Raw genomic sequence first — 72089 nt, forward strand, 5'->3', positions numbered from 1 at the left:
CTCACTGACAAAGGACAAAGGATGAAAAACCCAACACCCAACCCCAACCAACCAATTTTCCCTTGCAACCGCTGCAACTGTGCCTGCCTGTCCCGCATCGGACTTGTCAGTCACCAACGAGCCTGCAGCAGACGTGGACATTACCCCTCCATAAATCTTCGTCCGCGAAGCCAAGCCAAATAAGAAAAGAATAAAATAGAAGCTGGTGTTGTTGTATTGAGAGGAGTGCCAGGTGTACAGGAGTCTTCATAGATTAGCTGCATATTGCATTTTGTAGCATATGGATCACTCAACCTTGCATAATCTCAGCAGAGTGTGACAAGCAACTTTCACAGTACACCTGAAGTGTTGATGAACAACAAGATTAAAGACCAAAGTCACCATTCATTGCACAGACATTGACTTTGGCCTCATTTGATCAATACAGATGCAGTATTTATTGTTTAGAAGTCAGTATAATAGACCCAGGGTAGCATTATTTAATTTCACTATTTACAAATATTCATTTTGCTACAAAAGATAATGAAAGCTTGTGACATTTCAATTTTAATGTAATGATGTGTTTTAATGACTTTCTTACCAGACTGTCACCTCTGGTCTTTTGCACTTTTTTATTCTGAAAAGCGTAATAGTTGATGAACTATAGTTGAGTCCCAATAAGTATTGGGACTCCCCAGATTACAAATAACCTGACATAAATTCAACTTGACATAAATTCTTCCATTTAATTTTAATGCATTTTTCAACATAGTGATAACAAAATATAGAAATAATTAATGACTGGATACAGTATTTTAATTAAACATTAGTTTAATGGTGGGTGTGATATGGTGGTTGGCCAATGAAATGAAAAAAATTATAGCAAATGTACACCGTATATACACATGTAATAGTCAATACCATGTAAAAGTCGACCCTCTAGATTTGGGCCAAAAATGTGGCATTTTCCAAATATCGTGTGTAAAAGTTGATTCCTGCTGTTTTTGGCTTCACTTGCCCAATGGAGTTCCCGAAGCCCCAGCTGCTTATGCATCTGAGCTCCCGATGCCCCAACTGCCCACCTATCCCTAGCTCCTGATGCCCCAACTGCTGAATCTCACCCAGGCTCCGGCTGCCCGCCTATCTGAACACCTGACGTCCTGATCCCAAACCCTCACCTTGGCCACCTTCCCACCACAGCTCCTGATGGCCTGACTGCCAACACCGCCCAGTGCTCCCGACTGCATGCCCTCGCCTCGACCACCCATCCAGTGCTCCCGACCCCCCCCCCCCCAAACCTGTACCACATGCCCTCACCTCAAACACCCACCCACCAGAGGTCCTGATGCCCTGACCACAGATCCTCACTTTGGCTGCCCACCCATCTGAGCTCCCAACGCCTGAACATGGATGCCACCAACTCATTTGAGCTCCCAACACCTTTAAAAGATGGACATGCTTATAGCGGTCAAAAAATAGTATGCGTGTAGTAGTCAAACCCCTAAATTTTACTCTAAAAATTGGTCCCCAAAACTTTATTATTACACACATATATATGGTATATGGTGCTCATGATGGATTTTGTTGACTCTGTCAGACAAATATGCTACTTATCGTGGAACCGTTTCAGAAGCAAATATTTAGCACATCAATTGTATTAGTAACCATTTGATCCAAAACTGAGTCAGTGTAAATGGATTCATGTTTGCCCATTATGATTGGAGCTAGTGTAATCCTTGAAGCTAGTTTAAAAATAACATCTAGTTTACTGACAATAACATAGTCATTGAAATGTAAGTTCAGAATTATCTATAACTGTCTCTGTCAAGTTATAGTGCCTCTAAAACAATCTTAAAAATTACTTTTCATTGAAATCTTGAAGGATGCTTAAAAAGCTGTTATGAAGCAATTCTTTGCTTGCTGAGGGTTGTCCACAGCTGCGGGCACTGGTGTCCTCTGCATCATTGTTTTTTTGGGTGGGGGGGTAGGGGGTCGATCTTTCAGTCATTGAAGAATATAACACTTGAAGGTAAGAAAGCGCCACATCCATTAGGGTTAGGGTTCATTTGAACTTTCTCTTTATCTGGCTAGTTCTGTAAAGCTGTAATCCACAGGGTTCTCGGTGGCTAGGTTCAACCTTATGTGATGTTTCTGAGCACTTGTCTGCAAGCAGGGCAGTGGTCTTTTAGTAGTTCCTGCATGTGAGGTCAACTTGATTTGAAGGAAAGAATAGACATGCTACAATGTCCTCCAATCATGGGCCCTTACCAAATCACAATAAGTGATTGTCCACATTGGCAGACATGGACATACGTCAAAGACAAGCAGTTCAGACAAAGATTCTGTTATAAGATTTAAGAGAGCCCATGTACACAAGTTTCAGTGCCACAGCTCATTAAACACAGAAGGAGAGAAGCTAAAAGCTTTAGTACAAGAAGTGAAGAGGTGATGTTAATTGACTGCAGCAAAATAAAAATGACAAACTGAAACTATGGGAACAGCTAACTCTGGATGCTGGAATCTTCAACGATGATCGATAAGCTGGAGAAATTCAGCAGGTCAGGCAGCATCCATGGAATGAAAATGTCAGATGGCATCGTGGAGAGAAAATGTCAAGCAACGTCCATGGAGAGTAATGGTCAGTGAACATCTTATTTTAATTTTGCACCCTTGGTCAAGACATGGTTCTTCTTGGACACCAGATTCTTGGTTACAGAATCTGTTTTAACAGAATTGTGCATTGCAATGGGGAAGCAGTTCTGAAGTTGTGAAGAACTTCAGAATGATCAGCGGGTATAAATTTATGACCATCATCTCAATACATCAAAGCTGGGGTGTAACAAGGCAAACAAAACAATCATGTCAGAGCTGAACATTTCAGAAGTGGCCCAGAAAGAGAAAATCAAAAGAAGTGACTGATGCACCATCAATTACATGAAAGACTTGTTGAGAAACCAATAGGCTTTTATTCACTTAAGAACAATGGCACATCCATTCTATACAACTGTCCTGCACTGAGGAGGAGGCTGTGGAACAGCCACCTTTATACAGGAACCTGAGGGGACAATCAGCCAATAGGTGTGCCTGACCAATTATACATAACAGTGGTTTACCACAATGACATTGTATCTTGAAAGTAACAGCAGGCAGGAAGAAAGTCATTCAGAGCAAGAAGACAGGACATAAAGCAGTGTGAAAACAGATGCTTAAAGATGAAGAACATTTTTAAAAAAGCCAAAGAAGAGATTGTAGCAAATGAGTTCATGATGTCTAGTAATGTACAAAATATGATGGATAATTGTGACCACAGGAGATCCCTGTGTTGTGGCTGTTTTGAATAATGGAAATTTGCCTTTGCCAAATTCACAGATCACCACATAAAAATTGGAGATGGGGAATAAAATTTGCTTGCATGGATTTTGTGAAAATATAAATTTAAATTTTTAGTTCTCACTTTGTGACATAAGCTTTGACTAAGGAAAACTGTGATGCAGTTTTCGAGGGACACAATCTCTCCCATGTAACACGAAGATGACCTGTACAGAAGTTATTTAAAGGTATGAGCTTCTGTGTTGGGTTTTATCTGATAGTATTGTTGAATAACTATCAACCAAGAAAATGGTAATCCAGAATACATAAAATGATGTATTCAAATTTATGAAGGCAAAATGTTTGACCAGATGTGAATGAGATTCACATTGGGAATGGTCATAGACTGGAAAATTCAGATGTTAGAACAGACTAACAAATTCAATAATTTTCTGGATTAAAGCTTGCAAGTCAATTATTATTTATTGTAAATAAACAAGCTGCTGGAGAAGTTGAGTTGTTTATTGTCATGTTAGCAGTGAAAAGTTTAGTTTTGTGTGCCATGCAGACAGCTGGCATAAAGCCATTATGTTCTGGAGACATTTTGGATTCACAAACAAAATTTTCACAGAAGACGAGATTTGTAAAAGTAAAAAGATGGTAGCGTTTAACTCTGATGTAACAGACAAATCCAACTTAAGATTTGATTGAAAAATATCAGCTTCTACCTGATAGGTATCTGGCATGAACATTGCTACAGACAGTCCCATAATTGACCCGGCTCTGGTCTGGCCCCTCACTCCCTGTCATCGGGCTCTCTCTCTTTACCTCAACTGAGACAATCACTCACTGCTTCCATCCCACAGCACTTTCAGCGTGGTCCCCGGATCAACTCTTTGGAAGGCAGAAATAAGTGGTGATGCAGGTTTTATCTTGACTGATCCATGCTGTGCTCAGGACCTGACCTTGATGCTCAGTGGGTCAGGTAGCACCTGTGTGGAAGGGATCGTTGTTGTTTTAGGTCTGGACTCTGCATAAAGACTTGTCTTTCCTTAAAAGGAAAATGTAGTGTAAAAGTATGGTTTAGGAACTGAGTTTATCTGGTAATTTTTGTTTAATTATTTAGTGTAAAGCAGCTTACAGTTGAGAGTTCTTTGGCTTGGCTTCGCGGACGAAGATTTATGGAGGGGGTAAAAAGTCCACGTCAGCTGCAGGCTCGTTTGTGGCTGACCAGTCCGATGCGGGACAGGCAGACACGATTGCAGCGGTTGCAAGGGAAAATTGGTTGGTTGGGGTTGGGTGTTGGGTTTTTCCTCCTTTGCCTTTTGTCAGTGAGGTGGGCTCTGCGGTCTTCTTCAAAGGAGGCTGCTGCCCGCCAAACTGTGAGGCGCCAAGATGCACGGTTTGAGGCGTTATCAGCCCACTGGCGGTGGTCAATGTGGCAGGCACCAAGAGATTTCTTTAGGCAGTCCTTGTACCTTTTCTTTGGTGCACCTCTGTCACGGTGGCCAGTGGAGAGCTCGCCATATAATACGATCTTGGGAAGGCGATGGTCCTCCATTCTGGAGACGTGACCCATCCAGCGCAGCTGGATCTTCAGCAGCGTGGACTCGATGCTGTTGACCTCTGCCATCTCGAGTACCTCGACGTTAGGGGTGTGAGCGCTCCAATGGATGTTGAGGATGGAGCGGAGACAACGCTGGTGGAAGCGTTCTAGGAGCCGTAGGTGGTGCCGGTAGAGGACCCATGATTCGGAGCCGAACAGGAGTGTGGGTATGACAACGGCTCTGTATACGCTTATCTTTGTGAGGTTTTTCAGTTGGTTGTTTTTCCAGACTCTTTTGTGTAGTCTTCCAAAGGCGCTATTTGCCTTGGCGAGTCTGTTGTCTATCTCATTGTCGATCCTTGCATCTGATGAAATGGTGCAGCCGAGATAGGTAAACTGGTTGACCGTTTTGAGTTTTGTGTGCCCGATGGAGATGTGGGGGGGCTGGTAGTCATGGTGGGGAGCTGGCTGATGGAGGACCTCAGTTTTCTTCAGGCTGACTTCCAGGCCAAACATTTTGGCAGTTTCCGCAAAGCAGGACGTCAAGCGCTGAAGAGCTGGCTCTGAATGGGCAACTAAAGCGGCATCATCTGCAAAGAGTAGTTCACGGACAAGTTTCTCTTGTGTCTTGGTGTGAGCTTGCAGGCGCCTCAGATTGAAGAGACTGCCATCCGTGCGGTACCGGATGTAAACAGCGTCTTCATTGTTGGGGTCTTTCATGGCTTGGTTCAGCATCATGCTGAAGAAGATTGAAAAGAGGGTTGGTGCGAGAACACAGCCTTGCTTCACGCCATTGTTAATGGAGAAGGGTTCAGAGAGCTCATTGCTGTATCTGACCCGACCTTGTTGGTTTTCGTGCAGTTGGATAATCATGTTGAGGAACTTTGGGGGACATCCGATGCGCTCTAGTATTTGCCAAAGCCCTTTCCTGCTCACGGTGTCGAAGGCTTTGGTGAGGTCAACAAAGGTGATGTAGAGTCCTTTGTTTTGTTCTCTGCACAACCTTCGCTAAAGGATGGTTAATAGCTGTAATTTTATTTGCTCATGCAAACTGCAATAGTAATGGTCAAAAGCTTGGCTGAGCTAGAAAAAATAAATAATTTGTGTAATTGACATTTAATTAAACAATCACAGCCACAAGCTCAGACATTAGCACTTCATGAACACCAGGGGGCAGTTTGGGGGTAGAATTTGCATGTATCTGGTGACCAAGCACAAGTAGCTGCAGTCAGGAATGTGGAAGTGAATGTTCATGTACCAGAGCTCCTATGGCAAAACAAACTTGAAAGAGGGCTTTGAGGGCAGTTCACTGATGAAATCTTCCACACAGGCTGTTTTAGATTCAAGAAGGATATGTTCTTTACTCTTTAATCTTCTTTTCTTTCAGTTATATATAGAATATCTTCGTGGTTTATGAAAATTCACCCATAAAGATGTAACAAATCAATACCCAAAAAGCAGAGGTATGGAATAAAATTTGCTCTTATGGAATGTATGTGGTGAGGAAATTAAATATGTACAAAATGTAAAAGAAACAGCAAATGTCTATTTTTTTTTAAACTTGCTTTTCTTGATGCATGTGCAAATAATGTGGGTTTTCAGCATTTGGCTTATTTTACTCCCTTGTAGTTTTTTTGCCCCCCTCCCCCAAGATTTTCCATTTTATTTACCCTTAAGATGTTTGAAACAAGACCAGCAAGTTTTTAACCTAAACAAGGGTGACCTTGTCTATAAAGCAGTCCAGAGCTACAGTCTAGCCTTCCAGGTTCGTCTTGCAGAGAGACAAGACCTCTTAGTGTACGTATTAGTTTATTAAAGCTGTCTTATGCTCGCAGTGCTGGTGTGGTAAATTGTCAGTACAATATATCATTAAAATACCATTCAATATGTATTTCAAAATGTCTGCCTGCATTCAAATTGAAGGTTAGAAAGTGATGAGCATGTCTAATTACTTGTGTTTTCAAACTCAGCTGCAGGCCATGAAAAAGATTTGCTTTAAGTGGCCCCTGGCCCTGAAGCAGTAGCTGTGCTATTAGCATTAATGTTGATAGTTGAGTATTCTGGAGTATGATCTCCACATAAAATGAGATTCAATGGGAAATGGCGTTGGGCATTATGGAAAATCTCACTGAAGACAATTTTCATCGAATACAACCCCCTCATTACAATTAGAGTAATGGCATTCTATGAAGGTGAATACAGTTACACATATGCAATACAGACTAACTAAACACAGGATTCTCCTTCAACATTATGCAAAATGCTTCTGTTGATTGAGGATCCCTTTAAATAGTGTACACAATAGGTTCTTCCTGCTGTTTGGATGTTCCTTTTAGTGTGAGATTCACAAAATACGATAGGTGCATATTTGTGGCCCACAAAGGCAATGTCAAATGATCTATTGGACAGTGTTTCACTTTGAAATTGTAAGAGCATGATTGCTTGATCCACTTTGAAAAAATTAGCATGATCCACTTCATAATGTGGAAATCTTCCTCAAAATTACAACGAAATTTAGCAATGTAGCATCAACCTAAATATGGGTAATGCAATTTCTAGGCCTTATTCCTTTAAACGTTGCACTGTGTCATGCGTGATGCATCTATGAGGCATCACACATCATGGCTGATCTTGTAAATGCTCTTTACAATGGCGTGGAATAACATAGCAGCATGAATATGTTAGCACTTTGGTAACCTAAGATTTCAATTATTTGCAATTCAGCTTGGAACTGATGGCATCACTTATACTCATTGCCTTGACTATAAAGTGAAGACAAATAGCCTTTGGCAATTCCAAGTGTTAGTTCTTGGATCAATAATCAATCTAGGGCACTGTGGAGTGGCCATTTTGTCACAAGAATTGTAGCTTTATAAAAAATATTTGGTGACCTGGTTTGGAACCTACAAACAAATTTCCAAGCGCATTATTTTGCTACAAGATTAATTGATTCAATAAAGAAAAATACCAATGAGGAAAAATAACTACAAATTAAAAAGATGCAAAGACTAACCTTAATATAAATTTCAAAATAATTTAAAATCAAAGTACTGCCACTAATTCAAGCTTGAATGAAAAATAATAAATCAGAAAATTTGACGCCTCATCTCTTCTGATTCTATTAAAGATCTTTTTTTAATCCTTAAGTTGATACTGGTTCTCCTGTTAACCTGGATTTTTTCCCCACACCAGAATATGAATGTTAATTTATAGTCACTTTTATCAAAGTAAAAATATCTAATTCTCAAACAAAGTTTCACTATTGTTTTTCAGAATTGAAATGATATTTGATGAGTATTAGTTGGGCATTTCATTTTCAAGTTGTTTGCAACATTTGTCATTCGAAAAATTAGATTTAAAAAAAAAATTTTTTTAGACATACGGCATGGTAACGACCCATTTTGGCCCACAAGTCCATGCTGACCAACTTACACCCCATTAACCTACACTCCAAGTACATTTTGAACAGTGGGAGGAAAGTGGAACCCCCTGGGAAAACATGCAGACACACGGAGAATGTACCAACTCCTTACACCCCATTAACCTATACTCCCGGTACATTTTGAACAGTAGGAGGAAAGTGGAACCCCCCTCCCCACCCCGGGAAAACACACAGACACACGGAGAATGTACCAACTCCTTACTGACAGCGCGGAATTCGAACTCTGGTCCCATCCCAATCGCTGGCGTTCGTTGCGCTAACCTCTACACCAACTGTTCCACCCTATAATATAATTCACAACTTGAACCTCATTTTTGTTTTTTATTCCATGTGAAATCATGCAATGTTGTGGCTTTTTTTAATATGGTTTAAAAGATTCATATAAAAACCTCTAGGAGGCAGTAATAATATTTATGGAGTTTTCACAATGAAGTAAAGTTTAGGTTATCAGCTCGGGCAGCATCCGTGGAGAGGGAAATGGGTTGTTGAACTTTCATTAGAACTGGGAAAAGTAAAAGATGGTTTAATTTTTTGTTTCTATTTTTATTCAATTAAGAAGGCTTTTTCCAAATTTTATTAGTGTTTGGCAAAGTGAGGTATTTGTGATTATTAAAGGGCAGTTCACTCAAATGCATCCACTTTAGTTAAAGTAAACTACACCTAAAATGACCATTATAGCAGGAATTACAGACTAGTTAAGATTTAAATAGTTCTTAGACATATTATTTTTCTTTCAGGTTAAGTGGAGAGAAGTGGACCCAGTACTCAGCAACTGCTAAGTGTCAATGCTGGGCTTTGTGTCAGGGGTGTCTAAGGTAAGCAGAATGATGATTGGTTGGAGTCTGGGCTATAGATAGAGCCTGCAGCACATAGAAAGGAAACTCAAGTGGGGTGGCCCAGTGTGGGGCGAGAATTTAGAGGCTTTGGCTTGAGAGGCTTCGGCAAGCGGAGGCTGAGGATGTACACTGGTAAGGTCAGGTAATGTTAACTTTTGGGGAAGGTAAGACCTATGCAAAAAGGATAGGTTGCACCTGAACTAGATTGGGACCAATATCCTGGTGGACAGATCTGCTGGAGCTGTTGGGGAAAGTTTAAACTAGTTTGGCAGGGGGATGGGAACCAGAATGTGAGGGCAGAGACTAGAACAGAAATTTGAAAGGATGATGCAATGTGTTGTGGGTTTGTGAGGAAGGACAGGTGGGGGGGGGGGGAGTATAAATGTATTTATTTCAATGCAAAGAGTATTAGGAATAAAGGAGATGAAATTGGAGCATGGATCATTTCATGGTATTATGATGTTGTGGCCGTTACAGAGACTTGGCTGATGCAGGTAACATGGTTCAGGTGTTTTAAAAGGGATAGGGTCCAAGGTAGAAGGAGGGGTGGGGAGGGTAGCATTACTGGTCAGAGATAGTATCACAGCTGCAGAAAAGGAGGATGCTATGGAAGGTGAGTCGATTGAGTTGGTGTGGGTGGAAGTCAGAAATAGGAAGGGGACAATCACTGTATTGGGAGTAGCCTATTGGGCCCAAATAGCCCTTGATGCATGGAAGAACCGATAAGTAGATAGATTTTGGAATGGTGTAGAAATTACAGGGTTTTTGTAATGGGAGACTTCAACTTCTCAAATCCTTACTCGAAAAGGGATAGATGAGGCAGAATTTAACAGGTGTGTCGAAGAGCGATTCCCAACTGACAGCGGCATCACTAGGATTGGTCTCACCCAGTGCGGTAACTCATGGTGTCACCTACCCACCCACCCCCACACCATGGACCTCCTTCTGTACCAGACCATACAGAACATTAGTAAATTTTTTTGTACAAATGTTGCTTGTGAATTGTAATTCCCGTATATCACTGAATGCAATGGAAATAATAGTGAGATAAACAACTATCAAAATTAAGATTGCACCTTTAAATTATAATATCATACGCACAGCAGCAATGAAAACAATAGCACATGGTTGTAGTGCATGCAGACAAAATCATGTGATTCGAAGTGTGATTGTAATTGGGTAATAATGACAGCTCTGACTGGAGTACATTAGAAGATTCAAAAAGTAAATTAGCATAAGAGTTTCAGCCATGTAGGTACATTGATGCATGTAAGCTGGGCTTACGAAAAATGTTTTTGTTGTAACTAACTACAGGGTGCAGTGAACTGGAAATCACTGTCTATGTATTGTTCAGATGGCTGGCTCCTCCCCTGGCCCCACCCTCACCTACCCCAAAATAAACCCTGGTTTTCCCGCCTTACCTCAGATTTATGTGAGGACTATTGTGCCTACTGGCCATTGATTGTAAGCTATTAAAAGCGTATTTGTACTCCTCACTTGTCTCTGAGTGCATTCAGTCACGTTACACAAGGATATTTTTATTTTAAAAAATAATAAATTTCTGCTGAAACGCTGCACAAAGAATTTATAGACTGTCTGATGGTGTCACCCAGCGAGGTCCGCAGCCCCAGAATGACGCCAGTGCCAGCTGACTAGAGGAGAGGCCATAGTGGATCTAGGCTAGTGCTGGGTAATGAACTTAGTAAGAGACAGATCTCTTGGTGAGAGAGCATTTCGATGATATTGACTACAAATCTCTGATCTTTATGGACAAGGATAAACCAGACAAAATGGGAATGTGTTTAATTGGGGAAGGGCTAATTATGATGGCAGGAAGATGGGAGTGTAAATTGGGAACAGATGTTCTTGGGAGAAAGCACAGAAATAATGTGGAGGTTGTTTAGGGACCACTTGCATGGTGTTCTGGATAAGTTTGTCCCACAGAGACAGGGAAAAGATGGTTGGAGAAGGGAACTGTGGTTGATAAAACAGGTGAGGCATCTAGTGAAAAGGAAGAGGGAAGCATACATTAGGTTTAGGAAGCAAAATGCAGGAAGGGCTCCTAAGAATTCTATGGTAGCTATGAAGGAAAACAGCAAGAAGGGGGCACGAGAAGGCCCTGACAAGAAGGATTAAGGAAGACCCTAAGGTGTACTATGCATATGTGAAGAACATAAGGATGACGAGAGTGAAGTTAGTGCTGCATTAGAAAAGAAAGGGGCAATATGTGCCCGGAGGCAGAGGAGTTTGAGGAGGTCCTAAGCGAATACAGTAAAACCCCCTGAGATTGATAGATGCTGAATAAGTGAGTTTTCTGGTTGCTTGAAACTCACTCTTACAATGCCTAATAAGTAATACAGAAGCATTAAGAATAAACAGTTTAAAAGATGAAAGACCATGCAAAATGTAAAGTGATTTGAAAAAAAATCAGTATTTGTAGTCCTTAATTATATAAAGTTCACTTTAATTGGGTAATTCCCATAACTTATTAAATTTAAATTAGAAACCCAGTCGCTGGTGTTGCAACAACATTGTGCTAACCACTATACCATCATAATTAAACTCCTCCCCCAAGTTTACAGATAAAGGCTTACTAATATACTTACTAATAAAGATAAAGACTCTCACTAAGCAGGAATAAGGAGACAATTTAAGAAAGTCACCCCAACGACAAGTGGTATTCATCCTGGACAATGCCATTTTATTCAGACACAACTTTATTTAAACAGCTACTTTGAACAAAGCACGCCAAGGCACTCCACTGGTTGAATATTTGCTCCACCTTCACAAAGATTTATGTTACTTCAGAGAGCATTTACTTTTACAATTCTAAACTTTTAAATAAATTTGTATTTATTTAAAAAAAAATTATTTCCCTCTTTTTCTGGCAATTGGTTGAGGTTTCTGGTACCTTGAATTCCAGATAACAGGGGTTTTACTGTACTTTGCTTCAGTATACATCAGAGAAAAGGACCTTGGTCAAGGTGAGATCAGAATAGAACAAACGTGCTGGACCATGTTGAGATAACGAAAGAGGAAGAACTGGATCTTCTTAAAAAACATTAAGGGATGTTAATGTCCCTAGAACAAAAGAGATAAAGCCCAGGTTGCTATGGGGGTAGGGGGGGGGAGAGGGAAGAAATTTCTGGGGCATTGATAATGATCTTTGTGTCCTCCTTGGCCACAGTGGAGGTGGTGGAGAATTGGAGAATGGCAAATGTGGTCCTTTTGTTTAAAAGAGGTAATGGGGAGAATTGTGGAATTAAAGACTAAAATGACTCTTGCATCAGTGGTGGGCAAACTATTAGAGAGGATTCTTAGGGATAGATTTGTGAACATTTAGAGAAGTACAGTCTTCTCTGGTATAGTCAGCATATCTTTGTGAGGGGAAAATCATGCCTCATAAGCCTAATTCAGTTTTTTTGAGGAGGTAACAAAAGAGATTGATGAAGGTAGGGCAGTAGATGTGGAGTATGTAGATTTTAGCAAGGCATTTAACTAGGTCCCCCATGGGAGACTTGTTCAGAAAGTCATGAGGCATGGGATCCATGAAATCTTGGCTGTGTGGATTCAGAATTGGCATGCCTATAGAAAGCAAAGAATAATAGTGGACATAAAGTATTCTGCCTGGAGGTCAGTGACTAGTGGAGTTCCGCAGGGATCGGTTCTGGGACCCCTGCTGTTTGTGATTTTTTTAAATAAATGACCTTCATGAAGAAGTAGAGGGATTGATTAGTAGGTTTGCAGATGATACATTGGTTGGAAGTGTTGTGGATAGTGTAGAAGGTTGTCGTGGGTTACAAAGGATCCAGAATTGGGTAAAAAAAAGTAGCAGATGGAGTTCAAGTTGGATAGTTGTAAGGTGATGCATTTAGGATGGTCAAACCTGAATGTCGAGTACAGGTTTTATAAGAAGATACTTAAAAGTGTAGAAGATCAGAGGCTCATTGGGGTCCAAATCTATAGATCTTTTAAGGTTGCCCCACAGGTTGATAGGATAGTTAAGAAGGCCTAGGGTATGCTGGGCTTCATCGCTCGGGGAATTGAGTTCAGGAGTGGTGGTAATGTTACAGTTCTATACATCTCTGGTGAGACTACACTCAGAGTATTGTATTCATTTCTGGTCACCTCCTCACAGGAAGGATGTGGAAGCTATGGAAAGGGTGCAGAGAAAATTTACCAGGATGTTGCCTGGATTGGAAAAATGTCTTCTGAGGCAAGGTTAGCAGAGCTAGAGCTTTTCTATTTGGAATGAAGAAGGATGAAAGGTGACAATTGAGGGCTACAAGATTATGACAGGCATAGTTAAGTTAGATAGCCAGCTCCTTTTTCCTAGGGTGGGTGATACAAACACCAGAGTATAGCTGTACAAAGTGAAGGGAGGAAAGTTCAGGGGAGACATTAGGGGTAAAATTTTACAGTGTTGTGGTACATTGCCTGGGGTGGTGGAGGCTGGAACAATAGGACATTATAGTCATGGATAGAAGAGGGTTATGGGTGTGAGGTAGTGAAAATTTAGTTTGTGGAGTAGGTTTATATAGGTTGGCGAATGTTCTGTTCTGCAGTAATGTTCTGTTCCCTGTTCATTACAATCAGCTTTGATTTCTTGCTCACTTTCACCTCTGCTTATCTTCTGTCCTTTTCCATCTCTGTCTTACCAATGATCTAAGTAATCTACAAAACAGATGGGTTTGAATAGTTGCTTGTATGCACATTTGGAATTTCATATACAGCATCGCAAAACCAAATGAATAAAAATGCAAATTTTGCATGGTTGACATTTGGCTGTTATTAAGTTTTATTGCCAAAAGAATATTTTCATCAGGTAGATATTTCAGGGGTATTTTTTCAAAATTTTGTACCATAAAACTGAAAGTAAAATCCAAGCCCAAGAGATAAACAAGTTTTGAGATGCAAAGAAAGGGGTCTGGAGGATAGAGCCAGGAGAAAGAGGTAAACGGAATCAACAAAATGACCAAAGTGATGATAGTGTGATGTGAAATATACTGGTAAAATGGGGAAAACAGAATAAACATCGGAAATTACCAGAAGGAAAAAAGAATGGTTCAATTCTAAAATTAAAACATTGGAAATGACGATTACACTGGACAACGAAAAGTTTTGCCTCCTGAACACTTTTGGGTGTATTTTATGAATTTTGGCTGCTGATTACAAAAATCACCTTTAAAATTTTCTATTACATACTGGTACCATTTTTTGGGTATAAACTATTTTTGTAATTTCCTGTAATAGTTTAAGTCTACTGGTATATTGCCCACAAACCAAATTGTTTTGGCCAGTCCAAGCATGCCTGAGCATGCACTCCGTGCAGGCGCTATGCAAAGGTTGTCTTAGACCTAAGCATGCTTAGTAAGGATAAATGCAGACAGGCTATAAAAGCAGCTCACATATACAGATGTTGTGCATTACATTGATTATAGGTCGAATGCATGCTCTTCAGGCAATAGCACAGAAAGTATACTTAGCAATAGCATTTATTGTCTTCAGGAAGATTTAATACAGATCTATTAGTAAGGCCAGAGAAAATAGCATGGAAGGCATTTAAAGATGTTGTTGAGAATTTCTTGCCAACTACATAGCACCATACTACAACCAGCTGACTGACAACATTCTTAAAGCTTACAAAACAATGAAGTGCAGTATCAATTCAACTGAAATCCATCAATCCTGGCCAACTATTGTTGAACACTGATAGGAGAGGCATCAGATGTTGAGTACAACCGAAAATCAGTGGCAAGACATTTTTAGGACAGTTGAACAAACACAAAGTGTCAGCATCATAATGGGATTAAATATGCTAAATTCAATAAAGGTTAATTTAATATTTCTTCAACTACCTATGTGATAGAGCATATCTGAAATTATCTTTGTGTTCAGCTTGAAGTTGTCTATCATAATGCACATTTTTTTTCAGGAGGTAACCTTATGGAAGAAAAATAGTTGTCAATGTTACCTGAATTCTTTGAACTTAATGCTGGGTCTAAAAGGCCAGAAGATGAAGAGCTATCCCTTGAGCTTGTGTGGAGCTTCATTAGAAAAGTACAAGAAATTGAAGGGTTAGAATGGCACAGAGAATTAAAATGAAAGTAAGGTTAGGATCACACCTATGATCAAAATTGGATGTGGTACCCAATTTGTGTCAGACTGGCCCTAGTATTGACAAGACCAAATTGTGAATGGGGAATACAATGTACTAAATTGAAAGAAGTAAATTGCTGTTTCACCAATTAAGTGGTTCTCTTTTATGGGAGCTGCCCTTTTAACGCCTCCTTTCCTGTCATCAAGAGCTTCAAAATACTCTTTACTGGCAGTCTAACACATTTGTCTCATCTTGATTCAGTGTGAAAATGTTTTGTTATCTATATAATGATATATTCAATATGAGCCAAAGATCCATCTCAATAGGTTTACACCTTGTGTAATAATAGCACTCATTCAGGAATATAGTCAAATGTATTTGGGGAGTAATTCCACTTGTGAAAAATTCAGGCTTGAGAAGCCTGGGCAAATTGGTGGTCATACATCATTTGATTATGATTGGCTAGTTGTCAGTAACACTTATGTTATTTATTAGCTTAGGAAATTGGGGTTTCCATAATGCCATTTAAAGGCATTTCTATCTCTGAAAGTGGAGGCATACTTTGACTTTCAGTAATAGAGTACATATTCCAGTAAAGAAGACTCACGCAATAAAAGCAGCGTTTGTCTGCTATGAAGAGGAGAGGGGGAAGGCGGCGGTGTCACCGCATGGAGGAGTTTCATGGTTTTTGAAGATCAGATTGTGCCCCCCATGGTTACCCTAATACCCCCCCCCCACCCCCGCTAAGACCTCTGGTGCCGACCCTGGAGACTAGCTAAGTCGGTGTGGACAAATTTGACTGAAGGGGCCGTTTCTGCTCTGTGGAACTCTGACTAACTTTATACTAGGCCTTGAATTTCTCACACTTTTTATTCTCTGCTTCATCTTTCTCTCCAAAAGTCACAGTAAAATGTGCCATTGACCTTCTATTCTGAGTACACGTTCTGCTGTTTGCATTATGAATGTTCCAACATTTCTTCACACCTATAGGAGTGCAATCCAGGCCATTCTACCTTGTTCACAAATGTTTACAGCCACATGAATACATCTTTTTTTTCTGCAAGACACGATTTTGTTCATAGCTAGAAAACACATGGAAACAGATTAAAAGGATATTTAAACTTTGAGGAAAAAAAAAACGCAGAAAATTTTTGTTACAAGGCTGATATCTAATACCTTACTATGCCTTTGAGTGGTTTGTTTACTTAAATTGTTATTATCCATAAGAGTTGTAGGGTTGAGTGTTTCCAGATTTAGTCCAATAATGATAGAATGTTGATGGATTCCCTATTGCAAATGGTTGACTCGTCTGGATAGCACACAAAATAAAACTGCGTACTATATTCTTATACATGCAGCAAGCAACAATTCAATTCAATATTTTTAACTATTCCTTGTTATTTTGAATACAGAATTTAGTCAAAAGGAAGAGCTGAGACAAACTAATTATTTTTATTGTTCATTTTTAATATGCTTTTAACTATTTCATGTACACAAAAAAAACTGCTTGAAATGGATGACTTGGTGGTTTATAAATGTTGCACTAGGTTTTGCAGAAAATGAACTTGTTAAGATGTCATGGTGGAAAATCTGCCTTCCTCTTCTCAGTATCTTGAGGTTGAGGATGACATTCTTCTGTTCCAGTTCATTGGGTTCTGAGGTGGCTATGACCAATGTCGGATCTCACACTTTGTTGCAAAGTTGGACTGACAACTGTTTAATCTGTCCTGTTGCCTCCATTAGTCTATCCCCATAACAGCAGCAATACAAAAACAAGAAATGTAATATCTGAGTTTTTGACGGGCACACAGGACTGCACATAGTCTTATTCACTTCCAACAAATTGGAGCCAGTGTCCACAGTAAATGGAATGCTCTCAAGTTCAGCAGAATCTCCATTGTTTTTGAAGATCACAAAGTCAAACCCAGCGCAAAGCTTATTTACTTGGTAGCTGTAATTTTTGCCCTTCTATAAACTCGGATATGGACTGTTATCAGCAAGAATCCCAAAGTATTGGAAGGGTGCAACCAGCGCTGCCCTTTAAAATTCCCCCATCAAGATATGGGAAATGACATCAAGGCACTTGTGTGGAACATCATGTCTACAGACAGATACAATAGAGCTGCAGAAACTGTGAAAAGAGAGCAGCTCACTTCAAGGAAGTAACTGAGAGGGACAAAGAGACTGTCCAGAGTTACTGCTATTGGAATCATCTCTTTTCTCAGAGAGCCACAATTATAGTACCTCTGGGTTGTCTAGACACATACTCATCTTGCTGGCCAGTGAGGCTGAGTAGAATAATTTGATTTGGGATAGAGTCGAGGATATTCATGCCAAGTCAGCCATTGATAAGGATTCCTTCCAATTGTTCCTTGCATACAGGTGCCAAATACTTTTCTGTCCTTGATGAATTAATTGGCATCCTTGTATTGCACCATTGACTATTTGGGCCTTAGGTAGTTTTGACAATGCTGAAGAATCTGTAGACATCGTGGTTATCAGTGACCTCCTACGCTGCTTTCACTCATCATCAATTCTTTTTATCACTAATGTGTATTTGTACCTTTATTGAAGGTATTGAAACAATGTAAGCAGAGCTCAACCATTCAAGGTTGATGTTCAGCCTCATGACAAAACTATTAATATATTTCCCTAACCTCGCTTTAAGGGCTCTACAGTCCAGTGGGAGGGCTTTGATATATTTTCTGCCAGAATCATCAACTGAGCTACCTTTGTACAGAGATTGCCTTGCTTTCTATTATTAGAATCTATTTCTATCTGCCTTTGACTACACAGGTACATCCTATTTGATGAATACTTGCTTTATGAAAATTTGTTTTTACGAAGAAACCTGTGTTCGCTTTTATGAAGGGATTTGAATGGGTTTTCGCTTTTACGAAAATAGCCTTAAAAAGTAGTGAATGGGTCTTCACTTTACGCCATTTCGGCTTAAGAAAGGTTTCATAGGAACGCTCTAGTTTTGTAAAGCGGGGAATACCTGTATTTTCAAAATATATTGATTGCCTGGTAGTTATTATTTTGATGAAAATGTACCCAAATTTTCAACTTGTTTTTGTACATTTCCTCATTCCAGATGGCACTCTTGCAAATCAGGGTTGTACACTCACCTCAATATTCTTTCTGGGCTGTAGAACCCAAGTTTATGTGCATATTTTGACAGCAGACTTGAGACTTAGTCTTGAGATAATACCTTGAAATGTAGTTTCAAAGCATTGTGAAAATGAGGTGCTGTGAATTCCTTCCTTTAGATCTCTCTGTCCTTTCCCATCACTGAGCTTGCAGGAAAATTAATGACTGGGAGACAGGTAATTCTAATTGGAATCCTTTATCACACAAGTTACAGCCTAATGACTGAATGACTTTTTTCAGGGCTGTAATAATTTAAAGAGAGACAACAATTCCCTCTTCATTTGAGATATTTAATCATTCCAGTACTCTACAGCAAATCGGGCTTCATGTTTATCTGGCAGCCATAAAAAGCTCCCACTTATTTGCCTGAGAGCTCTATTCAGTACAGATAATCTTACTCTTGTATCCATGGAGCAACTGAGGACACCTCTGTCCCAGAGCAGAAAAAAACCCCCAAAACAAGTAAAACCACAATGCTAGAGAAACTCAGCAAGTCAAACAGTGTACTTTATGCAGCAAAGATAAAGATTTGGCTTGATGAAGGGCTCAAGCCCGAAGCGTTGACTACATAGTCAGCTATATAAAGTACATGTTTGACCAGTTGAGCTTATCTAGCATTGTGTTTTTACTTCAACCACAGTGTCTGCAGACATTTGTAATCTTGGATTCCAAATATGGCCACCTTGAAATGGAATTGAGAAAAAATACCAAGATACTGATTGTCTGGGGTTGTAGTGGGGCTAGGTTTTCATTTGCATCTTGAGAGTCTGGTGAAACTGATAGGTATTATCTCAAGACATTAAGTCTCAAGTCTGCTGTCAAAATATGCACATAAACTTGGGTTCTACAGCCCAGAAAGAATATTGAGGTGAATGTACAACCCTGATTTGCAAGAGTGCCATCTGGAATGAGGAAATGTACAAAAACAGGTTGAAAATTTGGGTACATTTTCATCAAAATAATAACTACCAGGCAATCAATATATTTTGAAAATACAGGTATTCCCCGCTTTACAAAACTAGAGCATTCCTATGAAACCTTTCTTAAGCCGAAATGGCATAAAGCTGAAGGATAAGATGCTGTACCTGGAGCTTCATTGTAATAGTATATAAACCAGAGCGGTCAGAGTGGAAATGGGGAAGAAAATTAAAGTTGCAAGAGTAACTATCTCTGGCTCACGTTTGTGGGAAGACAAGAGTTCAAAGAAAGACAACAAATGACTGGAAGTCACCAAATGTTTTGGATTATGATCCTGCATCAGGATTGTGCATTCCTGAAGGAAGCAGTCCAGGTTGTTAAGGTGGTTAATAAAGTGTGTAGATTAATTCCCTTCATTATCCAAGCTTAGAAAGGAAGGCTCAGCTAAGAGGAGAGAGTCCAGAGGTTGACTTTGTTTTCTCTAGAATGGAGGAGGCTGAGAGTTGACCTGATTAAAGAATGCAAAATTGTGATGGGTGTAGATGGGGTAACTAGTGAGCAGACATGTCTAGATGAATACTTGAAATACCATGCAAGGAAGTCTAGTGATAAGAGCCGAAAAATTAGATTAATATCGACGGCATAGATGGTTGGCATTGACTCTCTAGGCTAAATGGCCTGTTTCTGTGATGTTTGACAATGCATCGAGCTATGATTGCCAAGAATAGCTGACACTTTCAGCAAAAAAGTCCTATATTAGTGATTATCCAATCCCTTTCATTCATATCAGGACATTGAATACAGCTGTAATGTCCATTACCTGTATTCTTCAACATCTTCAGGATCCTAGGATGTATCTTGTGTCATTCTGCCCCTTTGTTTTTTTTTAAATTAACATTTTAAAACTTTTTGTTGCATCATTTTTGGAGCAACATAGTGGTCAGCATGGCACCAGGTTTGAATCAGATGATGTCTGAAAGGAGATTGTACATTCTCTCCTTGTCAGCATGGGTTTCCTCTGAGTGCTCTAGATTCCTAACCACATTCCAAAGATGTATGGCATTAGTCGATTAATTGGTCACATTGGTGTATTTGTGTGGGATAGTCCCATGGATCTCTTGCCGTGCTATATCTCTAAATTAAAATTTGAATCATATTATCACTCACATTCTAAAGTGCTTCATGATTCAGCTGTTTCCCCAATATCTTTCTCTTTAGCAGTCAGCAGTCTCAAGTGTCCATAAACATATGGGTGTCTCCTGATTTGAAAATGAAGAAAAACTGTAAATACAAACTGAGTTCTCTGGCCCTTTTATACAAAATTGACATTATTTGGGGAAGATCATGTTGTGTTATTTCTCAACTACTGGCTGATCCTGCCTCCATCTGTGCAGGTCTTCTACAATATGCAAATTATTCTGGCCTAGCAGCCTTGTTTTTCATCTAATTTTTACATGCAGGAAGAAATGACTAATAAAGATTTGAGTAGGAGTGGTTCCATGTTATAAAGGGTCCAATTTGTGAGAACTGTCCATTAGTTGATATATTAATGCCAGAAATGTCACTTTTCTATAGACACCCATATTGCATCACTTTACATAGATTTGCAATAATTTAATTTAATTGAATAATCACCATAATGTTTTTTGAATCTTTTATTTTTGTTTTTTTCCCATAAATGTACATATGAAAATTTTCCATTTTCAAAAAAAAATATATATAACCTTTTCTTACAAAATAAAACCCCTTCCACACATCCCCTTTTCAGTATAAATCTGTATACCATCAGGGCTTACAATTGGGTTTAAGAAAGTCTTCATTGGGGAGGTCACTAATATTTTTATAATAGTAGCACCTTTTCATTATCATATTTGAGCCCCTATATAATCCAAATATGGTTGCCATATTTTTATAAATGTCATATTTGTTCTTTAGATTGTATGTGAATTTTTTTCATAGATATACAACTGTTCCTCTCTGTCTTCCACCATGTTATTTGTGGAGAACAGTTGTATTTCCAAGAAATCACATTACATTTTTTACCCACAGCTAAAGCTATTTTAACACATGAAATTTGGAATTTAGTTGGTTTATTACTTAGTTCAATAAAATTGCTCAAAAGTTAAAGCTCTGGGTTGTCCGTGAAGGCCACCCCTGTTAACTTTGTTAGTATTATCAGTAATATCCTGCCAGAAAGGTCTCACCTTCCCACATGACCACGTAGCATGTAGAAACATTCCTATTTCTATTCCATATCTCCAATATTTCTGATTTTGATTTATGTAATTTCTGTGAGGTATAATTGGTGTAGAAAATTATATTGTACCAATCCGTATCTTACATTTATAATTGGCGTCACGCTATCCAAATACCAATCAGACCAGCATCTTTCCATTATTGCAACTCCTAAATCTGACTTCTTGATTTCTGTAAACCTGCTTTTGCACTTTCAGTTTGGAGAGCAAAGTATATTTTAGATATAAATTTTGTGTGTTCCCCAGCCAAATTGTTCGTTCCATCTCACTAATTTCAGGTGGGACCAAGTTTGGTCCTCATCTTTTTCTTAATAACGATTTTAACTGGAGAAAGCAAAGAATAAACCATCAGTTACTCCATATTTATTACTCAATTGTTCAAAAGACACAATTGATCTTTCAATATAACAATGATCTGCATTCAGAAGTATGGTCTGTATGATGAGGATTTTAATGGACTTCTACCTTTCTTCAGTATCACTGTAATTATAGCAGTTGAAAAGGTTTATGGGTTGGTTTGGGTCTCCACTGTCCAGTCTAATACATCCATCAAAAGGGGCATCAACAAATTGTCTACAAATCTCAGGAGGGGATCCATCTTCTCCCAGAGACTTATTAGCTTGCAAAGTACAGAGAGCTTACTCTATTTCTTCCCTTGTAAAAGGAGCATCTCAATCATCTTTTTTTCTCTCTTCTTGTTTAGGAAGTTCAACATTTGTTAAAGATTCTTCTATCTCATTTTCAACTCCTACTAATTCTGATTTATATAGTTTCATATAGTATTGTCTAAATGATTTAGTTATTTCTTTTTAATTATATTTTATAGTATCAACTTCTGTTTCTATTGCATTTATCATTCTGGATGACTCCTCTGCTTTAATCTGCCAAGGTAACAGTTTATGTGCCCGTTCTCCTAATTTATAATATTTTTGATTAGTTTTTAATATTTTTTCTGTTCTATATGTTTGTAGTGTATTATATTGTAAACATTTTGTTCTGTAATTTCCATATTTTTCTTGTGTTCATGATATCTGATATTTTTTCCAATTTTTATGTCCTCCTCTAGACCTTATAAGTCTCTCACTTGTTCTCTCTTAAGATCTTTAGTGTAAGAAATAAAGCTTTAAGTGTATCCCATATTAGAAAACTGTTGTCATTGGAAAGTGGATTGTTTTCACAAAATATTTCCATCTGTCTCTTAATAAGTTCACAAAATCCTTCCTCTTGATCACATAGCATTAAGGTGCCATCTGTACATACTTTCTTGCTTTTCCATTATCGTGATAGTTAATGTCAATGGTGAGTGGTCTGATAAAAGTCTTGCTAAATACTCCTTTTTTACCACTCTATTTTGTAACTGTGCACACATTAAAAATAGGTCAATCCTTGTATGTGAATCATATACCCTCGAGTAGGATGAATAGTCTCTTTCTACAGAATTAAGCTGCCTCCATATATCAATTAGATTTAAATCCTTCATAAATGATAATGTCACTTTTGCAGCCTTTGTCCTTGTTATTGTTCTTGCTAATTTGTCCAATATTAGATCTGAACAAAAATTGAAATCTCATCCAATCAATATATTTTGTCTTCCCCCTGCAGTTTTAAAAAATATATCCTTCATAAAGACTTCATCATCATAATTTGGGGCATTATTGTGCATAAACGTCCATGATTTTGCATAAATTTTGCAGTGTGCCATTACAAATCTTCCAATTTGATCAGTTAATGTCTCTTATTATTGGTACATTTTCATTAATTAAAATCACTACACCTCTTGCTTTTGATCCAAATGAAGACAATATTACTTGCCCCACCTAATCTTTTGATAATTTTGCATGTTCCAATTTGGTAAGATGGGTTACTTGTAAAAAGACTATATATATCTTTAAGATTTTTAGGTATGCCTAGACCCATTTTCTCTTCACTTTTCCGTTAATCCTATTAGCGTTAAAAGTAATAAATTTTAATGTCCTATCCATATTTTTGTTTAAAACTATATTTTTAACAGTAAAATCTTTTTGACACTTTAAATAATAAAGTGACCCTTCCCCATTAAGAAAAACACAGTGTATCTGTCTTGATCATGATGTATACATAGAGCCCCAAAACCCCGCAAAAAAAGCATGCAGATTCTCTTGAGGAAGAAGAACCCCTCCCTTCAGCACCATCTTTTACTTGTAACTCCTTTGCAAGCACCATTCTGTCCCTTATATTGGAGTCCCACCCTGCTACCATTTTTCCCAGATTTTTTTTCTTTACTGAGCTTTTGTGAGCATTTTTATAAACTTTACTTTTAAACAATAAATATATGGTTTAATAAAATTTAAAAATATACAACTTTTACTTAGTTCCATAATAAATATTTTCACAATCTTAATTTTTTTTTACAAACTTTGCAGAAAGTCTTTCACCTTGTTCTTGGTTTTTAAAAATCAGTGGTTCCCTTCCGCGACTTTGACTCTCAAAGTCGCAGGGTATATCATTGAGTATTTCAAGATGTAGATGTCTTTTCACATCTTCAAATTCTTTTGTTTGTTCAATCAAGGACAGGCTAAAGACTTGGAAAGAAAGACGTTTTCACGATTTTGCTTAGAGTAATCATATGCTGCTCCCCAAATTATCTCCCTTTCTCAGAGCTGGTCTCGGTCTCTGATCACTGGCTTGTCTGGGTCCAAGTGTTTGGTGAGCTCTCTCGATGTGCAGTTTTTCTCCAAATTTGTCATTTCCCATCACTTCCTGTAAATAAAGTTCACTGGATCTCCTTCCTTGAATCCTTCCCTTAGTCCAATGATTTGGACATTGTTCTGTTGACTAAAGTGCTCCATATGGTCAATTTTGTTCAGCAGTATTTGTTTATCTGACTCCCATTCTTTGTTTTTTTTCCAAAGCCTCGTTTCTCAAGCATTTTCATCAGTTCAATCTCTACTTGACCTATTCTTTCTATCAGGTCTTCAACAATCTCTTTTATTTCAATCCTTTTCTCTGTCATATCTCATCAGCACTTCAACATTTATGAATCAGTTACTTAAATTCTCCAATTTTTCCAGGATGTTGCTCAATTCTTGTAATTAACTGAAATGGAATTAGATCACATTACATATTGCTCAGACTGTTCCACTTTTAGGGCATTGTATAGTTTATACTAGAAAAAAAATCAGTTTTGCCAAAACTACTTCTATAATTCACTTGTCCTGGTTTTGTTGCCATTTTTGTACCGCTCCCTTTCGGACTTTCACCCAATGTTCCTGGTTGAATAGGAGCTTTTTCAATCTTTGTTCTCGGCTGCCTTGGCTTCTTCATGTTAGTTTTATCCATTTTTGATGAAGAAAACTTGATTTTCAAGTTATGACTGTCTATTTAATACTCTTCACAGAGAGCTCAACCAAAACACGTCTAAGTCCTTCACATGGCCACACCCCCTCTAATCACCCTGGAATTAAAGCAACGGAATGTATACTGTATATTTTGGTGAATACCACGAAAACATTATAATTACTACATCGAAAAGTGCTTTAAAAATGTATGGGTGAATTTGTGTGGATTTTCATAAGTTATAATATTTTTAACCCAGGGTGCTACTGCATCAGATAAAGATGCAAAATTAAAAACATTTAAACCTAAAAACTGAAACTTTATATGGTGTTAGAAAGTGTGACCTTTCCACTTAGTAATATTTTAAAGTGAATTATAGAAGTAGTTTTACCAATGATCTTTTTTATAATATACAAATTACAGGGCCCGAAAAGAGAAATAGTCTGAGAATGTGATCTAGTTCCATTTCAGTTAATTACATGTATAAAAATATATGTAGTTTTAAATTACTTCATGAAGGTTATTGGTGACAATAGCAGTTCCTAGAAGCAGGCAGAGTTAATATTACAACCCCAGACTTATCTAGGTCAAATTATTGAGCTGGTATATATTAATGCAGAGCATTGTTTCTTGCACAAACAGCTACACATCAGAACGGTATCATGGTCTGGTCTAGGTTAATCAAAGGTATCATACAGAATTGACCAAGAAGCAGTTCATTGGCAGATGAAGAAAAGCAGCTAATCAAAATGTCAAAGTTATCTCTGAGAAAATAACATTGTCAACTTGGGAATCTTACTACTACCATATATGCTGAGATTTAATCTTTTTCAAACAAACTGCAAGAAAGCTAAAATATGAATAACTGTTTGCTCAGACCAGCATCCTGTGAAGGGCAATTACAGATGAGATAGAATTAGTTGGATTTAAAATCGCAAATTCAATTTTAAAAAGTGCAACAAATTGTGACGATCTATCCAACTATTTCAAGATCAATTACAAAATAGTTACTTGGCTTTTTCCAGAAGGAATCAAATACTAATGTGGAAATTAAAGATTAAAACAGCTTCTCTCTCGTTTCTATTTCTCTGCTCCATATTTTAAATGTCCAATTTTATGACACGAGAACACAATTTAAAGGTGTCCAGGCCTCAGTGGAAATTTCGCTCAAAGCTTATCTGCTGGGTTATAGGATTCATTGCATTAATTTTTTTAAGGCATTATAATATTGCATTCAACTGTAATTTCAGTCCTTTTTTGGCAGTCATTTATATTTGAGTTCAGTGTAATTTAATGTTCTGTGGTAGACAGTATATTTCTTACAAGATTAATGGGTATCTATCCAGTATCCTATCACCTCTAAGCTCTTCCCCAGCTTCTTTCCCACTCCCCAACTGAATATTTGATATCACCCATTCCTACTTTTGAATTCATAAAGATTTCGACCCATAACACTGGACAGCAAATTTTTTTTCAGGTTTTGAAGGTTTTTCTGATGCCTCTCATGTCAGTGTCTAACAATAGTCGGCCAGCATTGATAGATTCCAGTTGCCCAGATACAGCTCTTCCATGGTTGCAATGTTCTGGTGAAATCATTCACCATGTTTGTCATTGACTGTACGAAGATCAGCAGGGAATAAGTCCACGTGCGGGTGCAGAAAATGAATTTTCAATGACATGTGGCACTTCATGGATTTGTGAGCATGAAGTATGACAGGAAATCCTAGAAATAGGTTATATCTAAAAATTGGTACATGATAGGAAAATTTTAAGGTGATTTTCGTGATCAGCAATCTCAAATTGATAAATGTTCAGAAAACAAAATCTTTATTGTCCAGTGATGTGGGACCCTCTATCTGAAGTGGATAGAACATTAGTTTCAGCATCCATGGAATCTGACTCAAAATCAGAATCAGAATTATTGTCATGAACATGTCATGAAATTCGTTGTTCTACAGCAGCATTTCAATGCAAATATTGCTATAAATTACATTTTAAATAAATATTGCAAAAGAAAGAGTAAGTGAAGTAAAAACACACAATACTGGAAAAACTCAGCTGGTCAAATGGTGCCATTTATGTAGCAAACGTAAAAATACATAACTGACGTTTCGGGCTTGAGCCCTTCATCAAGGTATGGAAGAATATCAGCAGGCATCCAAACAAAAGGGTGGGGGGGGGAGGGTGTACGGGGCCAAAAGCAGGAGGTGATGGGTGGAGAAGGGAGGGGACATCAGTGATCAGGGATGGCTGAGTGAGTGGAGGGAGAAGGGAAAAGCAGAACTATAAAACTGGAAGGGGAAAAAGGCGAGCAGGTTAGCAGAAAGCAGAGAAGTTGATGTTAATGCCATCTGGCTGGAAGGTGCCCAGACAGAAAATCAAGTGTTGTTCCTCCAATCTGCAGGTGGTCTGGGTGGGATAGTACATAAGGCCGTGGACAGACATGTGAGCTTGGGAGTGTGACTCATCACTGAAATAGTTGGCTACTGGGTGGTCTCTGTTACTGTAGCAGTGGGAGTGGAGGTTCTCAGTGAAGCAATCTCCCAATTTGTGACCAGATTCTCTGATGTAGGGAAGGCAATAAATTAGTCCTGTGGACATTTCAGTAAAGTGTTGCTTCACTTGAAAGGCCTGTTTGGGGCCCTGGACTGTGGTGAGGGAGGAGGTGCGGGTGCAAGTGTGCACCTCCTGTGACCACAGGGGAAGGAATGGGGGTGGGGGGAGGGTGGTGCGATAGGTGGGGAGTGATGAGTGCATGAGGGAATCACATAGGGAGTGGTCCCTACAGGAGGAAGAGAGGGGAGGAGAATGGAAATTGTGTCTGATGGTGGGATCCTGCTGAAAGTGCCGGAAATTCTGGAGGATAATGTGTTGGATATGGAGGCTGGTTGGGTGGTAGGTGAGGATGAGAGGGATTCTATGTTGCATCTGGGGCAAAGGAGGCCAGGGCACATGAGGGGGAAATGGAAGAAATGTGGGTGAGGGCTGAGTTGATGGTGTTGGAAGGGATGCCATGTTTATGGAAGAAGGCAGACATTTTGGACGATCTGGACTTGAAGTCCTCATCTTGGGAACAGATGTGGCGGAAATGGAAAATTTGAGAGAAGGGAATTGAATCCTTACAGGGGACAGGGTGTCAGGAAGTATAGTCAAGGTAGTTGTGGGAGCTAGAGGGTTTGTAATATATGTCGTTGGAAAGCTTGTCTCCTGAAATGGAGACAGAGATTCAGGAAGGGGAGAATGTTGTCAGATTGTCTGTCATTTATTGTCCATTCAGAAATCTGATGGCGAGGGGAAGAAGCTGTTTTTGTGCTGCTGGGTGTTCATCTTCAGGCATCTTCTGATGGTAGTCATGTGAAGAGTGCATGGCCTTGGTGGTGAGGATCCTTGAGGATAGAGGCTGCTTTTTTAAGGCTCCGCCTCTTGTATATATCCTTGATAGAGTGAAGGCTGGTGCTCATGATGGCGCTGGCTGAGTTCACAACACTTTTTTTTCCTGTCCTGTGCATTGGAACTTGCATACCAGAGAGTGACAAAAATATGGTACACCTGTAGAAATTTGCAAGTGCCTTTGGTGACATATCAAATCTCCTTAAACACTTCACGAAGTATAGATGCTAGTGAGCCTTCTTTGTGACTTAGAAGTCCAAGTCTTCAGAGATATTGACACCCAGGAGCATAGGGGCAAATAAAGGAAAAAAAGTGTCTGTCCCAAACATGGAGGGCACTGAATGGTGGTTCTGGTTCTAATACTTCTGTATCTTTTTCCTGAAGGGAGTAGCTGCAAGATGCTGCATGTGGGTTGCAGAGGGAGACCCCAGTGATCCTCTCTGCTGCTCCTATGTCTGAAAAACATCAACAAAAGTAACACAATTATGAGAATAACAAGGTCAACCTTAACTTTGACACCAACCAACAAAGAGACTGCATTAGATGGACATCTGTTAAATTAGTGTGGAGGTCCTGAATATTTTAAGTTTCTAGTTTCATGTACATTTGACAGGATAACTGTAGGTTATCAAAAATGCAATCTAGATAAAACTCACCAAATTGTGCTTACGAAGCCATCAACCAGGTAAAGCTCAGCATTTTTGGTTCCATTATTTAAGTCTTTGATCGCACCTGCCTAAAATGACAATCATAATATATTTAAAATCTTGGAATCTTGATATATATCATAAATGAGATCCATTTGGCTCCCCTGTGGGTCACCTTCAAAATTGCTTCCATTCCTATTTTGTAGATATGAAAGCTAGGTGAAGTAGTCTGGAACTGTCCCAGTGAAATAAGTCTGATATTTTTGATGTTTGCAGTTGATCTTCTGCAGCGTGAAATAAAGCAATTTCATCAAATGTTTATGACATAGATAAGGAAATAAAGAATTAACATTATGTGTGATTTAAATTGGTCGTGACCTTTCTTGAGGTTAGTTTTTGTAACTCACTTGAGAAGTTTATTAATCACCTATTTAATCTGGCCAGAGGTGACAGAAACTACTACATTTGTCTTCTACTTCCAGTACTTCATTAGCATAATAAACACATTCAAGCTAATTTATTACTTTCAGTCTACAGTGTATGTCTACATTAATTACCTGGGTTAAAGATGTTTCATGTTGCTGAATATTATTATGCCTTCAGACTGGTCCTTTGTTCTGATTATCATACTTTTGTAACCAGGATGATTAATTCTTAATGAAAAATATTTCCTGAATATTTTTGGCACCTCTGCATACATTATGAAATTAGTGGGAAGAGGTCCTGCTTTTGCCTAGGTTAAATGAGTAACAAGATCTAACTGAGTGAGAAGAAAAAATGGTACTTGACCTGATGTGATTCTGGAATTTACAAACATGTAGTACTGGATGAGCTGAGCATTGGTTTATTTACACAGAACAAATATGTTCTGTTTGCCTTTTGCCAGATTTCACTTATTTTGGGGAAATTCTGCTCCCAGTGTGCAATTTTCCCATGTAAACTGGACACACTGCTGTATTTATGTGACCTATTCAACCTCTTAAGCATGTTCTCTTATTTAAACAGTACATGGCTAATCAGTACCTTCACTCCTATTTTGTTTGAGCTAGTTTAATATATTCTAATGCAGAAAATCAGTTTTGGAGGTGATAGAAAATGGTAGTTTCTTTGCATTATATAATTTTGGATTGGGTTGGTGCGAGAACACAGCCTTGCTTCACGCCATTGTTAATGGAGAAGGGTTCAGAGAGCTCATTGCTGTATCTGACCCGACCTTGTTGGTTTTCGTGCAGTTGGATAATTATGTTGAGGAACTTTGGGGGACATCCGATGCGCTCTAGTATTTGCCAAAGCCCTTTCCTGCTCACGGTGTCGAAGGCTTTGGTGAGGTCAACAAAAGTGATGTAGAGTCCTTTGTTTTGTTCTCTGCACTTTTCTTGGAGCTGTCTGAGGGCAAAGACCATGTCAGTAGTTCCTCTGTTTGCGCGAAAGCCGCACTGTGATTCTGGGAGAATATTCTCGGCGACACTAGGTATTATTCTATTTAGTAGAATCCTAGCGAAGATTTTGCCTGCAATGGAGAGCAGCGTGATTCCCCTGTAATTTGAGCAGTCTGACTTCTCGCCTAGAACGCTTCCACCAGCGTTGTCTCCGCTCCATCCTCAACATCCATTGGAGCGCTTTCATCCCTAACGTCGAAGTACTCAAGATGGCAGAGGTCGACAGCATCGAGTCCACGCTGCTGAAGATCCAGCTGCACTGGGTGGGTCACGTCTCCAGAATGGAGGACCATCGACTTCCCAAGATCGTGTTATATGGCGAGCTCTCCACTGGCCACCGTGACAGAGGTGCACCAAAGAAGAGGTACAAGGACTGCCTAAAGAAATCTCTTGGTGCCTGCCACATTGACCACCGCCAGTGGGCTGATATCGCCTCAAACCGTGCATCTTGGCGCCTCACAGTTTGGTGGGCAGCAACCTCCTTTGAAGAAGACCGCAGAGCCCACCTCACTGACAAAAGGCGAAGGAGGAAAAACCCAACACCCAACCCCAACCAACCAATTTTCCCCTGCAGCCGCTGCAACCGTGTCTGCCTGTCCCGCATCGGACTTGTCAGCCACAAACGAGCCTGCAGCTGACGTGGACTTTTACCCCCTCCATAAATCTTCGTCCGCGAAGCCAAGCCAAAGAAGATAATTTTGGATTTTAATCTTTGCATTAAACATTCAGACATTGAATCCCTCCACAGCCAGTATACAGATACTACACTATGTTCAATCTACAAAATGCAATGCAGTTATTGGCCCAAGCCATACCAATAACACTTCCCAATCATGTGTCTGCTATCAGCAGAAAGGGCATACTTTTACACTATCCTCTTGAGGATGTATACTCCATTTCCACAAGGATAAAATATTGGAAATTTCTAATTGTAGCTGTTCTTTGATCAACACCATGGGGAAAGAATGGTTTAAGTCAGCCTGTCTTCACCGTTTCCGTGTATTTTGGTAACTAATAAATCTGGCCTCTCCAATATTATTTACAAATCACAAAAGCAAAAACCAATCAGTTTTAATATGTTCACAACACAGCTTATTTGAAGAGAAACAAGATAGTTATATATCCCTCAAATTTTATTAGTTCCTTCAAAAACTTGGAATTGAAAATTGATAAAGATCTTCTGTCTCCAGTGAGGAATGTTATATGACTAGGTCTCTGTCATGGAGACGCAGACGCTGGAATCTGAAGCTAAACACAATCTGCTGGAGGAACTTGTTGAGTTGAGCAGTATCATTAGGAGAAAAAGAATGGTTGAAGCTTTGGGCCGGAACCCTTCATCAAGATTTGATCTCAGTTGTTTTGCTCTAATACTTTAAAAATGTTAATTTATTGTGGCTTGTTTCTTTCTATAAATGGAAAACCAAAGAAGGGTTAAAGTTCTCAAGATACCAATAATAGTTATGATTGGCATTTTTTACAAACTTTTGCCAGTTCCTACATTTTTAAAATTTAGCCAGATGTCATTAATTGTCAGGACATTAAAAGTGAGTAAAGCTTGTTCCTTGCTGATAACACTATTTAAAACTGGAATACCATTCAATTGTACCTTGTATCTAAATTTAAAGAAATATATATTTATTTTCAGAAATACTAAAAAATATGACAGAGCAACATTTAGGTCTGTCATTGTTGGACTTGACTACAATGGTCGTGACATTTCAAGTCAGAATCTCAACTGCCTAACTTCATTACGGTGCTTCATAATCCCATAGGTGCAGTTTTGCAACTGAAGGGGTCTGAATTGATTTATGAAGTCTGGTATCTTGTATAAACCAACAAAAAGGACATTTTGTATGGTTACTGGTTGTTGTATGTTCATGAAGTTGGACCTCTAACTCCAAATTGGGTGATCTGTTCACGCTTTGGTAGTTACTTCATGCTTTAGTAGTTACTTGAGTGCTGCTTATTACACCCTATACTTGTGAGAACCAAGCCAGAGCTGCAAACCCAAATATCCAGTGATTTTAACTGGCCTCACTACAAGTAAAGTTGAGGCAATGTTCATCTGAGCAAATGATACATGAGTCACCAATCTTCTACACTTGTATGGCCACAATTCTAAGATCTTGCCACCTTCTTTTGGGATGGCACGGTTAGGGCAATGGTTAGCGCATGTTGTTATAGTGCCAGCAACTGGAGTTTGAATCCGACGCTGTCTTTAATGAGTTTGTAAGCCCCAGGGGCTTTGGTGTCTTCCTACCCTTCAAAACACACAGCAGGTTATAGGTTAATTGGGTGTAATTGGGCGACACGGACTCGTGGGCTGAAAGGGCCTGCAACTGTGCTGCGTGTATGTCTAAAATTAATTGGCACAGCTTTGGAATGACCATGAGAAACAGAAGCTAAGGGCAGTGATCAAGTCTGGGCTCCTGAAATGTTCCAGTACTTCCTGTTGCTGGCCTCATTTCCGTGCAGCAATGGTGCATCAGGACTCACTGATGACTGTTGTTAGGTCTGCTTTGTTCATGAATGAGTGAGACAAACACCAGACTGAGTCGAAATCAGGGTTCTTTGTTCTTTATTACCGGATTGTAACACTTGCAACTAACCATGTTAGTCGGAGAATGCATTCTGCCGTTATCAGCAAAATGGTGATTTTTTATACCCTTGGATACATGCTTAGAACATCATCATATCATTACTTGTCCAATGACTAAAACTGTTGCTATCCTTTCCCTGCTAGCTTCCTGCCTCTCAATCCATCAATGTCTCTCTTATCTTGTAAGTACAAGGATGCATTCACATCTTGTTACAGCCCTGTACAGGGTAACTCCTTACACATTCCCATCTCATGATGTTTTACCTTACACTGTTCAGAAGGCTTTTTGTAACTATCCACCCCAGTCACACATATGCATCATGAGCACCACTCAGTGATGTGATCACAGACAGATGCAAAACACAATTCCCTTGTAATTGCCTTCAAAATTTGAAAAATTATCCTCAAAATTCGTGAACTTGGTCTCTTCAAATATTTTTGTGAAGGAAGGCTTTCACAGGATTACCCAGGAAAGAATCTATGAGGCCTGCACTATTTATTACTAGATTCATAAACTTGAATTTGATTTGTCTGCCAATCTTTCAACCTCCTTTAGTTTTTACTAATTCCAAGAAGTTTGGGAAACTTGCACAGCTAGTTGTTAATGTCCCAAATACCTTCAACATCATTCATTAACACATTAAAATGACTAACACATCTTTCACAGGGATTTCACATGCATCCTGAGATCTTTGTGTCAGTGGTGATTATCAGTGTGTTGGTGAATTAACACAATTTGTTTGCACATCTTTGCTTGATGGAAGTTGGCTTTGGTATTCTCACTGAACTGAGCTCAGAATTATTAAAGGTTAATGCTAATTTTACTTTTTGCCAAATAGCCTGTTGACATTTTTAACACTTGGTTATCTTTCCAGTTTGTGAACCCTATTTTTTTTTTCAGTACTCCATTTTTTGATTTTGTACTTATTTATTTTCCTTTTCATTTTTTTTCTTCCAAATGCATTATTTCACCCTGCCCTGCAACAATTTTTCAAGCTTCTGCTCCTATTTCCTGCTTCTGCAGTGCTGGAGTTTGTTGTTACATTCTTTGCTCTTTGCAGCATTTAAAACTGCTTTTATTTGCAGGCTTGAAAATTGTGAGTTGCAAAGTTTTTGTGCAGCAAATTTGAGATTTCTAAAAAGAAAATCAATAATGTTAAGACTGAACAGAAATAGAGATGATTGAAAAGACTCAGCTGAGATAAGTCCTCTTTCTGGGTGGACCCTGAACAAATTATTTTGAAATGTGGGTGGGGCATATGGGGGCGTGGCGTGATGGCATAGGGAGAAGACATGAAAAGACACCTCCTCCGGCAGAACTATTAAAAACCTGACTTTTAAAGTTTTTATAACTTTTTAGAAAATATTGGATATATAGTTGATATACTCTAGAAAGCAACTCTGAGGGAAACAAAAGCACAAGCAGTAAAAAAAAGACTTCTAAACAGTTATCAAGTTCAGAAGAACTTAGGCCTACTTTTGAAATGGAGCCTGCAGAGTCGATTCCTGCTCACCCAAGACCACAATGGCAGTTCCTGGGTAAGACACATTTGACTCCAGTGCCAACTCCACGCAGCATCGTGGAAGATGACGCCGGAGCCTGAAGATGTCCTCTTCAAGATTATGAGGAGCAATTGCGCATGCATGAAACTTCGCGCATGCACGCTATACCATGCTTGGCCCAAACTACGGGGGGCCCCAACCTCTCGGCCCAGTGATGCTGAACTGATGGGAGGAGGGATCCGAACCCGCAGTCGGGCTGAAATGTCATCTGCAACGACGGAGGAGGAAGAAGGTGACATTGGAGGGGGACTGGAGGAAGAAGATATCTATCCAGGTACAGAGAAGGAAGAAACTAATATATAAGGGTAGACCCATACCTAAACAGGTATCAATGAAGTTTAAATCTAACCCTCATTGTTCAGACCCAGCAAATCAAATTGATATATCCAAACAGATAGAGGATTTGGCAAATCAGATGGGTCAAGGTTTTTCATCTATGAAGGGCCAACTTACTGATACGAAGGGAGAGATATCATCTATTAAGATGGATGTGGAAAAGTGTGTGAAATTGGTAGATAAGATACAAGATAAATTTAAGAAGAATGAAGAAGATTTTCATGACCGTAAGGATGTGGAACAATGTAAAGAAGATGGATCAGATGGAGGGTCCATTTACTGGTTGGGAAATACAAAGAAATGATTTATTGAAGAAAATGTACTTGTTGGAGAATCAAAGTCGAAGGAATAATATTAAGATTGTTGGTCTTCCAGAAGATTTTGAGGGTCTGGAGCTGGTTCAATTTTTCCAGAAGTGGATTCCTGAAGCTTTGGGGAAAGAATATTTTCCGAATGGTTTTGAATTGGATAGAGCTCGTAGAACGATAAGAAGGAAAACCTCTTCCAGGTCAAGCTCCATGTTCTATCCTGATTAGATATTTACGCTATCAAGATGGAGAATTGATTTTAAGAGTTGCAGTTCAAAATGCGATAAGTAATCAAGGCCCCTGGTAGTTAAGAATGATAGTTTTCTTTTCTGCTGATCTGAGTCAAATTGTTATTAAACAATGTAAAGAATTTAATTCTGCCAAAGCTGTTTTGTGGAAGAAAGGATATAAATTTGCTTTTCGCTATCCTGCTGTCCTTAACGCTTTTTATGGAGACTTTCAATCTCATTTCTTTAGTGATGATGCTGAAGCTCTGACATTTGCTAATTCTTTACCGGATTCTCAACAGCCTGCAACAGTCCAGAGGAGAAGAAGAATGGAGGGTGAAAGAAGAAATCTCAGCAGTCGGTTGAAATTGATATCGATGATGATCAAATTAATAGAGATTTGGAGGAAGCTCATCATACTTGAAATTACTTGTTGATTATTAATTTTTTGTTCTGTTCGGCAGGGGGTGGGGGGGTGGTTTGACTACTGACCCTTCCAAAGTCGTTGGCCACTTTATTACACTGGTTGCTCCCGCACAACTGAGGGAGGTAATACTGTAGTACAGTATTTTTTTTCTTTTTTGTGGTTTTTTTTGTGTATTGGGTTTTTTCTTTTTCTTTTGAGGAGATTTTCTAGTGTTCTTTATGTGGTTTCCATGGAGCAGAGTTCCATCATGAGTGGTAAGGTGGTCTTTGAAATGAATTGGAATGACGGTTAATTTAAATTTTGCTGCTTTTAATGTTAACAGGCTTAATAATCTGATTAAGAGAAAAAGAGTAATGTCGTAAATTAAAAAGTTGAAGGTTGACGTTGCTTTTTTGTAAGAAACACAATTGACTGAGAAGCAACATCAGAAATTGAAAAGAGATTAGGCTGGTCAAGTTATAGCGTCTTTGCTTAATTTAAAAGCAAGAGGTGTAGCTATTTCGATTAATTAAAAAGTTATCTTTTAAATTGGAATCAGTTATTGAGTCAGTTGGTAGACATTTAGTCATTAATTGGAATTGTTATTCTGAATCTCGGACTTGATGAATATTTATGCTCCTAATATAGAGGATGAGAAATTTATGTTGGGTTCCTTTCTTAATTTAAATCAAGCATATGAAAATATTATGGTAGGAGGTGATTTTAATTATTGTTTGGTAGTTAGTTCTAAAATGGCTAAACAGTTGATAGCATTAATGAAAGGTATGAATTTAGTAGATATATGGAGTAGATTAAATCCGAAAGAGAAAGATTTTTCATTTTATTTATTTCGACATGATTCTTATTCTAGAATAGATTTATTTTTGGTATCAGCGCAATTGCAAGGTTGTGCATTGAAACCTGAATATAAGAGTAGAACTTTGTCTGATCATTCTTTGTTATTAATAACGTAGAGGTTCAGAGAGAATTTATAATACATATCGATGGAAATTTAACTCTTGTTGAAAAATGTAAAATTTTGTAATTTTATAAGAGATCAAATATAGTTGTTTTGAAAATAAATATGGATGCAGTTAATAGTAAATTTGTTTTATGGGATGATTTAAAAGCATATTTTAGGGGACAAATTATTAGTTTTACTGGTAAAATTAAGAAACAGCATGTAGATGATGTAACTAAATTAGAGAAGGAGATAGAGATATAAGAAAAAGATTTACAGAATAATTCAATGGAGGTTAAGAAGATACCTTTAATATGAAATTATGATATAATTCATTACAAACTTATAAGTTTGACAAGTTATTACAGAGAACTACACAAGGGTATTACGAATTAGGAGAAAGAGCTCATAAAGTTTTAGCTTGGCAGTTAAAAACCAAACAAGTTTTAAGAACAATATATGCTATTAGGGATGATTCAATGATTACATATAAACCTCAGGAGATTAATGATGTGTTTAGAAAATTTCATGAAAAATTATATACTTCTGAAGTAGTGGAGGATGAGGTTAAAATTGAATGTTTTAAATCTGATCTGGATTTATTTTTTTGAGTGGTAAGGATGTTAAAGATTTTGATGCTCCTTTTACTGCTAAAGAAGTAATAGACACACTTCGATCCATGCCAAATGGGAAGTCTCCAGGGGACGATGGTTTTACTTCTGAATTTTATAAAAAATTTCAGGACTTATTAATTCCATTATTGATGGATGTATTGAAATAGGTGACAGAGGTTCATTCTTTTCCGGATTCTTTTTCTCAAGCAATTATTACAGTTATTCTTAAGAATGATAGGGACCCATTGAAAGCTGGGTCTTAATGACCAATTTCAATACTGAATGTTGATTATAAAGTTGTAATGGAGGTTCTAGCTAATAGATTGGCTAATTATTTACCAGATTTAATTCATTTATTGAAGGTTTTATTGAAAATTGTTTTTCGGCAGATAATATTGTGGTTGATTTCTTTGATTAATATTTCTGGGGAAGGATTCAACCTACCAATGGTTATTTCTTTTGATGTAGAAAAGGCCTTTGATAGAGTAGAGTTGAGTTTTTTTATTTAAAGTTTCACAGAAATTTGAGTTTGGCCCAATTTTTATTGGTTGGATTAGGCTTTATATGGAAGTCCTACTGCTTGAGTTGTTACAAATGGACAGTTATCTTTACCTTTTATGTTGACTAGATGAACTAGACAAGGCTGTCCTTTGTCACCAGCTCTATTTGCATTAGTTATTGAACCTTTGGCTCAGATGATTAGACAAGATAGTAGTATTAAAGTGAAATCTGATGAATTTAAAATTAATTTATTTGTAGATGATGTTTTGATATATTTAACAGAACCTCAGAATTCTTTGAAGTGTTTACATGACAGATTGGAACAGTATGGTGAGATAACAAGTTATAAAATTAATTGGGAAAAGAGTGAGATTATGTCATTGGCTGAAACAGATTATTCTTGTAAGCATATTGTGAAATTTAAATAGTTGGATCAGATTAAATGTTTAAGTGTTAAGGTAGATGGTAATTATAGTCATTTATATGTATTAAATTATTAAATAATCAAATTGAAGCTTTATTGTTGGATAATTTTGGATATACTTCACAGTTACCTAGATGGTCTAAGTTTGAAATTTTACTTGGAGTGGTAAAAAGGGATTTATAACTGAGATGTATACTTTATTACAGAATAAAATGCCTAAGTTGGATTTACATAAATCTAGATTAAAATGGGAGAAAGATTTAGGTAAACTTATTCCTCAAGATGATTGGATGAATTTATGTAGGGATATTATGACTAAAATTATAAATGTAAGGTATCAATTAGTTCATTATAATTTTATTCATCAATTATATTTAACTCCAGAAAAATTAAGGAGATATAATTTTATTTCTTCGGATTTATGTTTTAAGTATCATAAGGACATACAGTGAAACCTTGCTAGAACACGATTCATTAATCCGCGGAATTGCTTATAGCGTGGGTGTCTGTGGACCCAGGCTAACAGTGGCAAACAGTCACAAACTCAAAAATGGAGTCTTATGACTCATTTACAAGAGGTGTATGTTAATATGTGTGGAGTTTAAAGGTCTTAAAGATCTTATTATAGGGTTTGAGTCACAGTATTCTGTTTTCTTGCTTCCTGAATCATGACATATATGCATCTGTCCCGCGACTCGGCTGTAACGCGATATGAAATCTTGGACCTCAACTATTGCATTCTAATGAAGTTTCACCGTAGGCTCATTTTTTTACATTCTACTTGGCTATGTGAAATAGTGAAACCTTTTTGGAAAAGACTTAAGGAACTTTTAGATGTTATTTTGAAAGTGAAATTTTCATTAGATCCTTTGATATTTTTGTTAGGTAATATTAAGAGGTTGAATTTAGAATTAAAAATTAAGAATAACTAGATTTCAAATTGGATTTTTGAGATTGGCATTAGCTGTAGCTAGAAAATGTTTGACAATTACTTGGAAAAATGAGACGAGATGGCATATGGAATTGAGGTCTTGTATTCCATTGGAGAAGATAACATATAATTTGCATGATAATTTTTTTTATCGTAAAACTTGGAGCCCTTATTTGGATTATATGGGTTTGAATTTTTGAACTCCCTAGCCACACAGTAGTGGTGTTACTCCAATCCATGGTAATTAATTGATGAATTTTGTTGTTATGGTTGATCTCTTATTTTTCTTTTTTTTTCCCTTTTTTTCTTTGGGGTAGATTAGTGGTGGGTGGGGGGTGGGGGTATCATGCATTGAATTGTTTTTAAGTTCTATTCATTAATTGTATGTTTCATTATATACATTATGATTAATAAATAAAATATTCAAAAATGTGTGGGGCATATGCATTTGAATTTCATTTATTTGATTTATTTTCACTTGATTAAATGGTTAATAAGTAGCATTGTTGTACCTTGTTTTACCAGTGTTGGCATCTTGGTGTTCTATTACTTTCCTGGATACAGCTTGGAGACTGTCAAAGTCTATTTGAAATGATAGATGACAATTATGTTAAATTTAGCAAATACATTTTTTATTAATGTTCCACAATGATGTAGATTAACTATGCTTGGTGCAATGTATTTTTCAGAGTATGGTATGCTGGAGCCGAGCATTATCTTGGATGATCAAATGTCTGCATCTGGAGAGTAACCAGTATGATGTTATATATTGGTGATTTTAAGTAAAATCAAAGTTACTAATTAAGTCTAATATCATATCAACAAGTGGGAGATCATGAAAGCTGGCTTCTGGACCCCATACAAAAGAAAGGTCCAATAGCTTCACTAAGGGGAGTTATTTATCTTCAAAGTTTTGAGACAATCATCCCAGCCATTTGTTCACAATCCTTCATTACCGATAGAGCATTTCTTTGAAGGAAGTCTTTTTGAGTTGTTATTTATGATGAGACAATTGATTAAAAATGAATCGACCTTATCAGAGTATATTGTGAGCAATTGAACTGTTTCATGTCAAGGAACAGAAATCTTGAGGGGAAACTGATCCTAATTGGAGAATGTTTTGAGAAAGGTTAGATTATAGAGAACTAAATATAAGGACACATCTCATTGGGATCTGTGGAGGCTGAATTGTTGAATGCATTAGTGGTGGGATTTTTAGTCCATAGGCATTTTGGGGAGCAGGCAGGAAAGTAGGAGCTGAGATCAAGATCAGATGATCTTAGTGAATGAGGGTGTAGGCATCAGGGATCTTCTGCTATATTCTTATGTCCAAACTCCTAAAATTAGATTTTAACATGGCAATAGTATATTCTCCCATATGACAGATGGCTTCCAGGAGTCAATGGTTCTCATGATTTTATGATCACCACTTGGGTATTTGACTTTTAGTTGATGATGCATTTTACTAGTCTGTGAAGACTGCATAAATTGTAAGATTAAACAGCTGCCTGAAACAACTCATTTTTAAAGATCATTTCTAATTAAAATTCTCTGTGTTCTTCAATCCTGGCATTAAATTTTCTCTGTGAATCTTCCCTTCTCAGTAAATCTTCTTTGTTCTCCCAATACTTTTCCTGTGCAAAATCAAAAACTGTGCATCATATTTATCTGTTGCGCATAGGCTTTGTATAAATTCACATTTTATTTTACCTTGCTACAAGCTCCATAATTCTATTAGTGTAGTTTGGTATCATCTATTGGTTTGTTAATTTTAATGTTTTGTGAATCCAGATCTCCAAATCTGTTTGCTTCTACATTTTACTTGGCTTTCTTTCTTTCAGGAAATTAATTATTTCTGTCCCATTTCATATTTACTGACATTGAAAGCATTTTAATCATATTCTCTGACAACCTCATTAGCTCCTCTAAATCATTTACTCTGGTTCTTTAGTCCCATCTGCACATATAGAAATCACTTTCTCTATTTCCATATTTAAATCATGTACACAGCGAATAGAATATTCCTGTGGAGTACTATCAATTATTCTGAGCACCTCTCCTTAACTCTTTGACTCTCTTACCTCCTTACTAACCGTTTTTTAAAAATTCTATCTATCCCCGAATTTTACTGTTTAGACCAATAATCTCTGCATCATGCAGAAAGAATTTTAAATGACCAAAGAACTGCTGCCACAAACCATCTGAGCCTCTCATATTCATGAAACAATATTTATTTGTACAGATGAATACTTGTCCTGCATATGCATTGTTTGTCTGTATGTGTGTTATTTCTGGTTGTATGTCTACATGTTTTGCACTGACGACTGGAGAACGCTGGTTCATCGGGTTGTACTTGAACAATCAGATGATACTAAACCTGACCTGACTAGTCTTTTGTCAAAGGCTTTCTGAATATCCATGTACATCACATTTACAATATTCCTCTTTCCACCTGCTCAAAAATGTTTCAAACTTACCAAGCCTGATCTTCCTTTTTTGAAATTCATGTAAGAAACTTATATTTTTTCTTCATGTATGTATTTAGCCAAGTCAACTTTAATGCTACCAATGTTCCCTGCCACAAAGATTAAACAAAATTAGAATGTAATTATAGTAGTTAGCTATTTCCCTTTTTTTAAAAACATCACTATTGCATTGCCATTTTGTAACTCACCAAAGTACATTTATGTATCAATGTCAAGAATGTAATTTTTGGGGACTGTTATTTCTTTTCCAATTTTTCTGTATGAAACCTAGAAGTAAGATATGCACTTTATGTCTTTTTATCCAAACCAATGTATTGCACATGATTTTTGAATTCTTGGATAGATAGCAGGTCACACAATATGACTCCAACTTAACTATTTAAAGGAATGTGTTACGAGTTCAAAGGACACCAAAACCCACCAGCAATAGACATTCACCAAGACAAGTAGTTTTTAAAACAAAATTTATTTTTAATCAACTTTAAACATAAAAACAGAATCAAACTTTAACTTATCTCTATGCTTAACTAACCCAAATTAACCCCCTTCTAATTCTAAGCGCACGTGTATGTAATGTGGGTGTAAATTTAAGAAAAGTTCTTTGGTTCACAGTTCAATCTCACTTCTTCTTCCAAGTTCTCTGGATGCAGGCAATTCTTATACTGTGCACAGAATTTAACATGTATAGAGTTCACCAAGTTTTGGTGCTTGAAAGGTAAATGTTTACTGCTCAGGAAGGTTCTTGTAGGGTTTGCAGAGAGAAATTTGTTGTTCCAGGATTTTCACAACTGAGGTACCACCATTATCACCTCAAGGTCTCGCTGATGAAACTTGCCCCATCAGGGTTTTCCAGATGGTAACCTCTTTCTTCAGGCTACCATCATAGAGTTCCGTTCTGTTCCACTTATTCCAAGAGAAACATCAGACATCCACTGCTTTGGAACTTTCTATTTTCAACCAGCTCTTCCTGGCTTGGTTCAGCCATGACTGTTCAGTCTCTTTTCAGTGTCACACACTAGCTGGGAGGGCTTGTTTTCTCTCTCTCTCTTTTCAACTGAACTGCCAGAAAACTCATGTGATTCTCTCACTTGCAAAACCCCCACCTTCTTCAGCAAACAACAGGAGTTCTTCTCCTTGGTCAAGATGTTGTCTGAGATAAACAAAACCCAGGAGTCACCTTTCTATGCACTCTGTCGAAACCCTTGAAAAGAGCTTCCAACAGCCAGAGTGTCTCCAGTCCATTCATTTTATGACATCAGTTCAATTAGCACCTACTTGTGAAATGTGCATCACATTTTCCAGATATCTGCAATGTTATTGAATATGAATTCTTCAGTCTTTCAAATAAGATCTGTTTTAAATTGTGTGTATGTATGTAACCCACTAATCTTATCAAAATCCCAAATATTTATAATCCATTACAAATGCACTAAACATTGTAGAAATTAAATGGTAACAGAAAGGAGGAGTGAAAATGAAGGCCAGACCTGTAATATGTGCAATTTATTTTAGTGAAGCCTCCTTTGATGGCCTGTTGAATTTTTAAGGACCTGCAGGAAGATTGGGGATGTAGGGTGGAGCATTGAGCTCTAACCTTGCATAAGTGGAGCCTGAATCCCATTTTTTTCCAGCTTGACTGTTGTGGCTAGTACCATTTCAACACTTATTGACTGCTAACCAATGTTTCAGCATATCCAGGCATTACTTAATACCCAAATACCACTGTGGATGTCCAGATGTCTGCCACATGAGGTTCCTTTGTCAGCTCAGTTAAAGAGAATTCATCAATAAGCATCCAACATTAAAAAAAACTCAAACGTTGAGTGGGTGAAAAATATAGTAAGTAGTAGAAATGCTGTGAACATCATTATAACTGAGTGCCAGCGTGGAAAGGGGCTTTAAGGCTGCTGCAACAATCCAGCAATCTGCCCTCCAAAAGATTACTAGAATTATTTAGGCTATGGGAATGACAGTGGCTTGAGGAAACAAGTTGGCCATCCTTTATCAGAATGATAAGATCATCATTGAGATTCCTGGTATTCTAGGGATTATCTTAATTTGCTAACCCATTCAGGTACCACTGGTTAAAAGGCATGATCCAAGACCAAACCTTTGAGACCTTCATCTGCTCAAGGTCATCCTTTGCCAATTGTAGTGCATTCATAGAGATAACACTGCATAGAAACATACAAAGTAGATAGACAAATGTCTGTATTTGTGCTCTTTTTATAGAAATAATAGCAAATTGGAGATATTGTGTGTTCTGGTATTTTGTGACTTTAGTCAAAGGAACTATAAGATTGCCAACTCAGAGAGGAAGATGGGTACTACAGTGGAATGGGACAATTTTCATGGAAGTCGCAGTCCTTGTAGACATTCCTTGCCTGCATAATTAGAAATGGGAACCTAAACTTGTTTCCTCCTCCTTCCTTCTGTTCCATTGTTTGATGGACTGTGCAACCTGAGTTGGACCTTTTCTCAAGGAAGACTTCTAGCACATGGATCCTGTAGTGGAGTCAGATACCAGGTGGCTAAAGAATTGTCCTTGTCCCCATGTAGCCAATCTCTGGTCTGGATTTCTGCCTGAAATATAGAGTGCATCACAGACTTTTTGAAGTTGTAGGCATTGCGACAGGTTCCCAAGTTTGTGACATTGACTTTGAAGATCTTTTGCATGTGCTTTGCATTGAAACAGTGAAACTCTTTTTATTTTCGAAGAAAAAGGGAGGCGTACATTAGATATAAGAAGCATGGAGTTAAGGAGATGTTTGAAAGATACATTGAATGTAAGAGGAATCTTAAGAGAGGAATTAGGAAAGCTAAAAGAAGGTACGAGGAAACTATGGCAAGCAGGGTGAAAACTAATCCAAAAGAGTTCTACAAATATGTTAATGGTAAAAGGAAAGCTAGAGACAAAATTGGTCCCTTAGAGAATCAGAGCGGAAAACTGTGTGTGGAGCCTAGAGAAATGGGGGAGATATTGAACAGTTTCTTTTCTTCGGTATTCACTAAGGAGAAGGATATTGGGAGATGTGAGATAAAAAAAGCAAATTGGGTAAATATGGGGAATATAGAGATTACAAAAGATGTAGTTTTAGGGCTTTTGAAGAATATAAAGGTGGATAAGTCTCCGGGACCAGACGGGATCTTCCCCAGGACATTGAGAGAAGTGAAGGAGGAAATAGCAGAGGCTCTGGTGGTAATTTTCCAAATGTCATTAGATATGGGGATAGTGCCGGAAGATTGGCGCATTGCGCATGTGGTTCCGTTATTTAAAAAGGGTTCAAGGAGGAAGCCTGGCAACTATCGGCCTGTAAGTTTGACGTCTGTGGTAGGTAAATTAATGGAGAAAATTCTTAGAGATAGTACTTATAAACATCTGGATAGACAGGGTCTGATCAGGAGCACTCAACATGGATTTGTGGGAGGAAGGTCATGTTTGACCAATCTGATTGAATTTTTTGAAGAGGTGACTAGGAATGTGGATGAGGGTAGCGCAGTGGATGTTGTCTATATGGACTTCAGTAAGGCCTTCGATAAGGTACCACATGGAAGGTTAGTTAGGAAGGTGCAGTCTTTAGGTATAAATTTTGAGATAGTCAAATGGATTGAACATTGGCTGAAAGGGAGAGGCCAGAGAGTGGTAGTGGATAATTGTCTGTCAGGTTGGAGGCCGGTGACCAGTGGTGTGCCTCAAGGATCTGTATTGGGCCCATTGTTGTTCGTTATATACATTAATGATCTAGATGATGAGGTGGTGAATTGGATTAGTAAATATGCAGACGATACTAAGATAGATGGAATAGTGGATAATGAAGAAGGTTTTCAAGGATTGCAGAGGGATTTGGGCTGCTTAGAAAAGTGGGCTGAAAAATGGCAGATGGAATTTAATGCTGATAAGTGTGAGGTGCTTCATTTTGGTAAGAAGAATCAGAACAGGACATACGTGGAAAATGGGAGAGCATTGATGAATACAGAAGAGCAGAAAGATTTAGGAGTAACAGTACATCGTTCCCTGAAGGTAGAAACTCATGTGAATAGGGTGGTGAAGAAGGCTTTTAGTATGCTGGCCTTTATCAATCATTGCATGGAATATAGGAGTTGAGAGGTGATGTTGAGATTGTATAAGACGTTGGTGCGGCCTAATTTGGAGTTCTGTGTGCAGTTCTGGTCGCCTAATTATAGGAAGGATATAAACAGAGTGGAGAGAGTGCAGAGAAGGTTTACCTGAATGTTACCTGGGTTTAAGCATCTAGAGTATAAGGAGAGATTGGACAGATTAGGTCTTTATTCTTTGGAGCGTAGAAGGTTGAGAGGGGATTTGATAGAAGTATTTAAGATTATGAAAGGGATAGACAGAGTGGATGTGGATAGACTATTTCCGTTAAGAGGAGGAAAAATTAAAACAAGAGGACATGAGTTAAGAATTAAGGGGCAGAGGTTTAGAGGTAACATGAGGGGGAACTTCTTTACTCAGAGAGTGGTAGTCGTGTGGAATGAGCTTCCGGGAGAAATAGTGGCGGCGGAGTCAATTGTATTATTTAAGAAAAGGTTGGACAGGTATATGGATGAGAAGAAGGTGGAGGGTTATGGGCATTGTGCAGGGAGGTGGGACTAGAGAGTTGTGTTTGGTTGGTGCGGACTAGAAGGGCCTAATAGCCTGTTTCCGTGCTGTAATTGTTATGTTATGTTATGTTACAATTATGTATTCAGACTTCTTTGTGAACCCCCAAGACATTCTCAGTATAGTTAATAACACTGGCAATTCTATGCACAACACTGCCTGATAAGGGCAGAGGTAAAATCAACTGTCCTCAAATGGATATTCCCTCTGAGCCCTATAATGCAGAAATGTGGCAAAAATTGAAGTTAGTTTCTAATGTCTTCAGAATTTATTGTCAAGAACATGTCATGAAATTTGGTGGTTTTTTTTTGTTTTTTTTCCCATAAATCTACATATCAATATTTTATATATATATTTTATATTATATATTTATAAATATCTGAGCAGACCAAAGACGTGCATCTTATTCTTCGACAAACCATGAAGGAGACGTGATCATGAGATATTTTTCTTTGAATTTTTCTTATTTTGTATATCTCTTTAAATTTGAATATCATTATATCTTTAAATACCACTTCCCCCACCCTTCACAGTGCAAATCCATACACCATCAGGACTTACAGTTGGGTTTTAAAAAAAAGGAGTCTTCAGTGGGGAGATCACTTATATTTTTATAAGTGCCACCTTATAAGTCTCACCTTCACACACAACCACAGAGCATGTTCAAATATTCCTATTTCTATTCCACATCTAAAACACATCTCCAATATTTCCAATTTTGATTTATGCAATTTCTGTGGTGTGAGGTATAATTGGTACAGAAAATTATATTGTACTAATCTGTACCTTGCATTTATAATTGACATAATGCTATCCAAACACCAATCAGACTAGCATATTTCCATTATTGCAACTCCTAAATCCGACTCCCATTTCTTTCTCAATCTCTGTAAACCTGGTTTTGCACTTATATTTTAGAGAACAAAGTAAATCTTAGATGGAAACTTAGGTGTGTTCCCTGGCCAAATCGTTCATTCTATCTCACTAATTTCAGGTGGGACCAAGTTTGGACCCCATTTTTCTCTAAAGAATGATCTTAACTGGAGAAAGCAAACAAATTTCTCATTAGCTACTCCATACTTATTTCTTAATTGTTCAAAAGATATGAGATCCTTCCATATAGCAATCATCAACGTAGCTTATTTCTTTTCATATCGTGAATTCAATATTTTGTTACCCAGATTCATAGGCAGTAGTACCTTTTTACATAATGGTTTCCTCAGTGATATATCTGTTTTTTTCCCCAATACATTCATTTTTTTCTGGCCATATTCTAATCATGTGTATTTATATAGGATTATCTGTTTTTTTTTGTTATTGACTTAACATTCCACTTGTAAATAAAGTATTTAATTGTTTCCTTTTTTTTATTGAATTCAATCCCATTTGAATCCACGAAGGGGGACTGTTTTCTTCACCAATTATGCCTCACACCACAGAAATTTTGCTTGTGCTGATAGATAATACTTCTTAAAATTCGTAAGTCTAAGTTCTACCAATCACATCCCATTTTAACTTTTCTAGTGCAATTCTTGGAGCTTTGTTATTCCATAGGAATTTTCTTATACAATTATGTAATAATTTAAAGAATTTTTTAGTTAGTACAATAGGCAATGATTGAAAGAGATACTGCAGTCTTGGCATAATGTTTATTTTTATACAATTTACCCTTTCTACTAATGTAATCGGTCTTTTCCATTTCTGAAGATCTTTTTCTATTTTTTCTAGTAAAGGGGTATAATTAAGCTTATATAAATTCTGTAAATTATTATCTCTCAGTATATCCTAAGTATTTAATTCCATCTTTCTTCCATTTAAATTACTACCTTTTTGGTACATTTCATAATTAAGGTTCTTCAATGGCACTATCTCAATTTTATCCATATTTATTTTATATCCTGATATTCTTCCATATTTTCTAATATTGGTTTCTAGTCTTATCAGTGATTCAGCTGGGTCAGACATACATAATAGCACATCACCAGCAAATAAACTAATTTTATGTTCTTCTCGTCCAACTTTGAAGCCCTTAAAATCTGGATCTCCTCTTATAATCTCCGCCAAAGATTCAATAGCTCAGAAGAATAATGCTGGTGATAGAGGACACCCCTGTCTACTCAATCTACTTAAGGGAAAAATAGATGACATTTGGTTATTAGTTATAATTTTAACTTGTGGCTGATGATAGAGAGTTTTGATCCAATTTATAAATTTTCTACCTACACCAAATTTTTCCATGTTTTAAATAAGAAAGACTATTCTAATTGATCAAATGTGTTTTCTACATCTAAAGAAATAGTTATGTTTGGATTCAAACTTGATTTTGCCACATGTATTATTTTGAATAATCTATGTAAGCTACTGTCTTCCTTTAACAAATCACACCTGATCTGGATGTATTAATTTTGGTAAATATTCAACCAGTTTGTCGCCGTATCACCCCCCTACCCACCCAATTTGTGCTGCCGTATCTCCCCCCACCCAAGTTGCGCTGCCATCTCTCCCCCCCGCCCACCCGAGTGGCGCTGCCATCTCTCCCCCCCCCGCCCGCCCGAGTCGCGCTGCCATCTCTCTCTCATCCTCCGCTGTACCAGCACCAGGAAAAAAATGCCGGATTTTGGAGTTTTCCGGATTTTAGATGTCCGGATAAAGGATTGTGTACCTGAAGGGGGTTAAGTTAGATATCCATGCAACCTCTAGTAAAGAATAAAGTTAAATAACAAAAACCCTAATTTTTATTAAGTCAATTATTTTCATCATAAATGAATGGTGTTATGTACATTACTAAATAATAAACTGTTCTTTTGTAGAAGAGTTTTTGTTCTTTCTTACAAAAGGGTTAAATATAAATTCAGACAATTTACCAAAGAATAATGAGCTGATTCTCTGAGCTCAGCTCTACTTGAATTTCCTCATTAAATGAATCCAGAAACAAGGACTTCAAAGACCTTAAAATAACTTCAAATCACAGTTTGAAATAAACTGTTGTCGCAAGAATAATGAGTAAATCATCCAGTCTGTGTTCAGAACTAGGCTGACTGCCAGAATTTCCAGAAACAAAAGTGAAACAAGCTCAAGAAAAGATCTTGCTATGTTTTTTTTAAATTTTTGTTTCCTGGTAGCTTAAAAATGTGGTAAGGTAAAAAAAATAACTTTGTGATTCACCAACAAAACTGTACAAAAAATATCAACTCTGAGGAAGACTAAAATAATCCAAAATGCAATTTAAAAAATATGTATATATTGAATGTAGTGTCTTGAATGCTGCTAACAGATAACACTTTCCCTTCTGTCTATAATCTGTCCTACTCATCAACTACCTGGATCCAAGAGCTGGAATTCAGATTCTCATATCAATTCAGGAAAACCTCTCAGCTCCGTTAACCTTCACTTTGTGCTTGTCTCACAACATACAAATGGTTCAGATTTACAATCTAAAAGGAGATTTATCCCAATAAAGAATCACATTTATCCATAATTTTCCTTTACAAATTTTTAGTTATTTTATTCTTAAAGGTTCTGTGAATAATTCTCAGTCATTATAACAATGCCAGAGTAACTAAATTTTAAACTTATAGCAGGAACCCAATACTTCCAATGTAATGAAGAAGAATGGGATAAAGAAAGAGGGTAATTGGAGGTAAGATGTTGTAAGACCTCATTATTCTAACATCTTGATGTCTGCGCAAAAGCTACTCAGCAAGTTGTGGTTTCTCTTCATTCCCAGAGTCTCCCAGAGACTACTGCAAGAGCAAACCATTTATTCAGTTGCAATCTGTAGCATACTTCATAGAAAAGCACAGCAGTAGAACCAATCACTACTCTGCATAGTTTTGTGATTGATTTTCTCTGGGCAATTTTGGATTAAATTTGTGGTCCAAGTCAAGCATAACCACCTCACATCTTCAAAAAATATGATGATTATGTAAGCTGTGGTTCAGTTGACAGTGGTCTTTTTTCCTGAACCAGAAGGCTCCCCATTGTGTCCACCCAAGGAATAAGCACTAAAATACTTACTTTAACGATCCCAGAGTTGAGGGAACACTAATGCAGATAGACACAGAATGCTTGAGTTGTTATTCTTAGGTGTTCAATATATGAAAGATCAAGACATCATCGATAATGAGAAACTATTACATTCAGCAAAAGGTCATAAACCACAATTTAAGATAATTGACAAATTAACCAAAGATCATATAGAGAAATACTTTTCCATGTTATGAGATGGCATGATATGAAACTTGCTGCCTTAATGCGTGGTGAAAGCAATTCAGTTGTACTGTAGAAGAGGAATGGATTGTATTTGAGATGCAAATATTAAGTCTCTGGGAAAGAGTCAGGAGATGTGACTAATTAGATTGATATTACAAAAAAAAACCCAACACGTTCAAAATGTGAAATGGCTTCTATATGTGTTGTAATGAATCTTTAGTGACTGAATGAGTCAGCAGGTTGAAAGCACTTAGGAGAACTTGAAGGGGGCATGAGAAGGCCTTGGCATGTAGAATTAAGGAGAATCCCAAGGCGTTCTTTGCATATGTGAAGAACTGAAGGATGATGAGAATGAAATTGGGGTGGCTAAAGGTTAAAGGAAGCAACGTATTGACTGAAAGCAGAGGAGATTGGGGAAGTTGGGGAGGTCCTAAATGAATACATTGTATCAGTATTCACAAGGGAAAAGGACCTTGATCACAGTGAGGTTGAAATTGAACAGGCCTGAGTGCTGAACAGTGTGGAGATTAAGGAAGCGGAAGTGATGGATCTTCTTAAAAACATCAAGATTGATAAGTCCCCAGGGCGAGATGCGATCTACCCCAGGCTGCTGTGGGAAGTGAGAGAAGCGATAGTTGGGTCAGTAGCTATGATCTTTGAATCCCCTTTGGCCTCAGGGGAGGTGATAGAGTATTGGAGAATGGCAAATGTAGTCCCCTTGTTTAAAAAAAGGTAATAGGGAGAATCCTTAAAATTATAGACCGGTGAGTGGTGCAAACTACTGGAGAGGATTCTTAAGGATAGGATCTATGAGCATTTGGAGAAGTACAGTCTACTCAAGGACAGTTAGCATTGGCTTTGTGAAAATAAGGTAATCTCTCATGAGTCTAATTGAGTTTTTTGAGGAGGTAACAAAAGGAATTGATGAGGGTAGGGCAGTAGATGTGGTCTACACGGATTTTAGCAAGGCATTTGACAAGGTCCACCACGAGATAAAGTCATGAAGCAAGGGATCAGTGGAACCTTGGCTGAGTGGATTAAAAATTTGCTTGTAGGAAGAAAGCAGAGAGTAGTAGTAGTTGTGGCCTGGAGGTCGGTGGCTAGTGGAGTGCCACGTAGATCTGTTTTAGGACCCCTGCTCTTTGTGATTTTTAGAAATGGCCTGGATGAAGAGGTGGAAGGATGGGTCAGTAAGTTTGTGGATGTTACGAAGGCTGGAGGAGGTATGGATGGAGCTGAAGGTTCTCAAAGGTTACAAGAGAATATAGACAAGATGCAGAGTTGAGGAGAAAAGTAGCAGATGGATTTTAAATTCAGATAAATGTGAGGTGATGCATTTTGGGACAAACCAGAAGGCTGGTTAACAGGGTTAATGGTTGGTTACTTAAAAGTGTGGATGAACAGAGGGATTTTGGGGTGCAAATCCACACATCGCTCAAGGTCGCCACAGAGGCTCATAGGATAGTTAAGAAGGCCTGTAGGATGCTGGGATTCATTAATAGGGGGGTTGAATTCAGGAGTAGAGAGGTCAGGTGACAACTCTACAAATCTTTTGTAAGACCACTTGTGTTAAGTTCTGGTCACCTCATTATAGGAAGGATGTAGAAGCAATGAAAAGGGTGCAGAAGATGTTGCCTGGAATGGGAAATAAGTCTTATGAGGCAAGATTAGTAGACCTGGGACATTTTTCTTTGGAGCATAGAATTTGAGAGGAGACTTAATAGAAGCTTACAAAATTATGAGAGGCATAGATAGGGTGGACAGGCAGCACCTGTTTCCCAGGGCAGGATCAGCAAACATTAGAGGCCATATAACCACTTACAGCACAGAACAGGCCAGTTCGGCCCTACTAGTCCATGCCTTAACAAATCTCCACCCTCCTAGTCCCACTGACCAGCACCCAGTCCATACCCCTCCTGTCCTCTCCTATCCATATAACTATCCAGTCTTTCCTTAAATGTAACCAATGATCCCGCCTCGACCACGTCTGCCAGAAGCTCATTCCACATCCCCACCACCCTCTGCGTAAAGAAATTTCCCCTCATGTTCCCCTTAAAATTTTCCCCCTTCAATCTTAAACCATGCCCTCTAGTTTGAATCTCCCCCACTCTTAATTGAAAAAGCCTATCCACGTTTACTCTGTCTGTCCCTTTTAAAATCTTAAACACCTCTATCAAGTCCCCTCTCAATCTTCTACGCTCCAGAGAAAAAAGCCCTAGTCTGCACAACCTTTCCATGTAACTCAAACCTTGAAATCCTGTCAACATTCTCATGAACCTTCTCTGCACTTTCTCTATTTTGTTTATATCTTTCCTATAATTTGGTGACCAAAACTGTACACAGTACTCCAAATTTGGCCTTACCAATGCCTTGTACAATTTCATCATAACCTCCCTACTCTTGAATTCAATACTCCGATTTATGAAGGCCAACATTCCAAATGCCTTCTTCACCACACCATCTACCTGAGTATCAGCCTTGAGGGTACTATTTACCACAACATCGAAGTACTTGAGATGGCATCGAATCCACGCTGCTGAAGATCCAACTGCGCTGGGTAGGTCATGTCTCCAGAATGGAGGACCATCACCTTCCCAAGATCATGTTCTATGGTGAGCTTTCCACTGGCCACCGAGACAGAGGTGCACCAAAGAAGAGGTGCAAGGACTGCCTAAAGAAAGCTCTTGGTGCCTGCCACATTGACCACCGCCAGTGGGCTGATATCGCCTCAAACCGTGCATCTTGGCGCCTCACAGTTCGGCGGGCAGCAACCTCCTTTGAAGAAGACCACAGAGCCCACCTCAAAAGACAAAAGACAAAGGAGGAAAAACCCAACACCCAACCCCAACCCACCAATTTTCCTTTGCAACCGCTCCAACCGTGTCTGCCTGTCCCGCATCGGACTTGTCAGCCACAAACGAGCCTGCAGCTGACGTGGACATAACCCCTCCATAAATCTTTGTCCGCGAAGCCAAGCCAAAGAAATTTCTTTATCATAATAGTTATCTAGGTTTCTTAGAATACTCTGATATTCTGGCTTCTTTGTCTGTTGGTCAACTTTTTTTTTCAAAATTCTAATTACAAGTTTTCCATCCATCTTGATGACTTTGGGAACATTTTCTCTTGGTCTAATGCTCTCTTTAATCAGTCATGGATGTATCATTTTTCCTTTGGCAATTTCATTTCTGAATGGAATAAATATTTATTGTTTGCTGTTGTACCATAATGTTATTGGATCTAATTTCCCAATCTACTTTGACAAAATTAATTCCAATTCAATAGTTACTATTTAATCTCAAGATGAAGCTTTGGACATGTGTTATATTGATTAAAATCCTCCCAGATTGTGAGCCCTTTCTCCTTAAGGGTCCTTTACTTTGAGATCCCTAATTAATTAAGTTTCATTACAAGAACAAAATATAATTTATGGTTGGTTCCATTATGTATAGTTTCATCAAATTACGTGAAATACATTCCATGAACTCATTTGCCAAACTAATTCCATTAATTTGTACATTGTAATGAGGATTAAACTCTCCCATTTTATTGTATTACTTTGCAATACCCTTCTCAGGGGTCAGTGCTCATCCTAACAGTATGGCTGCTATTAAGAGGCCTTGAAGTAACTTGCATTAGTATTTAGTATGCCCAAAGTTATCTCATAGTTCACTAGCCTCCATTCTGGATTTAATTTTGATCTTCTGAGTCAAAATCATTCCTCAGTGCTAACCCCCCCATCTTTCTTATGTCATATTATCTGCTTTTGCAAAACTATATCTCGAGCTTTTGTTCTCAAGCAGCCACATTTCAATAATGATATTTAGATCAGAACCATTTACCTCTGTTTATGCACAAATTGTTTGAATGACAGATGATTCATGCTTTCAGATAAACTTAACTTTTTGTCATTTTCCATTAATTTGATTGTATTTATTGACTCATTATTAAATTCACTGCCCCAATCAAATTTTGCTTTGAATACTTAGATTGCTACATCATTCTGAAATCATATTTTAAAATTTAAAACTTTCTCCTCTCTGACCCAATCCACACTTTTAAGTTGAAAACCTTATTCAAAAAAACAAGTAATTCTTCTTGCAAGGATTCAGTTCCCAGCCTAATTTCAGTGTCTTGGCAGACAAGCAGTATGTGCCCCATGAGTCAAAAACTTAGGAGTGACTTTGGTAGGGTTGTCCCACTCTGAAATCTGCCTGCTTACCTTCATGAATTCAAAAATAGTTTCTTGCTTTCATGGGAGTATTATAAAAACTTTAAAGGAACCAAGCTGAATTAAAGTAAGGCACACAAAGCTTGGAACCTTGAGAGCCTGGAAGAGACTGTAGTGGAGTGAAACACTAATGTCTGCAGATGCTGTAAAAACACACAGAAATGGTGAAGGAACTCAGCTAGTCTTGCCTTGTCCATAGGAGGTAAAGATATATTACCCATGATTCAGACCTGAGGCCTTCCTCAAGATACAAGACTGTACTGGCCCATGCCTTCTTTTTAATGTCAGTGAAACTGAAGCAGAACATCATTCGGCAGTGTCAAGGTTGGTACAGTCTTTGCTTTATGTCATTTTTACACATATCTGCATACAGACCTCATCCACAGTTTCATCTGACACATTTTCGGTTTGTGAGCAGGTCCTATGGTTTGACCACTGTTTTTTTACAAACTGCTGAGAGAGGTGAGGAGGGTAGATGTTGGATAAAGGCTTTTGAAGCTGCACTCAGTGCAACTTCAGAAACAGATTTTAACAGGAAAGATTGGACAAATTTTCCAGTATCTGTGGCAACCTTGTCCTCACAATTTCTACAAAGAAGGTTGTGAAGGGCATAGGGTTTCAGTTGTAGTCAAGTTCATGCACCATAAAAGCACTCTCTCAATATCATTGAAGCATTAAAGATAGTCAAAAACAGGCTAGCAAAAGCCAACTCTGCTTCCAACAGACCACTAAGTATGGGAATGAAGACAAATCAGTCTAAAGTCCAAGCTGAATGGGTCTGGTGATGTTGTTTATGTCCACCTTAATGCTTGTGAACCACAAAACTTAACGAATTCCATGAGACCTGTCTGTGCAGAATACTTCACACCTACGGCAAGACGAGATTCCAGACACACACATTCTGTTGCAGACAGACCTTTCCAACATCTACACACTATTGCAAGGATCAAGGATCAGATGGGCTGGAGATGTTAGAAGAATTTTTTTTAAATTTTTTTTATTTTTCACACCATAAACCACATTGACCATGATACATACATTTTCCTTTTCAAATATATACAGTGTCATTTTCTCCCCCCACTCCCTCCTCCCATCCCACCCTCCCTACCTCCCCCCCATCCATTTAAAGTACAAAATCTAAGATACATTAAACCAGTCAAACAATGTTGTCATTCAATAAAAATAAACAAGAAATTCCACTGAGTCAATTCTTTTCATTTCCTTCTCCTTTCGTTAATTTAGGTAGTGAATGTCCCTGGTAGGTTTTCGCTATTGTGTTTCATGTAAGGCTCCCATATTTGTTCAAATATTTCAATATTATTTCTTAAACTATATATTATTTTTTCTAATGGAATACATTTATTCATTTCTATATACCATTGTTGTATTTTCAAATTATCTTCCAATTTCCAGGTTGACATAATACATTTTTTTGCTACGGCTAGAGCTATCTTGTGCACCATCCAAATCAATTCCAAATTCTTTGTTTTTTATGTTACTTAGGAGGAAGATCTCTGGATTTTTTGGTATATTGTTTTCTGTAATTTTATTTAATATCTGGTTTAGATCTTCCAAACCCTGCGTCCATCTTGGGACTAAATATAAATAAGGGGATAAAGAGGAATTAATGGAAAGGCTGACTGTAAATATTGTAAGCAATATGAATATAGTGGGGAATGTGTTTGCTGTATTGTTGTTTAAATATGTTTGTTCAAGTTAAATGAAGAATTATTACGGGGAGCTCGAAGGAAGAGGGGAAGAAACAAGTAAGGGGCAGATGGGTGCATTGTGCACACCTCAAAATGGTGGGGGAGTTGGAAGGAATATCATGGGTATTGGCACCAGGAAAGGGTAGACTGGGGGGAGAAGAGAGGTGGGTTGGGGATATTTGGAGGATTGTTTGGTTTTTTTAAATTAATTGTTGGTTTTAGTTTTCTTTTAGCTTGTTTAGGTTTGGTTTGGAGCACAGTTGTCTGCTCCAGAGATCTACGCAAATAAGCTGGACAAAGGGTAATGATAGAAAGGCTCTGGGGTGATGGATAAGACCATTAAATTTATAAGTTTTAACATGAATGGAATGAACAGGACAATAAAAAGGAAGTCTTGGCGCACCTTAAAAAATGCAGATACACATAGCATTTTAACAGGAAATCCACCTAACAAATCAAGAAAACAAAGTTGAAGAGGGGATGGGTGGGCCAGGTGGTGTCGTCCTCCTTTAATCCAGGGCCAGGGGAGTGACTATCCTGATAGGGAAGAATATTCCTGTGGTGGGTGGAGGTGTGGTCTCCAATATAGCGGGGAGATTTGTGATGATGCATTGTCGAATATTCTCTGAATCATGGACACATGAATATATAGGCCATGAATTTTGATGATTAGCAATTTATACAAGATATATTCTTGAGGGTAACAGAAGGGTGTTGGAATATCTTGATTTGAGGGGATTTCAATTTTTGTCTGGATCTGGTCATGGACAAGTTAGCAAAGAAACTGATGAGGGCCAAGGCGACTAAGTCTATGTTGGCCTTTGTGAAAGAGTTGAATTTAATTGATTCTAATTAGCTTAGAGCTAACCATTCAGGAGCATTGTACCTTGTGAGTACTGTATATTTCGAGTCATTAAACCCTAAAAAAGTTCTCAAAAAGGAAGGGCCGACTTATACGCCGGATTTACTTTTCAGGCCTTGTATTCACCGAAAAAACCAGATTGACATCAATTCGTTGAATGAGTCGATGCTGGGAATACCTCCCCATCCCCGGCACTGCCGCTCCCTGACACCACTCCATTGCTGGGCACTGCCATAATTATTCCTACCTGGGACTCTGAGGTCACCATCGCCGCTCCTGTCTGGTAGGCCGAGGTTCCTGCTTTTGCTTGGAGTACAATGTCGCCGTTCCAACTCTGAGGGCCGTTGCCGTTGCTGTCTGGTAGGCCAAAGTTATTTTTACTTACTTAATTTACAGCATTGTTACTTGCAATTGGGAGGTAAAAAAATTTTTTTTGTGTTGTTCCTGGAAGGCCCAGACAGCCTGAGAAATGGAGGTCGACTTATTTGCTGAATAAACCACAAAACACTTAAAATTAGGCTGAAAAATGGGGTTTAACTTGTATGCTGATTGGCTTATATGCCAAAATATATGATAAATGTAAATTCAGTATGCTGTGTGGTTAATACAGTTGGGCAGTATAAGTCATTATAAATATTGAATTTTGTATACACCAGCATAAATGGGTGTGAGTTGAAGGTGCAATGTTAATCCCTCTGGAAATTTGCAATATTTTCAATTTCTCCCCCTCATTTGGTGGTGAGAGTGATCAGCCATTGTGGTACTTCCTCTTTGAGGACCTGAACAACTCATTCAGCAGTGATTTGAGAGATCATTACTTCCCACAATCGCATGGTAAAGAGTGGCAAGCAGTATAGCAATGAAAGTAATGGGCAGCTGAATAAGCCAAACTACTATGTAGTCATCTAAAACTAAAGCATGCAGAATCAAAAACAATTATGAACTCCTAATATATCCCTTGTTACTTATTATCTCACTATCGTGAAAACAAAGCATGCTATGACTAATGATGTATAATGTATTGTGTTACCATAAATTGTACAACTACTCTTTCTATCAAATCATTTACACAAAATTCTGAAAAGTAACAGTACTTCATCAGTTGGATATGCTCCTCTTTCCATTTGTGACTCTGAGGTACTCTATATGCCGGTTTATAGGACAATCCTCAAAACTTAAAAATGTCACCTCAAAATCATGGGTCTAAAATCCAAACCTTGACAGTGAAATCTCAACACTGCCATCTTCCCCCTCTCCCTCCATATCTTATCTCCATCCCACTGACTCTGACTCAAGTGTCCTGTTCAGGCCCCCTGCCATGGCCAGTCCCAAGGGGGCCATTCATGGGCATTGCCCCCACCAGTGAGTTATTGTACCCCCACTCGCAGCATTAGCATCGCTAGTCTCCACGGGATATAAGCAGCGCATTTGTCTGTTATGTCCGAGGGAGGTGGAAGTGTGATGCAGCACACGAAGGAGGTTCATGGCAGGTAAGCACTACCATTTCCCCCCCACCCCCTGAGCGAGTTTTCAAATGTCCGATTGTGCCCCCCACCCTCGATTAGAATTGTTCTGACGCCGACACTGCCCTCGGTGCACCTTCCTCATGCTGATAACCTGATTCATGTTCATGCAAATATCCCATTCAGGCCCTCGGCACAGCTTCCTCATGCTGATAGCCCGAGTTACCTCCACATAAGTGTCCCAATCAGGCCCTCAGCTCACCTTCCTCATGATGACAACCCAGTTCACCTCCATGCAAATGGTGACAGCGAAAATAATGCATGCACATTGAGGGGCATTGATAGTTCAGTGGGGCAAACCATCACATGTCCAATGAAGTCTCAGCACTCCCCCGCGGGGTCCATCCACCCAGTCCAACTGCTGTCATCTCTGTACTGGCTTTCAATGGCCTGTACAGGAGCTGACGGAGATTTATTTTAAAATATGCTAATAAAATGAAAACCTTTCGAGGGTAATTTGGTTTTTGGTATTAAAATATTGTGATAGCATCACTCCACTGGTCAGTGGTAAATTCTAGACTTGGGGTAGGGGTGGTGGGGGGGTCCTCCCTCTACAAAGGATATAGCTCAAAATCTACATTTTAGGTGGAAAATCTGGGGATTGTCAAAAACATTATACACCGGCATATACGGTAACTTTTTTTTTGTAAACCAGCAATCTGTTCTGATGAGGCTCTGACCTTGTTTTTGTTGGAGACATTCATCAAGAGTCACTTTTGCTCCTTGTGTTGTTTTGATTTTATGAGAGTGTTTTCTGCAACCTTTGGCATCAGAGCTGGTTTTCCAAATTGTTATGAAAGTTGAGCACTTACTTCAGATTTTAGAGCCACTACACAATAGAACATGGGATATAATACAATATAATAGAATACAACATTTCCGTCTCTCCAGCCAGATGGCATTAACATCGACTTTTCCTGTTTCTGCTAACCTGCTGTCCTCTGCCCTCTCTACCCTTCCCTTTCTCTTCACCCAGCCATCCCTCCTGCCCTTGATTGCTGGTGTCCCTTCCCTCCCTTCTCCACCTATCACCTCCGGCCTTTGTGACCACACCTCCCCCCTACTCTTGTTCAGATGCCTGCTGACGTTTTCCATTCCTTGATGAAGGGTTCAAGCCAGAAACGTCAGTCATATATTTTTATTGTTGCTATACAAACTCAGCTTAACCTGCTGAGTTTCTCCAGTTTTGTGTTTTTATTTTAACCACGATGCCTGCAGATTTTTGTGTTTTACAATAGAACATATGTTTGCTCCCTGTGTGGACTGATGAGGATAACTGGGAGAAAATCTGTGCCTGGAAATCTTTTTTTTGACTGCATGGAGCTCTTAGGAAGCATGTGAGTGAGTGCTGTGAGTGAGTATATGAGTGAGAGCTTCAATAATATTCAAATATCTCTATTGCATGGTTTCTTGGCTCATTAAAGCTGATTTACTGAGGAAGCTGGATGTGGCTTTATGTGAATACATTAATGGGCTTTCTATGGCTTTAGGATGGAGATGATATTGATTGAACAATTACCTATTTATCTTGTATATAAGAACATGAGAAATAGGAGCAAGAGGGCCATCCGGCCCAACAAGCCTGCTTCACCACTTAGTGTGATCATGGCTGATCTCATGATGAGCTCATCTCCACCTACCTACCTTTTCCCCAAATCCCTTAATTCCCTTGCTATATAGCAGTTGTGTATGTAGATAAAATGGAGAGCAACGTGATTCCCCTGTAGTTTGAGCAGTCTGATTTCTCGCCTTTGTTTTTGTACAGGGTGATGATGGTGGCATCACGAAGATCCTGAGGCAGTTTACCTTGGTCCCAACAAAGCTTGAAAAACTCATGCAGTTTGGCATGCAGAGTTTTGCCGCCAGCCTTCCAGACTTCTGGGGGGATTCCATCCATACCTGCTGCTTTGCCACTTTTCAGTTGTTCGATTGCCTTATATGTCTCATCCAGGGTGGGAACCTCATCCAGCTCTAGCCTTAGGGGCTGTTGAGGGAGCTGGAGCAGGGCGGAATCTTGGACTGAGCGGTTGGCACTGAAAAGAGATTGGAAGTGTTCTGACCATCGGTTGAGGATGGAGATCTTGTCGCTGAGGAGGACTTTGCCGTCTGAGCTGCGCAGCGGGCTTTGGACTTGGGGTGAGGGGCCGTACACAGCCTTTAGAGCCTCGTAGAAACCCCTGAAGTCGCCAATGTCCGCGCTGAGCTGGGTTCGTTTGGCGAGGCTAGTCCACCACTCATTTTGGATCTCCCGGAGTTTGCGCTGAAGATGGCTGCATGCGCGACGGAAGGCTTGTTTCTTCTCTGGACAGGACGGCTTGGTAAGGTGAGCCTGGTGGGCAGCTCGCTTCTTTGCCAGCAGCTCCTGGATTTCCTGGCTGTTTTCGTCAAACCAGTCCTTGTTTTTCCTGGAGGAGAAGCCCAGTACCTCTTCAGTGGATTGCAGTATGGTAGTCTTCAACTGATCCCAGAGGGTTTCAGGGGACGGGTCCGTGAGGCGGGTTGCAACGTTGAGCTTTGCATTGAGGTTTGCCTGGAAGTTTCCTCTCGCTTCGTCTGACTGCAGGTTTCCAACATTGAACCTCTTTCTGGGGGCTTTATTGTTCCTGGGCTTTGGCTTGAAGTGAAGGTTGAGCTTGCAGCGAACCAGCCGGTGGTCAGTGTGGCATTCCGCGCTAGGCATGACCCTGGTGTGGAGCACATCTTGTTTGTCACTTTCTCGCACCAGGATGTAGTCCAGGAGGTGCCAGTGCCAGGCAAAATCTTTGCTAGGATTCTACTAAATAGAATAATAACTAGTGTCGCCGAGAATATTCTCCCAGAATCACAGTGCGGCTTTCGCGCAAACAGAGGAACCACTGACATGGTCTTTGCCCTCAGACAGCTCCAAGAAAAGTGCAGAGAACAAAACAAAGGACTCTACATCACCTTTGTTGACCTCACCAAAGCCTTCGACACCGTGAGCAGGAAAGGGCTTTGGCAAATACTAGAGCGCATCGGATGTCCCCCAAAGTTCCTCAACATGATTATCCAACTGCACGAAAACCAACAAGGTCGGGTCAGATACAGCAATGAGCTCTCTGAACCCTTCTCCATTAACAATGGCGTGAAGCAAGGCTGTGTTCTCGCGCCAACCCTCTTTTCAATCTTCTTCAGCATGATGCTGAACCAAGCCATGAAAGACCCCAACAATGAAGACGCTGTTTACATCCGGTACCGCACGGATGGCAGTCTCTTCAATCTGAGGCGCCTGCAAGCTCACACCAAGACACAAGAGAAACTTGTCCGTGAACTACTCTTTGCAGATGATGCCGCTTTAGTTGCCCATTCAGAGCCAGCTCTTCAGCGCTTGACGTCCTGCTTTGCGGAAACTGCCAAAATGTTTGGCCTGGAAGTCAGCCTGAAGAAAACTGAGGTCCTCCATCAGCCAGCTCCCCACCATGACTACCAGCCCCCCCACATCTCCATCGGGCACACAAAACTCAAAACGGTCAACCAGTTTACCTATCTCGGCTGCACCATTTCATCAGATGCAAGGATCGACAATGAGATAGACAACAGACTCGCCAAGGCAAATAGCGCCTTTGGAAGACTACACAAAAGAGTCTGGAAAAACAACCAACTGAAAAACCTCACAAAGATAAGCGTATACAGAGCTGTTGTCATACCCACACTCCTGTTCGGCTCCGAATCATGGGTCATCTACCGGCACCACCTACGGCTCCTAGAACGCTTCCACCAGCGTTGTCTCCACTCCATCCTCAACATCCATTGGAGCGCTTACACCCCTAACGTCGAAGTACTCGAGATGGCAGAGGTCGACAGCATCGAGTCCACGCTGCTGAAGATCCAGCTGCGCTGGATGGGTCACGTCTCCAGAATGGAGGACCATCGCCTTCCCAAGATCCTGTTATATGGCGAGCTCTCCACTGGCCACCGTGACAGAGGTGCACCAAAGAAAAGGTACAAGGACTGCCTAAAGAAATCTCTTGGTGCCTGCCACATTGACCACCGCCAGTGGGCTGATAACGCCTCAAACCGTGCATCTTGACGCCTCACAGTTTGGCGGGCAGCAACGTCCTTTGAAGAAGACCGCAGAGCCCACCTCACGAACAAAAGGCAAAGGAGGAAAAACCCAACACCCAATCCCAACCAACCAATTTTCCCTTGCAACCGCTGCAATCGTGTCTGCCTGTCCCGCATCGGACTTGTCAGCCACAAACGAGCCTGCAGCTGACGTGGACTTTTTACCCCCTCCATAAATCTTCGTCCGCGAAGCCAAGCCAAAGAAGATGTAGATAAAATAGTGGCTATGGAAAGTACTGAAATTGCCCCCCCCATTAAAAAAAAACGCACATAAATTTGACAGTTGGGTGATTTTCATGCTCAATTTGTGTGGCATTAACCGCTACACCAACCATGCTGCATGACATATCCTTGTAAATTTCACACATTGTGTTTAAAATTTATTAGAAGTGAACCAGTGGATTAACTCCCATCTGAGCTCCTAGGCTGAGCTTTAGTAAGGGAAAGGCTCACTCACCCCTCCTCTTGCCTCTCCCCACCACTAACGAAACCCTCAATTGTGAGCCATGTTAAGGTTATTATTCCCAGTCGCCAAGACGTGGGCCATTCCTGGCAGGAAGCTGCACCCTCCACAGGCAAAATGGCTATCTTCCTTACCCATAATTCTCCACGCAGCTGGAACCGCTGTGTTTCCCTAGTGTTGGCAGAGCGGTTCCAGCTGCATGGGGGATTATGGGTAACAAAGACAGCCATTGCTCAGTTTACCCATCCCCATAGCTATGTGAATATTTCAATTCAAAAATTAAAAATTGTGTACAGAATCCTTTGAATTCTAAAATACAACTTTTTTTGTCTTTTCAATTCTCTGTTATTGTCTCCAATGTACACTTCATTAGAAATCCATTTTAATAATCTGTTCACTCATAAGATGACCCATGCTTGTGTGTATGATACTCGAGTCCACGCTGCTGAAGATCCAGCTGCGCTGGATGGGTCACGTCTCCAGAATGGAGGACCATCGCCTTCCCAAGATCGTGTTATATGGCGAGCTCTCCACTGGCCACCGTGACAGAGGTGCACCAAAGAAAAGGTACAAGGAATGCCTAAAGAAATCTCTTGGTGCCTGCCACATTGACCACCGCCAGTGAGCTGATAACGCCTCAAACCGTGCATCTTGGCGCCTCACAGTTTGGCGAGCAGCAACCTCCTTTGAAGAAGACCGCAGAGCCCACCTCACTGACAAAAGGCAAAGGAGGAAAAACCCAACACCCAACCCCAACCAACCAATTTTCCCTTGCAACCGCTGCAATCGTGTCTGCCTGTCCCGCATCGGACTTGTCAGCCACAAACGAGCCTGCAGCTGACGTGGACTTTTTACCCCCTCCATAAATCTTCGTCCGCGAAGCCAAGCCAAAGAAAAAAAACATGAAAATTGCTTTGCACAAGTATAGATGACTACTTGTTATTATAAAAACCCTTATTATAGCAACAGGTAGCTCCCATGAAAATCAACTGCTGGTGCTCACACTCAGAATCAATGGAAACGAGAATGTAGACAGTGGAACAAGTGACAACCCCTCCTTCACTCACGCAGCACCACGGGCGGTCTGCTCGCATTCACATGGCACTGAAGAGATACTGAGCCCTTGTTGACCAGAGGGGAGTCGGCGATGCCAGTGGCTGCTGGGAAACACACACACACACAGGGCAAGCTTGGCCATCATGGCCCAGCTCTCAGGCAGGGAGCAAAGGGCGACTGCGACGTGACCAACACTGGAAGTAAGGCTGAGCTATGTGCCGGGACACACTCGATGGCCCTTGGCCCCTCCATAACCAACAGCACACTGGGCACATGGGGGAAGATTGTGAGGGCGAACTCCCTTCACTAGAGTGACTGGCTAGTGAGAAATGTGGTGATTGTGTAATTTTGACAAACCTATGGGTTACTTTTTGCTTTGCAAAATGATCCATCTAATGTCAACTATAAAGCTTAATTGATTAGAGAATTTAAATGAAACTCCAAATGTTCTACAGGTTAGAACACCTGTAGTCTTTGTGCTTTATGGCATTTTTTTATTGGGTACACTGAGCAAAAGCACATATTTGAACAAAGTCTCTCAAGAAAAGGCTTTCAATAAATATGTAAGCTTTAGATGTAAGCTTGACAAATCCCGATCGCCCCATTGTTTGAGGACAATTGGCAAAAAAATAGTCCTTTTCATTTTCAGTGGGTTCAGTCTTAAACTAAAACCCTTTTACATATTTGAATGTGAATTAAGTCACGTTATTTCAGACATATCTTTTCACTGGAAAATAAGGTGAGTACATTTGTGCCCTCCCCCCCTTCAAGTGACACCCAGGGCATGTGGCATGGCTGCCATATGCTAGATATGCCTATGCTATTTAGGCATCTATCTAACTTGGTCTTAAATATATTTACTGAAGTCGCTTCCACTGCTTCAATGGGCAGCGAATTCCACAGATTCACCACCCTCTGGGAAAAGCAGTTTCTCTTCATCTCTGTCCTAAATTTACTACCCTGAACCTTGAGGCTATGTCCTATAGTTCTGATGTCCCTCACCAATGGAAACATTGGTATATAAGATACAGCAGAAACTTGTTGGGAGTACTGCTCTAAGAAATGTGAAGATTGGATCGGTTGTGGATCCATTGGTCATGCATGCTGACTTGTAGTAGATTTTGGATGGTAGCCCAGTTTAATGCCCTCCTTGACTGAAGAAAACTAATGAGGTTAAAAGGTCAAGATTTATGGGTAATGCTGCAAACTTTTTTGATATCTCGTGCTGATGTTCGTGTACATTGGTTGACATTCACATTGAAATTAGGGAGCTATCCTTTGGCTACTGGAAGAAGACCAGAAACGATTCTGGCAGACAGCACGAAAACTCCTCATCAAACAGTTTAGTTTCCTTTCTTGAAGATGGTCATGATTGTAGTGGCTCCGTGTTCCCTGGCATATTCATCTCTTCCCACTTTTCTACTGGAGAGATGAGCACAAAACCTCATGGCAACACCCTCAGGTCAGGCCTTGGCATCTAGTAGATTATATCATCTGGGTGAGAGTCTGTAAGGAAGTCTACACCAACTCTGCTGTGACAATTACCATGATTGTTGATCTGTCCCTCAATAATCTCTATTAACCAGGGAGGAATAAGTAGAAAGAGTGGGATGGAAAAAAAGAGGGAGTAGATGGGAGCAAGGAAGAGAAGAGAGAAAAAGATGGAGGAGGATGGCTCAGTGAAAGAGAAGGAAGGTGGGAATGAGGAGGCGTGAAAGGAACATTTGAATAGGGGGATGAGGAAGTAGTGAGGAGGGTAAAAGGTCAAGCAGGTAATTATGGACACTGATAACCTAGTATGAATTAGGAGTTAAATTAGAGGGACTACTAGTACCTCACAGTGAGGCAAAATAAATTCTTAGCTTGACACACCTCTTCCATAAGCATTAATCAATTAATCATGTGTGAATTAGATTTTCAGAATGTCCACATTGCCAAGAGGGCTTGACATCAAAACACTTCCCTGTGATACAGGGTAGAAAAACTTTGGGGTACCCTTATCTTTGTATTTCATGGATTTATATTCAGATATAATCATCTTTCCTAGAGGGATCTTTATATTGCTAGGCACTCCATTAAAATTCTTTGTAGTGTAACGCCCTCGTAAATACTTGCGTTGACATCAAAGAAATGTTGATTTATGTTGTTTGAAAGAACACTGCATATGAAAGACTCACAAAGGAATCATGAAAATTATGTCCAAGTCAGTCTTATAATTGTCTTAATCCTCTCTCCATCTTGATTCTGATCACTTGCATCCACCTGTTCAGTGGAGTTTAATGCCCATTTTTGAATCTCCTATTTTTTTTTACCACAATGAATATCACCGGATTGGGGGTGAGGCCTGCCATGCTCTAATTGAATTGTGGAATATGCCAGAAGTTGACTGATGTAACCTACATCATTTATCCTGATGCTACCACATCTGCCACTTGTTAATGTGACGAGATCATTTCTCTTCTTTAACACAAAGAGATAAAGATTCATTAGCACATGCAGTGCACTCGTGGGTTGTGCACTCAGCAGAAAGGTCACAATTATGGCTTGTATCTGAAGAACAAAATCACACATTGAGGATTAGGTGGTAGGAAGGAGATAATGAAACAAACCCATTATTTTATTGATTCAGCTCAAAAATCAATCTGTCATTGCAAATAGAACAAAACCAAATGAAAATGACCAAATCTTAAGATCTTAAATCTTGCTCATCAGGGGTTAATTTTAACAGCTACCATCAAGCCCAAAATAAAATCAGAGGATATGCAGAACAGATTGCATGTTTAGACTTTGTTAGTGTTTTCCACCTGATTACTGAGGGACTGAAGATTATAATGCAAGGTTGTTGCAGGTTAGTTGTTAATTGCCACTGTCCATTTTCTCCTGGCTCAAATGTGTACCCATCCCCTTTACAATAAAAACATTTAATTCTTGTCCTTTTCTGCTACTTTCCATTCCTGTTTATGACTATAAATTATTATATGGTTATGATTCCACGTGGCTGCTGTGGGATACTTTATTGCATTTTTATTATCTTAAGAGACTTTCTTCCACTCTGCTTTCTGTGAATATTTCATTCCACTTGCCCAGTTTTACAGTTTGCTTTGATGATGAGAGATTCTGCTTGGGTGTCTCTGAGTAAATATCTTTTTCCTTAACCGTGGCTTCCAGTGATCATTGGGGAAACCGGAAGTAGAGAGGGTGAGCAAATTTAAGATCTTGGGAGTCATTATTTTGGAGGATTTTTCCTGGACTTAACATACTAATGGCATCGAGAAGAAAGCACATCAGCACCTCTACTTCCTTAGGAGTTTGCAGAGGTTTGGTATGACATCGGAAACCCTGGCCAATTTTGATAGATGTGTAGTGGAAAATGTGCTGCATCATGGTCTGGTATGGGGATACTGATACCCATGAGATTAAAGACTTGCAGAAGGTAGTTGACTCAACCCAGGCAATCACAGGCAAAACCCTCCCCACCATTGAGAACATCTACGGGGAATGCTGCCGTCTGAGAGCAGCAGCAATCATCAAGGATCCACACCACCCACCACACTTTCTGTTCTTGTTGTTACCATCAGGAAAGAGGTATGGATGCCACAAGACTCACACCACCAGATTCAGGAACAGCTGCTACCCCTCCAACATTGGACTCCTCAACAACAAATGCAATCGGGGACTCATTTAAGCACTCTTATTTTACACTTTATTGATTGTTTTCTCTGTATTGCACACAGTCATTTTGTTTACATTTATTTAATTGTTTACATGTGTACATTGAGTCCTTTTTTTTGAACTGCCAATAAGTGGTAATTCTGCCTGGCCCACAGCAAATAAAATCTCAGGGATGATGTTATGTATGTACTCTGACAATGTATCTGAAATTTTCCCTTCTAACTTACTATACAGAGCTCTTGTGCATCTCATCTATTTCCTGCTCCACTTTGTTCAACCCTTTCTGGACAGAGCAGTAGCAATTTCCTTGTTCATTCCATCCCATCAGCCAATGCATTCAACTGGCCAGTCTTCTCAATCTTCCCCTTCTTCAACAAGGCTCTACCACCAGACAACCCATTCAGTGTTTTATAAAGATCATCCCCTTCATGAATCCCTTGTCTGCTCTTCTGTCCCCAACAAACACTTCACTTACCATGAGGCACTTTCCCATGCAACTACAGGAAATAAAACACCAGTCTTCTCATGTTTTTCCTTCCTACCATCCATGGGGTCAAATAGTCCTTTCAAATGAAACAGTGATTCATTTGGCACTGTCATATATTGTGTACTGACAGTCCCCAGGTTTTTAATTTTTTTTTAAATTTTTTATTTTTCACACCATAAACCACATTTTCCTTTTCAAATATATACAGTGTCATTTTCTCCCCCCCCCTCCCTCCTCCCATCCCACCCTCCCTACCTCCCCCCCATCCATTTAAAGTACAAAATCTAAGATACATTAAACCAGTCAAACAATGTTGTCATTCAATAAAAATAAACAAGAAATTCCACTGAGTCAATTCTTTTCATTTCCTTCTCCTTTCGTTAATTTAGGTAGTGAATGTCCCCGGTAGGTTTTTGCTATTGTGTTTCATGTAAGGCTCCCATATTTGTTCAAATATTTCAATATTATTTCTTAAACTATATGTTATTTTTTCTAATGGAATACATTTATTCATTTCTATATACCATTGTTGTATTTTCAAATGATCTTCCAATTTCCAGGTTGACATAATACATTTTTTTGCTACGGCTAGAGCTATCTTAACAAATCTTTTTTGTGCACCATCCAAATCAATTCCAAATTCTTTGTTTTTTATGTTACTTAGGAGGAAGATCTCTGGATTTTTTGGTATATTGTTTTCTGTAATTTTATTTAATATTTGGTTTAGATCTTCCCAAAATTTTTCTACTTTCTCACATGTCCAGATTGCATGAATTGTTGTTCCCATTTCTTTTTGACATCGAAAACATCTGTCAGATACTGTTGGGTCCCATTTATTTAACTTTTGAGGTGTATCCAGTTATATTGTATCATACGTAACCTCATATTTATTGTATTTCTCATCGTTCCAGAACGTAATTTCTCCCATGTTTCCTTTTTTATCTTTATATTTAAATCTTGTTCCCATTTTTGTTTAGTTTTACCATTTGTTTCCTTATTCTCCTTTTCTTGCAGTTTAATATACATATTTGTAATAAATCTTTTGATTATCATTGTATCTGTAAGTCCCCAGGTTGAACACACCCAATTTACGAACATACTTGCCTACTGAGAAGTCGACCAGAAGTAGAATGCAGTGAATGTCCGGTTTGAGCACAGTTATGCTGTAGGATTCTCTCGTGTGATGCTGCCATTGTCCAGCATCACAAGAGAGTATGCTGTAGGATACTCTCATGTGATGGTGCCATCACCCAGCAGGGAGGGAGGGGAAGCGGGGGAGGGAGAGTGCAATCGAGTAAGGAGGAGGAGCGAGTGAGGGGGGAGGATGATTTTGTTCTCTTTCCCAGTTCTTGTGAAGGGACCTGGATCTGAAATGTTGGCAGTTTTTCCTTTCTTTTTCAATCTTTTTTTTTATTGGTTTATATAATAAATACAGTGCAATGAAGAAAAGGGAATGAAACTGAAAATACAATATCACATAATGCATATATCTATATATATCAAGATCAAACTTCAAACTCTATAAACTTGGTCCCCCCTCCACTGCACTGGGTGAAGACAGAAAATACATCAAAAATATATAAAACTCCCACATAACCTACTCAATGAAAAAAACTAACCAAAAGAAAACATCTGAGTAACCTGAGGAGCTTATCCTGAGGGCTGCATATATTTTGTAGCTTTTGATTCATACCATAAATCAAAAAACAAAGGTAAGAGAGAGTACATCGAATCACATTAAAAACATTTACATCAAATGAAAATAAGACATACAAGGTCACAATGTATCTTCAAATTTTACTGAAGAATCAAATACATGATATCTAATGTTCTCTAAACTTAAATAGGACATAATATGAGAGAATCATTGAAACACTGTTGGAGGTTTAGAGTCTTTCCATTTGAATAAGATGGCTCTTCTAGCCAACAATGTAGAGAAGGCCACAACCCGTTTTGCAGATACAAAAAAAGCTCCTTATGTCTGGTTCAATAACCCCACAAAGTACAATTATTGGATTGGGTCGTAGCTCCACCTGAAACACAGTTGAAATGATATTAAAAATTCTTTCCAATAGATTTCTAAGATGGACAAGACCAAAACATTTGTCAATGTAGCAAATTAAGATTTGCATTTGTCACAAGTAGGATTAATATTAGAAAAGATAAAAGCCATCTTATCTTTGGACATGTGAACATGATACACCACTTTGAATTGGATTAATGAATGTTGGGCACATATTGAAAATGTATTCAGTTTAAGAATCTTGTTACATAGATCCTCCGATAAGGGTCTTACAAGTTCCAATTCCCAAGCCTTTTTAATCTATTGTAAAGTACTGGACGAAATTTCAATAATCTATCTAATTCCAAGTAATCCCTTCTGAGAATTGAAAAATATTATCAACTAGATCTGGTGCATATACAAATTTAAAGTCTAGTAATATGGTATTTAATACATTTCTAATCTGCAAATATCTTTAAAAAAATGAAAATTTGGTTAGTCATCTTTACTTGGCAGATGTTCAAAAGACATTAAACAACCTTCCTTAAATAAATTTGCAAAATAATAGCTTTGATTCTTCATATGGAGAAGGATTAATTAATTATTGACGTTCAGCTGTTTTTCCTTCCACAGATACCATCTAATCTGCTGCTAATTTTCCAGCATTTTCCTTTTTTTTCCCTCCCCAGATTTCCAGCATCTGCAGTTTCTTTTCATTTTCACTTCCTAAATCTTGCTGCAGATTCAGAAGTCTTTTCATACAAATACATTGAACTCTCACAAATCAGGGAAACCAATGCAAGCCAAAAGCTAGCCGAAGAATATGTATCTAGTTTCTGCAGTTTCTGTGGAGGGGAAAAAGGCTGCTTCCAAGTAGCAATCAAGTACAATTGGTGTTGACTGGACAGAAAATTAATTTGTTTTAATAAGGCAGGCCATTATAACCTTGAAAATGAACCAGTAATGCTGGTAAGTATAACCAGTATTGCTCTAATTTACTAAATAAAGCAGGAATGCTAACGACCTTTGACATCAAAAAATGTAATATTTCAAAGACTTTCCTAATTACCAAAGGAAAACATGAAGAGATTGTACTGACTTTATAGTGCTTTGCACATTTCTTAACACTAGCTGCCAAGACATTGGTGGAAGATATCCAGGTTAATGAAAGGTGAATTGCATTGCCCCTCCCCAGCCCTCACAACATACAAACAAACAATCACATGTACCAAGAAGCAATGCACATTGAAACTGAAGTAACGTGTCATATTCATGCCTTCTACAGTAAAATCTGGACTGCTCGGGGATTGGGTTGGTCCAGATTTTCCAGATTCTTGGGTAGTACTCTACTTTTAAAAGTCAAACTCAAATTTGATAGTTTATTAATGAAACATTTTTTCATATAAAATACAAAGTACAAAAAAAGATCTTACATTTCCACGACTTCTACGTGGTCGCTTGCTGCTGCTGTGCTTTTGTGGCATTT

At 38.9% G+C, this 72089-nt stretch overlaps 1 long non-coding RNA gene across 1 annotated transcript; it reads left to right on the top strand.

The window, feature by feature from the left end:
* Positions 1-6218: 6218 nt before the first annotated feature.
* Positions 6219-57671, top strand: LOC138739833 (uncharacterized). The gene is made up of 3 exons (XR_011342466.1): positions 6219-6297; positions 9014-9091; positions 57431-57671. It is a non-coding gene; the product is annotated as an uncharacterized lncRNA (long non-coding RNA).
* The last annotated feature ends 14418 nt before the right edge of the window (positions 57672-72089 follow it).

The sequence above is a fragment of the Narcine bancroftii genome, chromosome 7 (assembly GCF_036971445.1).
Source record: "Narcine bancroftii isolate sNarBan1 chromosome 7, sNarBan1.hap1, whole genome shotgun sequence".
NCBI classification, from domain to species: Eukaryota; Metazoa; Chordata; class Chondrichthyes; order Torpediniformes; family Narcinidae; genus Narcine; species Narcine bancroftii.